This window comes from Ceratotherium simum, chromosome 3, assembly GCF_057802395.1.
Source record: "Ceratotherium simum simum isolate JZ-2026a chromosome 3, ASM5780239v1, whole genome shotgun sequence".
NCBI classification, from domain to species: Eukaryota; Metazoa; Chordata; class Mammalia; order Perissodactyla; family Rhinocerotidae; genus Ceratotherium; species Ceratotherium simum.
The window spans coordinates 23,738,033-23,803,606 of record NC_141902.1 but is presented as its reverse complement, the minus strand read 5'-3'; the positions used below and the strand labels follow the sequence as shown (position 1 = coordinate 23,803,606).

At 53.8% G+C, this 65,574-nt stretch overlaps 7 protein-coding genes across 15 annotated transcripts; 3 read left to right on the top strand and 4 right to left on the bottom strand.

Annotated features, from left to right (window-relative positions):
• Positions 1-14,275: 14,275 nt before the first annotated feature.
• On the bottom strand, positions 14,276-22,619 carry DHRS1 (dehydrogenase/reductase 1). The gene is given in 9 exon segments (XM_004421178.3): positions 14,276-14,661; positions 14,817-14,897; positions 15,241-15,310; positions 15,849-15,992; positions 16,315-16,447; positions 19,565-19,644; positions 19,793-19,933; positions 21,491-21,663; positions 22,326-22,619. Coding segments are annotated over 8 exon segments (936 nt in total). The 5' UTR covers positions 21,641-21,663; positions 22,326-22,619; the 3' UTR covers positions 14,276-14,524.
• Positions 22,620-22,645: 26 nt separating this feature from the next.
• NOP9 (NOP9 nucleolar protein) lies at positions 22,646-27,937 on the top strand. Its single transcript, XM_004421177.2, has 10 exons — positions 22,646-22,990; positions 23,202-23,672; positions 24,474-24,584; positions 24,828-24,969; positions 25,091-25,283; positions 25,928-26,068; positions 26,456-26,581; positions 26,747-26,983; positions 27,223-27,328; positions 27,661-27,937. The coding sequence occupies exons 1-10, from the start codon at positions 22,744-22,746 to the stop codon at positions 27,816-27,818; spliced, it is 1,932 nt and encodes a 643-aa protein (XP_004421234.1). The 5' UTR covers positions 22,646-22,743; the 3' UTR covers positions 27,819-27,937.
• CIDEB (cell death inducing DFFA like effector b) lies at positions 27,919-31,118 on the bottom strand. The gene is made up of 5 exons (XM_004421176.3): positions 30,913-31,118; positions 30,463-30,607; positions 29,104-29,253; positions 28,676-28,866; positions 27,919-28,495 (listed from the first exon to the last, which is right to left on the bottom strand). Exons 1-5 carry the CDS (start codon positions 30,951-30,953, stop codon positions 28,357-28,359), a joined length of 666 nt encoding a protein of 221 aa, XP_004421233.3. The 5' UTR covers positions 30,954-31,118; the 3' UTR covers positions 27,919-28,356.
• Positions 31,119-31,555: 437 nt separating this feature from the next.
• Positions 31,556-35,137, top strand: LTB4R2 (leukotriene B4 receptor 2). The gene is made up of 2 exons (XM_014780451.2): positions 31,556-33,147; positions 33,491-35,137. Exons 1-2 carry the CDS (start codon positions 32,946-32,948, stop codon positions 34,585-34,587), a joined length of 1,299 nt encoding a protein of 432 aa, XP_014635937.2. The 5' UTR covers positions 31,556-32,945; the 3' UTR covers positions 34,588-35,137.
• Positions 35,138-37,506: 2,369 nt separating this feature from the next.
• Positions 37,507-40,748, top strand: LTB4R (leukotriene B4 receptor). The gene has a single exon (XM_014780448.2). The coding sequence runs from the start codon at positions 38,097-38,099 to the stop codon at positions 39,183-39,185; it is 1,089 nt and encodes a 362-aa protein (XP_014635934.1). The 5' UTR covers positions 37,507-38,096; the 3' UTR covers positions 39,186-40,748.
• A 303-nt stretch (positions 40,749-41,051) lies between these two features.
• On the bottom strand, positions 41,052-56,456 carry ADCY4 (adenylate cyclase 4). 8 transcript variants are annotated; one of them, XM_087423221.1, is made up of 27 exons: positions 56,362-56,456; positions 55,822-56,062; positions 54,367-54,564; positions 54,088-54,249; positions 53,309-53,458; positions 52,728-52,876; positions 52,539-52,650; positions 51,693-51,820; positions 51,363-51,521; positions 50,983-51,115; positions 50,611-50,784; positions 48,676-48,897; positions 47,871-47,914; positions 47,649-47,735; positions 47,371-47,440; positions 46,914-47,011; positions 46,176-46,260; positions 45,931-46,068; positions 45,183-45,293; positions 44,781-44,965; positions 44,491-44,575; positions 43,872-44,030; positions 42,438-42,584; positions 42,027-42,134; positions 41,795-41,909; positions 41,349-41,473; positions 41,052-41,266 (listed from the first exon to the last, which is right to left on the bottom strand). In XM_087423221.1, exons 2-27 carry the CDS (start codon positions 55,978-55,980, stop codon positions 41,114-41,116), a joined length of 3,456 nt encoding a protein of 1,151 aa, XP_087279347.1. In that variant the 5' UTR covers positions 55,981-56,062; positions 56,362-56,456; the 3' UTR covers positions 41,052-41,113. The 8 variants fall into 8 exon arrangements, with proteins under 8 accessions (XP_087279347.1, XP_087279350.1, XP_014635933.1 ...); XM_087423224.1 differs by lacking the exon at positions 42,438-42,584; XM_014780447.2 differs by lacking the exon at positions 48,676-48,897.
• A 993-nt stretch (positions 56,457-57,449) lies between these two features.
• RIPK3 (receptor interacting serine/threonine kinase 3) lies at positions 57,450-61,286 on the bottom strand. 2 transcript variants are annotated; one of them, XM_087423212.1, is made up of 10 exons: positions 61,107-61,286; positions 60,825-60,965; positions 60,395-60,704; positions 59,787-59,932; positions 59,616-59,662; positions 59,242-59,409; positions 59,067-59,134; positions 58,510-58,812; positions 58,252-58,312; positions 57,450-57,771 (listed from the first exon to the last, which is right to left on the bottom strand). In XM_087423212.1, exons 1-10 carry the CDS (start codon positions 61,166-61,168, stop codon positions 57,548-57,550), a joined length of 1,530 nt encoding a protein of 509 aa, XP_087279338.1. In that variant the 5' UTR covers positions 61,169-61,286; the 3' UTR covers positions 57,450-57,547. The 2 variants fall into 2 exon arrangements, with proteins under 2 accessions (XP_087279338.1, XP_087279342.1); XM_087423216.1 differs by lacking the exon at positions 58,252-58,312.
• Positions 61,287-65,574: the final 4,288 nt, after the last annotated feature.

Below are 65,574 nucleotides of genomic sequence, written 5' to 3'. Positions count from 1 at the left end.
AGCAGGTCAACGTGACCGTGATGTCAGGAAAGGGACTAATGCAGGCGTTACCAATAGGGCCTAGGAGGGGAAGTATGCATTCTTGTCTTAAGAAAGTGTATTCTTTACTTTAATCGTTAAGCAGATGTACAATGTATGTTTGATAGGCCATAAGTCAGGCTTTTTAGTTCAAGCCAAATCGTTTTGAACCCCAATAGTTACCCCATATACCTCAATATGTGAGAAGCTCTTGTCTCCTGGGTGTCCCAGAGACGCCTTAAACTCCGAAAGTCAAAAGGTATCATTGTCTCCCTTCTATCCAGTCTAAATTTTGGCCTTTGTCTTTTCCTCTTGCAGTGAATGGCACTATTCCCTCCTCACTTTTCCTTACTATCTCTTAAATGCCCTCTCCCTTCCCTGTGCACTAAGAATTGAAGCTCATTTCTTCTCCTGGTTGTTGAAAGTCTTTTCAATGTTCCCTCATCTACACCCTGTCCCCTCTATTATCAGTTCGTCCTTTGTGCTGCTGGATTGATCTTTCTAAAATGCAGATTCCATCATGTCACATCTCTGCCTAAAAGCCCTCCGCGGCTCCTGAGAGCTTTTCAGGACAGTCTTGAATCTCTCAGGTTAGCGCATCAGGCCTTTTGGCGCTTGGGCCCTGCCTACCCCTCTGGCCTCATGTCCTGCCTGTCCCTGTTAAAAACTCTTCATCACAGCCAATAGAACAAATTGTAGTTTCCCAAACATGTTAACCTGTTCCCACTTCTTGCCTCTCCTTCCTCCACACGCCTCCTTTGCCAGGGTAACTCCTGTTCATCTTTAAGATTTAACTCAAGTGTCACCTCCAGGAAGTTCTCCAAAATGCCCCAGTCTGGTTTAAAAGACCTTCATATGTGCTGTCAAAGATAGGACTTATTTCCCCGTGCCTACTGTAAGTCTTGGGTGGTATGCCAGCATCTCCTATCAGATTCAAAGTTCCTTTAGGGCAGAAACAACACTTTTCTGGTCTTGCCTCTGCCATACCTGGCCCTGGTTCCTAGTAGTTATTTGAATGAATAAACAAAACACCACATAGTGAGGGCTGGCTTGGCTGGCCCTAACAGTGAGCGCTGTTGGCATTCAGGGATGGGAGAGATTGTGTGGCCTGGACCAGCTCAGGAAGGTTTCCTGGTGGAGCCTTCATGGGGTTCAAGGTGGCCAGTGAATGTGTATGTGTGAGTGTGCGTGATGTATTTGTGAGACGTGTGTGTCCATGTGGTGTGTGTATGTTTATAACTCACATCTGGGTGAGGAAGTATGGCTTTAAATTCTTTAGAGTTCTTCCACACCTTTCTCGGGCCCTGGAAATGTGTGTAAAGTGCCTACCCTCTATTCTGTCCTTTCCTAGGCCCTGTACCAAGGTACAGAGGAAAAGAGACACTTTTCCTGGCCTCGTGTACCTGCAGTCCCAGTAAGCAAAGCGTGACACCACTGCTTTATTATCTTTGTGCCCGGCACTGTGTCAGGAGCTTTGCACACACACAGGATTACACGTGGGAGGCAGGAAGCAGAGTAGTTAAGAACGTGGACTCTGGAGCCTGGCTGCCTGTGTGCAGATCCTGGCTTTGTCACTTATTAGCTTTGTGACCAGGGGTAAGGTACTTAACCTCTGTGTTGTGTTTCCTCTGTGTCTTAGTTGCTCAAACAGTAACATAGAAAAAATAATAATACCCACCTGCCAGGGTTGAAGTGAAGATGAGATAAAAGAATCTATGTAAAGTGCTTAGGATAGTAAAGGCTCAGTAAATGGTAATAGTAGTAATGATAATATTATTATTTCTGATCTTTGTGACAATATCTTGTGACAAGGAAATTGAGGGTCAGAAAGGTTCAGTAACTTGCTGAGGGCCACCCATGTAGTAAGTGGCCAAATGGGACCTGTGGCTGCTCTGGTCCAGCCCTCCCACCTCACCAACTGCGTTTTTTGTTTTTGGTCACCGCTTGCTCTTGCTTCCTGCTCTATAACAATCACATGTACAACCAGATACCTGGGAACGCAGATTTGCCAAGAACAGTCTTACATCATAGTCACTAAGGGAGGAGGGAGCGGGGGATAAAGGCTGAAGTAGACAAGAAATATTTTTTAGTGATTAGCAATCTTGAAACCAGGGAAGCTGAGTCAAGCAAGCTTAAGAGAGGAAGTGAGTCTCATGAAGAAATCTGCTTCAGAGAAGGAAGGGCCTGGTTTTGGAAAAAGAGGGCGGGAAGGGCATTTCAGGCGTGAATGATGACGTGGAGGTTGGGGAGAGAAAGCCAAACAGACTCAGCTGGCTGGCAGACAGAAGCTGAGCCAGGTGCCTTTGGAGATAAGAGCAATGGAACCAATGACGAGCCTCTTGCTTTAAGGCGAAAGGAGCTGTCAGGAGTTATATTTGGCCGCCTGTGTGGAATAAGTGGGAACCAGGCAGGTGTCTGAGGGCCGTGATCTGAATGATGTTTGAGGAAGGGATTTTACTGCCTCCTATGTAGAGAAAGGAACAAGCAATAATTGAGTACTGACTGAGCCCCAGACATCTTATTTAATGCACTCACTACCTCTATGAGGTAGGTATTATTATCCATATTTTACAGTGAGGAAACAATGCATACAGTGGGTTCACAGAGGATAAGTCGCTTGCCCAATGTCACACAGCTGGGAGGAAACACAGCCAGAATTCAAACCAAAGCCTGGGTGTCTGTCCACTGCACAGGTGAGCGTGGCCATTGCCAGAGGCTCGAACTTGAACTTCTCGAGGCCTGGAACCCCGGTGTCGTTTCATGCTGATCACCTCTTCCCCTGCCAATCCTTTCTGTACTTCCACTCCACACACACACACACACACACACACGCACACACTCACATACACATTTACAATGTCTCTGGGACCCTGAGCCAGTCATGGACCAGAGATGGTTTGGAGGGAGGAAAGAGACCATGAGCCCTGGGTAGGGGCCCATCAGAGCTTGGCTAGAAGCCGTGGTCTGGAGGCAGAGGAGTGAGAAAGAGACAGGTGCCAGAGCTGGTTCTGGGCCTGGCACGGTGTGGCAGCATGTGTATTCATTCAATCCGTTGATATTTATTTAGCATCAGAGCTGGGCCTGAGAGCACGTGAGGTGCCAGGGATACAGTGTGGGACCAGAAATTCAGTCTCTTCCTCTTGCTTCCTGCTCTATAACAATCACATGTACAACCAGATACCTGGGAACGCAGATTTGCCAAGAGCTTCCCAGAGCTTACGGTCTAGTGCGGTGGTGTGCTAGACTGGAACTTTCTGTGATGTGGAAATGTTCAGTATCTGTGCCCTCCAGCATGGTCGCCACTAGCCCCACATGACTACTGAGTGTGCTCTCAAAATGTGGCTAGTGCAATTGAGGAAATGAATTTTTAATTTAATTTAAATTTAAATAACCACATGGGGCTAGTGGCTAGCATTGGACAGGACAGGCCACATGGATGAGACAAACATGTCAGCAGGTGACCTAGAGTAGCACAGGAGTTGATGGTTGCCCACGCAAGGGGCACCTGACCCAGACTAAGGCCAAGAGGAATTTGTTCTAGAACTGGTGATAGTAATGGTTTACAGTTTTTTTCTTAAGCACCTGATGCTTCTTTTTTTCTTCCTGTAAAACTTGTCAGCGAAGCACAACATATATACTAGAAGTGTACAAATCATGAGTGTACAGCTTTGATCCTCCTATTTTAAACTCTCCAGCCACAGGTGTGGGGAAGGGGGTTATCAGGTCCCAGAAATACAGGGAATAGAGGGGAACACGGGAAAGGGGGTCAGAAAACCCCCTCCTCAGGGATATTTAGGCAGAATCTGAAATCCAGATGCACGTCCTATAGCCTTGCTGGGGGTGAGGGGTGGGGTGTGAGAGGAGGGTTATTTTGGAGAAACAGTAGGTGGGGCTTGGTGGCAGGTGGGCTGAGATGCAGGACATAGGTGGCTTTGAGATAGGCTTGCCGGTTTTAAAGCTGAGGGACTGGAGAACTTGTGCTCACAGAGGTCTTGGAACATGGGTGGGGGGAGGGATGTTATGTGAGAAGAGGAAGGCTATTTCTTACATGTTTGATTTGACGTGAAGTCCTGAAGACAGTGAGAAATACTTGCCTGGAGAGGGGTTGGGAGGTCAAGGCAGAAGCTTCAGCGTGGGTGCAGGCGTGCACAGGTCGTAATTACACCCGGCAGGGAATGGGCACTCAGGATAGGGAGATGAGGGAACCCATAAACAAGCTTTAGTAGAGTCATGGTGAAGGCAGGACTCAGGGTGTGGGGCAAAGAAGCCTCAATGGGAGAGCAGAGGAAGAAATGGACTATGAAGAGAGGTTCTGTGGCCTTGAAGCCAGTATTAATGAGAAATAACGACTAAATGCTTGACAGCCATGATGACGAGAAACTGAGGCTCTGTCCAAGGTCACATGAGTAGTAAGCGGTAGAGCCTAGTCTTAGCCCCGGCTGTCCGTTTGCAGAAGACACACTCTTACTCTTTCCCTGCGGCCTAGCCTTGCCCACCATGCTCTGCTGTAGCTGCAAGGGCAGAGAGTGTGGGGGAGAGTGAGAGGAGAGTGGAAATGCCTCGAGACTTCTGGGGAGCTGGGGTGGGTGTGCTGGAGGGCCTGGTGGGGAGGGAGCCAGCAAGGGGAACTCAGGCCTCAGGGTCCAGATCTTCTTGGGGCCGTAGGTCAGCAGGTTATCAAGTGATCCTGGTGAAACATTTTGATGGGGCATGTAGACACTTCATGGGAAATCAAATGTGGGCAAGTCTGAAGGTCAGCTTAAGTTGTGGTACAGGAAACAAAGGGGAAGATCTGAGCAGGCGCCTGCCACACAGCAGGAAGGGTGGAGGCGAAGCTTCCCCACGGCATGGGCAGAGGTGCCCACTTCTTATCTCTTGCGACATGGACACTCCTCTGCCCCCAGCTTCCTGACTCGCTCTCTAACCCTGACCACCACAGGACAGGATGTTAGAGCCGGATAGGGCTTGACAGATCATCTGTCTCCCTGCTCATTTCCCAGTGGTTCAGAGCTACTCAGTGATGTGAAATCACATACACTTTGGCGGTAGAGGCAGGGCTGGAAACCAGGTTTTCCAAGGATTATCATAGCGCTTTGGCACTGTCAGCCCATCTCAGGACGTGTTCAGGAGCAAAATGGTAAACTGTGGGTGGGATGATAGGATAGTTGATACAGTTATAACTGGTAGGACTGTCATCTCCAAATAATGTTGCTTAATGTGTCTTTATCAACCTGGAGGGAGGTGCCTAGGGGCAGCAGTTTTCCAGTGCCATGTTGGACGAGCACACAGGTGCCATCCTCATAACTGAAGAACTGAAGATAGCTAACACGTAATTGGGAAGAATGCTGGATGATGGAATCGGGATCTAAACATAACTTGAGTGGCCAGAATTGACCAGATGATATTTAACAGGGACAGAGGTAGAGTCTGGTTCTTTGGTTCCCAAATCATCATCTGCACAAGAGCAAGAGGTGTGGGAGGTGGAATAACACCAGTGTGTGCAGACAGGAAGATTCTGGTTGGCACAGGGTTGGTCAGAGTAGACCCTGTGACTTGCTTGCCAAAAGCATGATTTTGAGCTGCATGAAGAGAGCTTTAGGACCCAGAGCGATGGGAGGCGTCGGCCCTGGATCTGTGATAGTCAGACTCTTTTGGGAGTGTGTGGTCCATTTTAAGAGGGACAGGGACAAACTGCCAGGTCCAGAGGGAGAAATCAGGATGATGAGGAGAGCCTGTGACCACAGGGAGGACATGGAGATGTTGGACTCAAGGGGCAGGTGATAATAGTCTTCAAACTCCTGAAAGGCTGCTAGTTGGAACAGAAACTGCATTGATTCTGTATATCTTGACAGCAAAGAACAAAGACCAGTGAGTGGGTATAGGCTCATTATGAGAAAAGACTTTCTAATAATTAAAGCTGTCCAAAAGTAGAATGGGCCTCAAGGAGTGGTGATGAGCTCACCATCATGGGAAGTTATCAAGCATGTGTTGGTCAACCACTTTGTGAGAATGTGGTAGAGGACGTTTAAGGACCGGAGTTTCCCCACCCCAAAGTTCTCAAAGGTTCTGATCGCTGGGATGGACCAGGAGACCTGAATGACTCAAAGCCCAGAGAGATCCTCTACACTGCCCGTTCCCCCCGGGGTCCTGGGGTTCCTTGGGCACTTGGTCTGAGGCCTTGGATTTTTTTCTCTCTTCCCTGCTCCCCAGTTCCTTCTGCCAGGCTGGGGAAATCCCTCGATGGCCAGCAGTGCCACCATGTGCCCAGAGCACACTTCCTGGCTGGGGAAGACAAGGGAACAGGCCAGTGGTAAGAGGAGAAGACAGGGCTCCAAGGCTGAGCCCAAAGACAGATGGGCCCCAAGGGAGAGTCCCCACAAGAAAGCACCTGTCTCACCCAGGGCGCTGCCAGTGCTGACTCAGGTTGGCATCTCTGGGGAAGAGATGCAGGAGTCGCAACCAGGAAATGGGGCTGAAAAGCTGGAAAAACTTCTTGAGCCAGAACTGGAGCCTCTTAGAGGAGCCAGGCACTGCCCAGTGGTTGGTGAAGATATAGTGTCACCTTAAAATTGCCTAGAGCACTGGTGGGGCATGTGGCCAGGAAGCTCACTGCCTGGCAAGGCCTGAGTGGCAACACTGCTGCACAACTCCAGGGGGCGCCTTGGGTTTGGAGCCGACACAACATGAGGGGTGCCAGGAGGCAGCAGCCCTAAGTTCTGTGCCCACGTGAGAAACAGAAGCCTTAGAACAAGGTGAGACTGGGGGGGCCTGGGATGGGAAGGGATGCTCAGGTTGGTAGATGAGCACAGGGGACAAATGACCAGTCCCATGAGGGAGGGACTGCTCCCTGGGAGGACCAGCCCTTACCCCTTCCCTGTACCACGCATTCATTCAACAGATAGTGACTAGTGCCTTCTGTGCTGGACACCATGCTAGGCCCGGGGCCATGGCGGTGAGCCAAACACAGACAGTCCAGATCAGGGCTGTCTGATAGAACTTTCTGGATGATGCAAAGAGTGCAGAGAGGCAGTCGAGTAATCGTGTAAGCAAATGTAAGATTACAGCTCTGCCCTTATGGAGAGGTGTGTGGTGCTGGGTGAGCTCCTAATGGGAGAGCTGCCCTGTCTGGGGTGGGGGAGGTTTCCCAGGGAAGTGAGCTTAGAGCCGGGGCTGTAGAGGAGGGGAGCAGCCTTGGCTGGGGGCTCAGAGCACATGTCCTCTGTGCCTCTCCAGCAGCAGGGCCTGTGGTGCCAGCATTCCAGCTCATCCTGTGGGGGTGCAGCACCCCCGCTTCCACTCCCGCCATGACCTACCCAAGGAGGCTCGTTTGACTGCATGTCCCCTCACCTAGCCTGGTGTCTGCACCATGGTGGTTGCTCAACAAGCATTGACACAATTCAGCCAATCATCAAGCAGTGATTACTGAGCACCAATTCAGCCCACTGCACAGCAGGGCCCCAGATGGCAGGCCCTGCTCTCCTAGGGCTTACACTTGCATCGGGGAGACAGACTCTGCAGAAGAAAATGCACACAAAAGATGATTTCAGAGTCATAGCGCCCTGAGGTAAATAAACAGGGTATTGAGAAAGAGATGGTGGTGGTGAGGGTGGTGCCTGGGAAAGAATGAATGAGTGAATGAATGAATGAGTGATGAGCCATGGGCATCAGAGCAAGACACGCTGCATCCCACTGGGCTGGAGTGGGGATTAGGAGCGGGAGCTGAGACTCTAAGATCCCAGGGCAGGGAGCTCGGGGCGAGGTCAGAGGTGGCTGCACTCCAGGCCTCATGCCAGGGCAAGGTGGGGAGGGAGTGGACAGGGAGTGGTGTGGAATCTCAGAGTTCAGTAAAAAGGAGAACGCCTAGAATTGCTAACAGGAGCAATCTTGTGCCCCTGTGTCGCCTTTGTACCCAGTCATGACTCAGGCTTGAGTTCTAAGGGGAGGGGTGGGGCAGGGGCACCTGGAGTTGAGGTTCAGGGAGCTTGCCGAGGGTTGGCCAGCTTCTCTGGGGCCTGCTCCCACAGAGGCCCCAGGCCCATTGCTGGCAGCCCTGCTGGATAGTCCTCTCCCAGACCCCAGGCCCCAGGGCAGGGGGCATGGAGCTGAGGTGTGGTGTGTGGGGCTGAGGCCAAGGACTGAGGAATACTAGAGGACAGTACTCCTGGGAGGGTCAGTTCTGGGGCACAGACACTGCTGTAGGCTGGCCTAGCCCACCTGCCACCAGGGAGGGAGGGAGGGGCCCTCACCAGTGGGTCCCACTGGGCCTGTGAGCTTGGCCACACTCTGGGTGGCTTGGACACTCCAGGATTGTTCTGTTCTGTGTACAGGGTCCAAAGGTTCTATGAATGTGTGTGTGTGGTGGAGAGTGAGGGAGAGGGAAGGATCCAAGACCCAGCCCCTGACCAGCGGGGGACTGTCAACCTTATCTAGGGGACGGCAGGAGGACATCTATGGCTCTAATACCAATCAAGAGCCGAGTGAATGACGTAAGTCCCCAGAAAGGGCAAGAACAGTAGCAGAAGAAACCAGAAGTTTCTAGGAGGGTGAGATGGGCCTTGTGGGAAGAATTCTGTCAGGTAGAAATGGGGCTGTGAGGGGAGCGAGTGGCACCCCAGGGACCAGAACAGCTGGAGCAAAGGTGTGGACGAAAGGAAGTGTGGTCAAGTGGAGAGGAGGGCGACTGACTGTGGCCAGGGGGTCCTTGGGCTGAGTGAACTTGGGAATGCTTTCACCATTCTGCCCAATCTCCAACCTTCTCTGCCAAAAAGAAAAGCTCCTCCAAAACCAAACAAAAAACCCCCAAAACTCAAGCAGGAGAGGCAGCCTGACGCAGGGGAAAGAGCCGGCGCTCTGCATCACACGGATTTGGTTGAATCCAGACTCTTCCACTGTCAAGATCTGAAACTCTGGACAAGTCCCTCAGCTTTTCTGAGCCTCAGTTTCCTCCGCTGTAAGAGAGTACTTACCTCACACAGCAGATGAAACATGATGACGTAAGACCTAGGGAGAGTGTTGGGTCATTGTGGGCGCCCAATGAGCACTAACTCTCTCAGCCCCTGCTACAACATGAGGCTGTGGCCGGCTCAGTGGTGTTCAAGTGACAGCGAAAGCCCGGAGCCGAGTCATCTTGCTTCCTCTTGCACAAGCCCCTCTGGGATGCGGGGGCAGTGTCTGTCTGTGGAGTTCTTTGCTTGTTTCTTCTGGAACCCCCTCTTCAAGGAAGGGGGAGCCAAGACGTGCTCACTGGAGGATAGAGGCATTTATGTGTGTTCATACTTGCTAACAGAAATTGCACAAAGCTGACCCCACTTTCTCCCTCTGCCTTCTTCCCAGCATTCTGCACAGGTTCCTCTATTTCCCAGGACTTAAGGAAGGATCCTTTTCTCTCCCCGATTCCCCATGATCAAGTTAAGCACAGGCAGCTTCCACTTCCTCTCCTCTTCTGGCACACAAGTCCAGGCAGGCCCTGTGACCCCTTGACCTTGCTCCCAGAGAGCCTGCCCCGGGACCTGGTTGGGGCCGGCCCACTTCTGAGCTCCATGAGGTGCCTCTGTGCAGAGGGCAGTGGCATCCATCCAGAGATGGTCCAGCCCGTGCCTGTCTTTAGCTCCTGCTCAGTCTTGGGGCGAATTCTGCTTCTGCAGCTCAACATGGGCCAGGGCAGCCTGGTCAAATGGGAGGCCATGAGGCTCTGCAGATGATCCCGGGACAGAGGTACCCACTGTGTGTGTGTGTGTCTGGGAGGGGCTGACAGAGGTGGGTGTCTGGGAGAGAATCAGGACAGACCATCATGGGCAAGGTTGCTTAAAGGCAGGCACTGAGACAGAGGTAAGGTTTTGCAGAGAAAGGCGGGGATAAGGATGTCATAACCCTCCCGGGCCAGTGAATCCAGAAAGCAATAAGAGTTGTGCGTAGCCTGGGGAGGACCCTGGTGTGCTGACCCCTCCTGCTCCCTTGAGTCCCACCCTGGCTCTCACCGTGGTTGTCGAATGTTTTATGGTGATAACTGAAGGCACTCTGAGAGCCAGACCTTTGTCTTATAAAGCTTGCCTGGGCCTGTCCACCTGGCCCTGCCCAGGGCCTGGGCGCAGAGGGGGCTGCAACACATGTCAGCTGCTTGGGAGATGGAAGGGCAGGTGAAGGTGGGCTGAGGGGCCAGGAGGAGAAGTGGAAGGGTGCAGGCAGGAGGGTCCAGGGTGGAGGGGTGGACCAGCCTAGGGGTGAGGACCACCAGACGGGATAAGGGCAGACTGCGACCAAGTGACATCTGAGGTCACGGTGGGGGCTCTTCCCGGGGATGGAAGGCCAAGGAGCTGAAGGGAGCTTGCACAACATCTCAGAGACAGTGTCAAGGCCTTTGGGGGCCACGGGTGGGTAGGAGTGAGAATGAGGAAGGAAAAAGGGCAGGTCTGGGCCTAAGCGCCTCACCTTGATTTGTTCACTGGGCTTGGTCTCCTCTGGGGCCCTCGTGTAGGCTCCTCATTCCCCGTGTCTGAATCCCCACTGCACTGTCACTCACATCACCCAAAGGGGCCTCAGGAGCCAATGGAAACTTCTCCTCAGTCACTTGTCCCGAAAGCTGGAATCTGAGACCCCTCAGTCCAGCCCTGCTTCCATCACCTTCCTGCTTCATGATGGCCAGTTTGTCAGTGCTCCCATCATAGGGACAGGGGCTCCACAGTCGGCTTCATTTTGGGCGGTTCCTCAGGTGTGACATGCACCTCACAGCCACAGTGTGGGTTGGCTTCTGTGAGGAGGCCAGGCAGGGCTGGGCCACTCAGGCTGGGCTTTTTGGCATTCACACTGCTCCTCTGCGGCCTTTATTCTCCGTTCCTTAAGCCATTGGTTCCCTTTCTCTTACCCTCCCTGCTGGCAGGGTAGGGAAGTTTCTGGTGATGAGAGCAGCTACATCAGGACCTGGGAAGAGGTGGGGCCTCTGGGCCCAGAGGTGTTCCTTGCTTAGGACCAAAGGACTGGAATAGGCCTCAGAAACTGGAAAATACAACCCCTTAGCTGGAGAAAGAGAGGCCCAGATTTGCACACAGTCACATCTCTTCTCTGAATATGCTTAGCTATTTGCTTGTACAGACATGGGCTCTCTCTGTGGCTACCAAAGGATATGGTAGCATGGGCTGCCTCTGGGTTGGGGACTGGGCACTAGAAGGCAGGGATGGTTCGGTTCCTGACCCATGTGATGTTACCTTTTAAAAATGTAAATAAGAAAAATACAAGTCAAAAATCTCCTCTCCATCCCTCCCAGGGCTCCTTTAGGGGATTAACCATCTTCTGGGGATCAGGCAAGCCCGTTGATATGCTCCCGTGGGAGTAGGGGCTGCATCTCAGCTAGCCCCTCAGTGTCCCACCACGGCTAACCTCAGGCAAGCCAGCACCTCCTTCACAACTCAAGCACATCCTTTCTTTCCCTATGCCTGCTGCTGGTTTCAGGGTCCCCTATGCCAGTGGTACCACCACAGCCATCCTGCACTAGCCCACCTTCCTTCCTACGTTCCTAGTCTGTTGACTCTGCTTCCTACAATCTGTCCTCAGCCCACACCTCTACTGCCCATCACATCCTGGGATAGGCTAGCCTCCTGGTGCTCTTCTGATGCCTGCCTCTCCTCCCTCTGGTCCATCCTCCCCATACCTGAGCCCCAGTGAGCTTCTAAAACTACAAAGCTGGTCACACTACTCTCCTGCTTAGCTCCTCCTGCAGCTGACCATGTTAGTGCTCTGCCCAGATCCCTTTGGATGCTCTGTCCCATTTTCGTGCATGACGCCCCCTTCAGAGTGCTCTCAAGGTTGACACCTGTGGCTCTTGGAGGGCTGCCCTTGGCCTCCTGGAGCTGCTTTGCCCCTGGGTCACAGTGTAACCTGTGACTGCTTGGTGGTGGTGGTGAATGAAAGCCTGGCTCCCTTCTCCCAGACTGGGGCTACCCTGAGGCCTTACACTCCAGAGCTGTTCCCTGGGCATCACTAAGCCACCCTCCACAGCTGAGATGGCGCACTTGCCCCCTTCACGGGCCCCCCCTGAGCGCACTTCCTTAATATACCCCTCAGCATCTAAGATGAATCCCTCAGTGGAAACCTATTGCCCACAATTTAAATCTCAGTCATCTATCTTCCCTCATCTTGCTCTCTGGAAATCTATCCAATACCACATGTATATTTAAGCCACCCCAAACTTCTAGCTGTTCTGCCATACTTTTGTGTCTTAGTACTTGCTTTTTCTCTTTAATTAAAAAAAAATTAAACCTCCTCTCTCCCCCTCTCCCCCCATTCTTTAAGTCTCTGGACAGTATCATTTACTTCAATTCTCTAATGGAGCTAGTTTCTTCCTCCTGTATTCTCAGGGTAAACTTTACTACAGCATCTGTCTCACCAAATTTAATTCATCTTCCCTGGTGCCTAGCATGGTGCTGGGCAGAGAGGGGGCGTTAAATACATGTTTTTTGAATGAATATTGATACCCCAGATGTTCTAAGACTCTCTACTACTGGGCTTCTCAGATCTGGAATCTCTTTTACCTTCAATCAAAACTCACTGTCCACGTTTCATTCTCTCTGAGCTCTGCACTCTATTGCTCATGTTTCTAAGATTAATTAATCTTGTTGGAGGGAAGCAGGGTAGTGGACTGTATAGAGCGCGGTTCCTTCTGGTTTCTTGGGAAACCAGAAACCCAAGGTCAAACTCCGTGTGGTGGGGACCCCTGGTGCCCCAGTGTGCTCACTTTCTTCAGTACATGGAGGGTCTAGATGACTTCTCAGATCTTCCAGGGCTGAAATGCCAGTCCTTTGTGGGCTGAGGCCTCGTTTGTCTTGTTCTCTGCTCTCCCAAAGCCAGGAATGGTGCCTGGTGCAGAGGATGCTCTTGGATATTTGTTGAGAGAAGGAATTGAAAATTTCAAGGGCTACATATTGCTTGGTGCCTTATATATGTTATTTCATTTAATTCTCAAAGGGGTAGAGTTAGGATTTATATGCAGATTTGTCTGACTTTGAAGCCCATATTCTTCCCAGAATATCTTGGGGCCTTTAGGAGAAAAGGCCATCATGCAAGGATTTGTTCCAATGATGACTTCTAATGATGGCTGTGGAAGGCTGGAGGAAGAAGGCAGCCCTTCTTCTTCTGCTGGCATGTGGGCAACTGCCTCTGCCCCTCACCAACCTCAGGGAGTAAGAGAAATTTGAGGTGGTGAGTGGAAGGCAGAGAGGGTGGAAACCCGATCACTGTGATCTAAATGCGGTGCCCGGGCAAGTGGTGGCCTTCAGGTGCACAGTTCCAGTCACGTGAAGATAAGCCGACTCTTGCAAAAAAAAGCCCTGATTGGTAGCTTTTCTTGAATTCTGTGGTATATATACTCTCACTATGGCTGATTTTAAACAACCAACAGGAAGCCAGTGACTGCAGAGTTGGAAGAGATGTGCATAATCAGCCATCACAAGCCAGTGAGCTGCCCAGCACACCCCTGGAACAGTAATGGGGGGCTGTCCCCAGAAAGCCATAGGAAGATCACAGCTTCTACAGACACTGTGGGCAGCCTGGGGAAGCCTGAGCTCTCACCCTGCTTTTTTTGAAGATTGGAAATGATCTCTGCCCCTCTGATTCACAGCAGCCATCCCATTACCTCGATGGCCATCTAGGCTGCCGAGTGGAAGGCTCCCTCAGAGCGACCCTCGCGGCTTCTCGATGGAACACACCTTACCTCAGGCTGGGACAGCTCCCAAGGGAGGCAAGGCAGCCCTAAAGGGCTCTTGTGATCAGTTCTTCAGAGAGCAATTCAGGTGATACCATCGCGAGAGGAAGGATGAGAGAGTCAGTGCCATCAGTTATTCCTCTGCCCTCACTTGGATTTGGGCAGTACTTTCCTCCTAAATTCCAGGAAATCATCAACACCAAGAATCCGCCCTCACTAGGTCGGGCTCACCCAGAGATCAGGTCCAACTGGAAGGCAGCAGGCATCCCTGAAGAGAGGGTGGAATGAGGGGGCGGGAAAGCAGTGCGAGCCTGGGGGTGTGCCTGTTTCTGGCTGTGGAGGGACCCTGCTCCCAAGCTGCGGCATGGGAAACGGGCCTCGCTGCTGAAGGGCAGGTGCCCCTGAGATGGGAAGCTCTCCAGGAAAGAGCAGGACCAACTCTGGAGGAAAGGGGCCTTGTCCTGGGGATGGAGCTCGAGAGAACCTAAATTTTTGCTTCTCTTTGAGTCTTTCTTGCAAGTACTTAACACTTTGCTAAGCACAGAATCAGCACTCAAAAACATCTTGAAGAAGAAATGAGACCTTTATTAGTCCCCAGAGCATTTTTCAATACAAGGCAAAAAGTAAACTGTAGAGGCAAGGAGGAACGAGGCACAAAGATGAACCTGTAAGGGCCCCCACACACCTCAGAGGCCTTCTCTTCCTGTCAAGGGGGTGTGGTAGGCGGGAAAGCTGCCTTGTTCCACTGAGACAGGCCCAAACACCCAGCCCCAAGGAGAAGATGAGCAGAGTTGTGACGTGAAGCCAGGGGGGTTAGAACTTGCTGGTGTAGAGGGTCATAATCCACTTGTGCATCCGGAGGAAGCCGGGCAAGTAGGAGGCCAGCCAGCCCAGGCTGGAGGTGTGGGAGAGAACGGAACTCACAGACAAATAGTCCTGGACGGGGCGGCCTGGGCACAGCAGGAAGAGGAGGAGGATTAGACCCTGATTCCCCTCCTCAGACATCCCCACCTTGGCCGAGGAGCCTGAGCGGGGTGTGAGGGAGGAAGGAGCAGGGAACAGAAGGAAGAGAGGGCCAGGCTGGCTGCTGGGCCAGGGCTCTTACCATCCATGTCCCGAAAGCCGTAGCGTCGAGCAAGGTCACAGGATGGCAGTACCTTCCCACTCAGGCTCAGGATATTGGGATCTGTGGGCACACAGACAGCTGAGATGGCAGGGGAGTGGCGCGGGGTGACAAGCTTTGGGCCCAATGGGACCGCGCACCACTGACACACCACAGGAGCCCAGAATTGTTTCTCTCTGTTCCTAGGAAGGTTCCTGGGCCTCTGGCTCCTGGTCACACCTCCTAGGAGCCAGTTTCTGAGGCTCCCAGACCTCCACTGGGCATTTTGATCCTCTGGGTCTCCAGAAGCCAGAGAAAAGAAGGGTGTATTCCTCAACCACCTCCTGAGCCAGGACTCAGAACTGGCTGCCACCACGCCACAGACCCACCAGGCCCTCTCGTTATCAGCTGCCCCCAACCTCTTCACCTGTTGCCAAAGCCACCACACATTTGCCACTCAATTCTGTCGTCTCCCCTGACGAGAAGCGACCTCTGATCTGAAACACAGGGGCAGAGAAGTGAGGTTAATTTCCAAGAGCACTGCCCAAGTCTCTTTCCCACTTTCAGCTTCTGTTCTGGAGAGACACCCTCTCACTGTCCCTGCAGGACTTAACATCTGGGAAGGTGCTGGAGCCACTCCTGCCCACAGTCAGGTGAGCCCTGCACCCAGCACCAGGACCACTGCCTTTCCTCAGTGCAGGGATCTGGGGAGGCCAACTATGTCTGGACCTTCTAGGTTAGTTCAGTGTGCGGGTCAAGGGCATGGGCTTTGGAGCTGGACAGCCTTTCCACTTATGGCATATGTGACCTTGAGCATTTCTTAACCTCTCTGGGTCTCGGTTTTGCCACCTGTAAAATGGAGATAACATCTCTCCTACAGGATTAAAGGACATGACCTGTGACCAGTGCTCAGCCCTGCGTCTGCCACAGGAAGCACCGGGTATTTACTCTCTGATGTTGTTACTGTCCTGTCATTAAGGATGGAGAGGCTGACCCCCCTGCATCCTCTGCCTCCCTCGCCCTCCCCTTGCCAACCAGATCAAACATGGGATCCTCAGTGTTGTCCTTCATCACGTGCTCCTTCAGCAGTTCTGTCTGCACCACCCCTGACCACAGAGACACACAGCTGACCCCGTAGCGCTGCAGCTCCTGGGCACAGTCAGCAGCCAGCCTGTCGCACTGTAGAGGGACAAAAGGCACGATGAGAGTTAGGGCACCTGGCCATGTCACCTTCCTCCCCTACCCTCCATGTGTCTGCTAAGGATGCCCCAGCCCTCTGCCCTTCCCAGGAGCCCTGTCCAGCTGTGCACCCTCCCCAGTGCACTGCCACTCTGGCCGGCGGAGAGGAGTCCAGGGGAAGGAACTGTCCATGGAGGGACAACGGGAGAGGTGACGGCCAGTCGTCGACCTTACCACTGTGACCACTGGAGACTGTACCACCTGAGCTATGGGTACTGTCACTGTCCTATACTTCCCCCACCCCGTGCCACTGGGTCCTCACCGCAGCCTTGCCCACGCCATAGGGGACGTTGAAGAGATACTGCAGCCCTACCACGGCGGAGATGACCGCGATGAGCCCCCGGCCAGCTGGTACCATCAGCCGCGCCCCATACACCGAGCACAGTTAGTGGCCTCTAGAGGTGGGGCAAGGAAGGAGATGGAATGAACTATGTTCAGTGCTGGCCTGGGTGCTGTAGCGCTGGTAGCTTCCTGTGCCCCCTAGTGGCTGCAGTCAGCCGAGAGGAGGCCACAGGGGGCAGCCACATTCTGGGAGGAACACTGGTAAAATGAACCACCAACAGATGAGAAACAGCAATCTTTAGAAGATGATGGAAGAAAAGAGCTCTGTCATATTAGCAATAACAAAGCTAAAATAGCTCAGGGGAAAAGACATAAGAAATATATAGGATCTACATGGGAAAACTATAACATTCTGCCTAATATAAAAGAATAGCACACACAATTTGTTCAAAGAAGTTTGTTCAACATGTAAACCATCAGTTCTACTTATATTAATCCATAGATTCAATCAATTTGAGTTATATCTCACTGAGACCTTTGAAGGAATTGACAAAATAATCTAAAGCTGAATGAGAATAATAAACATGTGGGAACAGCCAGGAAATTCTGAAAAAGGAAGAGTAGTATCTTGTGAGTGAGAGGGCTATGCCCTTGACCCCGCCCGCATTAAGATGTACAATGATATAGTTAAAGGAATGCGGCACTGGTATCACAACACACAGAGAAACCAATGAAACAACAGTCACTAATCAGATCCACGTGTAAAGGAGAATTCAGCAAGTTATAAAGGGAACATTTCAAGTCAACAGAGAAGGATGGATCATTGAGTAAACGGATTTGGGACAACTGGCCAGTTATTTGGTCTGTTGGATTGGCTCTCTACCGCATTTGTTATTTCAAAATGAATTCCCAAAGAATAAAATATTTGACTACTAAAGGAACGCACAAAAGTACTAAAAGAAAGCATGATTGAATGTGATTACAAACTTGAGGTTGGGAAGGGGCTTTTCGTAGCATCGCACCAAGAGAGAAACTATAAAAGACTGACTGATTTGACTTCTTAAAAGTCAGACATATATCATACGTACAAATACACTCATCCATGTCTGTTTTTGTATATATATAGAGAGCCAGGGGGAGCACGCATGGAAAAAAATGAGTAGTAAATTTGGAAAAATATTTGTAAAACATACATCAAAGGAATCTATTCCATAAAAATCTCTTATAAATCAATGTGAAAAGAATAATAATTTAATAAGACAAACAACGACTCAAAAGACTAAAGAGCCAATAAACAAATGGGGAAAAAGCCCAACCTCACAAATAATAAAAGAAGCAGGAATGAAAACCGCCTTCAGATACCTCTGGCCTATCAGAGTGGCAAAGCTTGCCTGGCTGAATGGCCTGATATTGTCTAGCATGGCTGAGGACATGGGGAAACAGATATTCTCCTTCATTGTCATGAGATTATAAATTGGTGGGGGCTTTTTGGAGGACAGTTTGATAATGTTTATTAAATCTTTAAGAAGTACAGATTTCTGACCTAAGAATTCCACTATTGCAACAGATAATGGATTAGATAAACAAATCATGGTACCTCCTCCCCCAGTAGAATATTAAAAAGAATGATATTAAAAACAACAAGAGAGCCAGCGCTGATGGCCTAGTGGTTAAAGTTTGGCATGCTCTGCTTCAGCAGCCTGGGGTCGGTTCCCGGGTGTGGAACCACACCACTTGTCTGTCAGTAGCCATGCTGTGGTGGCGGCTCAAATAGAAGAACTAGAAGGACTTACAACTAGAGTATACAACTATGTACTGGGGCTCTGGGGAGGGGGAAAAAAAAAGAGAGAGAGGAAGATTGGCAACAGATGTTAGTTCAGGGCAAATCTTTCCCAGCAAAAAAACCCAAAAAACAAAAAAACCAAGTAATATTTATGTGATAAAACCTGACAGAATACATGTTAGACTATTAACAGTAGCTACATCTCAGTCAAGGGAAGAAGGGGTGGTCATGAGGGGAATAAGATTATACTGGTCTTCACATTTGTCCATAATTTTGTTAAAAATACACACACACTTGGTAATCAGAAAAAAATTTGTTTGGAATGGGAAACAGGACCCTCCAAATGAAAACCAGTAGAGAGAGTTACCGTTTCAAAAGGAAGCCCACTGCAAGGTAACAGAGGGAAGGCACAGTAAATGTGTATGTGAACCCGAGTGCGGAAGGTGAGAGAGGTGCTGGCGGGCTTCCAAGAGGCTCACAAGTGGCCTTTACCTTGGAGAATTCATCAGGGCTCAGGGGCCAGGGTCTGGGCCTCTGCCTTGTGGGCTCAAAACCCTGACCAGCAAGAGATGAGGGTGTGGAAAGCACTTCTTTGCAGGGTGTTGCCCATTTCCAGTTCTTTGGGTTTTCTTTTCTCGCCTCAGGGCTGACCATCCCCTTCCCTCACACTTTCTTCCACTTTGCAAATCACAATTGCTTTCTAATCCTGATTCTTTGTGATTGCCACTAAAGTACCAGATTTGAAGCAGTGGGTGTCCTTAAACACTACAGTCACAGATTTGCAGATAATCTCTTGGTGACCCCTACAGGTGGCGGATCACATCCACAGAATGAGGTTTCTCAGAGGGTACCACTGTTGCAACAATAATAAACAGAGACATAACTGGTGTATATCATGCTGGGCAAAGTCAAGGCTGTGTTTCATCGCCCTCCTGTGCCAGATGTTCGTCTACCCCGTGACGCCCCAGCCCTCCCAACTCTGACCTGGGGGTGCTCTTGCCTCTGGGTCTGGAGTGAGGATGTGGAGGCTAAGATGGCTGGCACCCACTGTTTGTTATTAACCTTCTCTCAACCTAAAACAAAACAATTTTTTCCTCTAACCATTTGTGAAAATATCCACTAGGGGTGGTGTGCATTATTGAGGGAGGAGGTCCCTTCTGGCTCATGCATTTGGATGAGCAGAGAGGGAGGCAAGAGGAAGGCCAAAGGCAAGTTCAGATGAAAATCAGTGATAGACAAGGCAAAAGTTGATGTTCCCAGGTACAGACTCACCTGGATGGAACTTCTCCCGAGGTAAGTGGGACAGATGGGACAGAAGAGAGAAGCAGGAGATGGGGGAGGCCAGAGGGAAAAGGAGAGGGTGTATGGGGAAAGGCCTGTGCCCTCAGCGTGCCTAAGTGAGTGAGGGGGGCCCAGGCCCTTGCAGCAGGGCATGGGGAACACCCACCTCAGTCCCACGTTGTTCATATCATCCCAAATGGAGGCGGGGCTTTCCCAGAACGCCTTCTTAGTGTTGTTGAGGATTGTCTGGAAGGCACAGGGAGGGTGATGAATTAGAAGATCTGAAGGCAGGAAGGTATGGGGGGCTGGATCAAATGGAAGGGACAATGAGGAGGACTCCGGGGTCAGAGGAGGAGGTAAGGAGTGTGGAGTTGGGGTGGAATTCAAAGGGTACCTGGATTCCAGCACAGGCGTTGTTGACCAGCACGTCCAGACGCCCCTGTTCCTCATTCACCTGCTCAAACAGCCTTTGCACTTGACTATCCTGGCTTGAATCACACACCACGGGCACACACCGGCCCCCTCGGGATTGCGCCTAGAGAGGGACAGAGGATATATGAGCTCATGGTCGCACACAAGTGTGAGACATGACGCAGCTCCCCTCAACTCCCAGCTTGGGAGCTGAGAAGGCAATCATAGGAATCAGAGCCAGCCGCTGAGGGAACATGGGGGCGCAACACTGCCCTCTGCTGTCTGTCTGAGGAGTTTCAGGAATACTAGGTCCTCCCATTAGAGAGCGAGGCGGATTGGGATTTCGGGTTTAAAATCCACAAACGTTTACTGGGGCCTACCATGTGCAAGACATTGTACTCTGCATGTGGAGGGTAAGGGACAAATAAGGCATGGAAGCTGCTCTTGAGAAATAAGTATCTATCTTTTTCCTTGTCCTTGGTCATTTCCATCTTGCAGGCCCTTCCCTCCCACCCTTCACCACTCACATAGAAACCCTACTCAGTCCCAGCCCTCTTGCCCTCACTCCACCAACGCTCCTGCCTGGTAAGCGAGAAATAAAAGCTCTCAGGCATGAACTCTTTCTACTTCCCGTTCTGCCTCACCCTCTACAAATGTGCCCCCATCCTCTAACTTCAGAGGAAGAAGAGCACCTTATTCAAGAACTGTTCTCCAGATCCACACTCTGGGTCCCACCCTCTTACCTCCTTGCCTCCCAACTGCTCACCTGACCTCCAGTCTTCCTGCCTAAGTTCATTCTTCATACTCCAGCCAGTATGAACTACCTAAAACACAAATCTGTATAAAATCTTTCAACAAGATCACCATCTCTTAGAGAATAAAGCCAAAGTTCTCTACCAGGGTCTTCCAAGACCCATTCTCTTTCTTCTCCAGCCTCTCACCTACCTCTCCACCCCTGTACTTTTATGCTCTGGTATTATTTCTCACAATATCCACACTCTTGCACCATCTTCCCTCTGCTCGTGTAGCTCCCTTTGCTGGAATGGTTTTCTTAACTTCCTTCACCTAACTCTTACCTTTCAAGACTCAGTTCAAGAACTACTTCCTCCAGAATGCTTTCCCTAAACACTCTCCCATATTATCTCAATACCCACTCCGTGCTTCCAGAGCATTCTGTGCCTCTCTCCCTCTTGTCACTTACCTCATTTGCATTACAGTGAAATGATTCGTTTCTGCCTCTGACTTCCTGCTAGACTCTATCTTTTAAGAGCAGAAGTTGTATCTTATTAATCTCGCTAACACCAGTGCTTCATCCAGTACCTAGCAAACTAAATGTACTCAAATATTTATGTAATTGAAATCCAGCGGAAAAGTCAAGTAAAAGTGTACAGTTCAATCAAGTCTTGCCTAAAATACAGGAAAGCACAGGTCCACAACTCTTTAGTTGCAACTCCAAAATCCGTGAAGCTCTCAAACAAAGTTTTTTCAGAAAACTCACTTGGTGGGAAAATGTGACCTGATCTGAGGTTATTCCTGGGGTTTATTTATTCCACTTTGAGTTAATATTCACATTGTGTTGAGGAATATCATAGTTCCAGGTAAGGGATTAGGTGAAGGAGTGGCTAATGGAAAGGGCTCCCTCAGGTGGTTTCTGCCCCGTGGTCCCAGAGGAAGCACTCACCTCCTGAGCAGTGACCCGCAGCGTGTCCAGATGGCGGCCAGTGATGTAAACTGTGGCACCTGCTTGGCAGAGCTGCAAGGCGATGCCGCGCCCAATACCCCTGGAAGCACCAGTCACCACGCACACTTGGCCCTTCATGGAAGCTGCCATGACTCACAAGCAAAGAGGCAAATCTGTGGAAGCAAAGACTTGCTCTGAACGGGCCGGACCCCTGGCTTAGCGGTTAAGTGCTCGAGCTCCGCTGCTGGTGGCCGGGGTTCCAATCCTGGGCGCGCACCGACGCACCGCTTCTCCCGCCATGCTGAGGCTGCGTCCCACATACAGCAACTAGAAGGATGTGCAGCTATGACATACAACTATCTACTGGGGCTTTGGGGGAAAAAATAAATAAATAAATAAAATTATTAAAAAAAAAAAAAAAAGACTTGCTCTGAAGGAAGCCTGCAGATTGTCTATAGGGGTGGGGGGGACCCCCATAGTGGTAGGAGGGGAGCCAGGGTTGGGATCCTTGGAGGGGAGAGAAGTTTCAGAGGAGGAGAGCTGAGTGCAGGCCACAGGGCAAGGCCGGCTGTCTCTTTTGGGAGGTCCCGGAGTGAGGAAGGGGACTGGGTGGGACTGTCCAGGACACCTACTGAGACTCTGAGTGGGGCTGGCTGGTGGGGGACTCTGCGCGGCGTCCCTCACGGCGCGTCCGTGGAGAGTCCTGGGCTATCTGGAGCTCTGGCCCCTGGTCTGGCCCAGTCAAGCCGAGCCCGCAGGGGCGGCTTCCGGATCGGGGGTGAGCGCGAGGCCCAGGGACCCTGGACCTTACGTGGGGGGAGCTCCCGCCTCTTACCTGCCACCTGTTTGCCTCTGGAGTCCCGGCGCCGCCTCTCTCATAAGGTTCTCAGAATCGAGAACTTTGACCCGCCCACCGGGGCAGGTTGAGGTGACTAGACTGGGTCAGAGTGCGCGGCTGGCGTGGAAGGCCGCGCGCTGGCCGGGGTTCGGCTGACGACCTAGGCAGGATCAAAGAGCGCACCTCCGGACCGGGGCGCTTCTGGGCGAGGCCAGGACGGGCGCATGGAGGCGGGGCGGTCTGGGGATACACCCCCTCTCGCCCGGCTCGGGCTGTCGCGGGACTATGACGTTTACTCTGCGCCGGGAGCACGCCGGCGTTACCAAACTCGGTGAGGCCAGGCCCGCGCCAGGAAGCTGGAGGTATCTCGGGCGGCTGAGGGAGCTTTCGCGGGCGGAAAAGGCCCGGGTCACCCATGGGGCTGGGACCGCGCTCCCCCCACAAGGCGGGGCGCCGGTTCCCAGCTGGCGGCAGACGAGGGAGCGGGGCCAAGGAGTCGGGGCGTCCCCGACCAGGCCGCCAGCGACCACCCTGCCTGCTTCCAGACCGGCGCTCGGACCCGGCTCGGGATGCGCAGCCGCACCTGAGCCCCGAAGGTCTGGGGTACTTCCGCCGGGCGCTGTCCGCCCTGAAAGAGGCCCCCGAGACGGGAGAAGAACGAGGTAGGCAGCAACTTCGGGTGCGACAGAGAGGAACTTGTTGGGCATCAAATCCGGATAGACGAGGAAATTTCGTGGCTCCCCAGGGCGTGGGGACTTAGTTTGATCTCCCACATCCTCTTCCTCGCCGCCGCCCCCAACTTGGTTAAGTGATGGAACATAACCTCCTCCTGCTCTCAGTCTCTTTAAAGTATTTCTTTCCGTGTCTTTCCAGAGCTGCTGGTGCACAATGTTTTGAAGGAGGCGGAGGCTCAGGCCCTCGCCTTGGCCACGAACAGGACTGGCAGTGAGATGCTGCAGGAACTGTTGGGGTTCAGTCCCTTGAAACCGCTGTGTCGAGTATGGGCTGCTCTGCACCTGAACTTGCGCTTTGTGGCCTGTCATCGATGCGGGGTCCATGTACTGCAGAGTGCTTTGCTGCAGCTGCCTCGGTTGCTGGGGAGCCCTGCAGAGGAGGAGGAGGAGGAGGGGGAGAGGGAGGGGGAGGAGGACAGGGATGGGAAGGATGGTTCCTTAGAGACCCTGGAGCATCTGGTCCTGGGACTCGCCGCTGAGGTGTGTGAGGACTTTCTCTTCTACTGTGGAGACACACATGGCAGCTTCGTGGTCAGAACTCTCCTGCAGGTGTTAGGAGGGACTCTCCTGGAGTCTGAGAGAGCCAGGCAGCGTGGCTCCCACTCACCTGGTAAGTATTACAAGAGAGAGAAGTCGACCTGGAGGAAAGGAGAGTTGAGGAATTGAGGAATTGAGAAGGAGAGAGGGAGCAGAAGAGTATTTCTTCATGACCTTGAAGAATTAGCAGAGAAATTAGGACAGGGCTTAGCAGGCCAAAGGTTAGCGTGCACAGAGGGCCAGAGGTGAGGTGCATAGGTGTGTTTAGGGGACAGCTGTTAAAAGAATGTGGGCGGGGGTAAGAGTTAATTCATCGGAGCATTGGATTTCAAACCTTTTTTAAACCAACACACATAGTAAGAAATTTGTTTTTTTAAACAAGACTCAACATACATATGTGTCTATGTACACAGACTGGATTCAAGCAGAAGTTCAGGAAACAATACCCTTGCTACGTGCAACCCACTTTGATTTTTTTTTTGCTTTTTTATTTTAATCTGTTCTATTCCATTAAAGAAATGCTTGTTGAGACCCACTAAAATGATTTCATGATACACTCATAGGCAGCAACCTACATTTTGAAAAACTCTGGGAAATAAGGGTAGAGAGTTTAGGTGAGGCTTGATTTTGGAATGCCTTGAATGCCTGGCTGAGGAGTTTGTACTGTCTCCTGTGGATGGTGGGGGAGCTGGTTGAAGTTTCTTAGAAAAATTAAATCAGAAATGTAATCTCAGTTCAATGATCCAGATGAGAAGAGACATTCAGTTGTACCCTGTGTGTTCTGCATCTCCAAGCTGAATCCCTGCTCATCTGTGGAATTCTTGGAGGGCAGTTTGTGATCTCACCCATGCACACGTTCTTGATCTTCCTTCAGAAGCACAAAGGGTCCCAACTTGGGAATGCAAGCCAACTGATTTCGAGGTCCCTGAAACCTTCCTGAATCGCCTTAAGGACCTGAGTTCCTGCTTTCTGAAGGACATTGCTGGTAAGGAGGGAGATAGGAAGGTCTAGGATCTGCTTTTCTGGAGGGGATTATCATCAAACAAGGGCCTTATTTAGAGCAGTCCCATTCCTCTTCTTTTGAATCTGATCTGGTTTGATGTTGAAAAGACTCTGTGCAGCCCCTTTGTGTCCCTAGTCCTTTGTACCTTGACTTGAGGTTTGAGGTTGTCCAGGTCACCTGGATTTGGGGAAAGCTGCTTTTATGATTTCTGCCTTCTCCCTGCAGTGTTTATCACTGACAAGATCTCCAGCTTCTGCCTTCAAGTGGCCTTACAGATCTTACACCGAAAACTGCCCCAGCTTTGTGCCCACCTCTGCAATGCTGTGATTGGCTACCTGAGCAGCCGCAATTCCTCAGCAGCTGGCAGGTAAGGTCAGGGCCTCATGACTGACCAAGGGTGATGGAGCTGTGTGAAATGAATGAGGTGATGTGGGTATTTCGGGTGAAGTGGAGTTAAGACTACCCGATCACCTTCTCCTTGTCCCCAGTCCCCTCCTGCTATTTCTGCGGGATCAGACGAGCTCCAGACTCCTAGAGCAGGTGCTGCTGGTGTCAGAGCCCCTGCGGCTCCAGAGCCTCTTTGAGGATCACTTCCAGGGGCAGCTGCAGACCCTGGCGGCACATCCTATTGCCAACTTCCCTTTGCAGCGTTTCCTGGATGCTGTCACTACCCCTGAGCTGGTGAGTCGGGAGCTTGGCTGGGTCTCTTTCTGCACTCTGTAGTTTGTGTTGGTTCTTGTTCAGTGGGCCTTATTTTATTGTGAGCTTACCTCTGTATCTCTGACAGTGTGCTGGCCATTCCCCTTGAAAAGTTATTCCTGGGGGTTCCCCAGAGCTTAGGGTGAGGGTGCCTTCTTCCCACAGAGGATTTGCTTTGGCTTCTCTCGGGCGCCAATACCAGCAGGAGACTGGCTTAATCCAACTTGGCAGCTTGAGGTTCCATGGCCCACTCAGACTCTGGGTACTTGGCAACAAATCCATAAGAGCACTGTTGCCATGGCTTCTCTTGTCCTTTGCTGCTTAGCTCGAAGGCATGCTTCCCTGGGATCTCATGGGTTGGGAGTTAGGGTGGAAGGGAGGGTTTAATTTTACCTCGCCTTGAGAGTATGGCCATTTAAAGTCTCCTCCCCATGTAAGGCAGCACCTCTAAGACTGCCCTCTTGTCCTGGACTTTCCTTACCCAGCCCAACCAAAGTCCTGATAACTGGCGATGCCTTTATGTTTTATCTAGCATTTCTAGTTGTTTTTGGCAGGATGGTTTCTCTGAATAACTTAGCCCACCATTACCAGAATGCCAAAGATTCTTTATCCCATGTCTCCCCTAGCTGTCCCCCATGTTTGAAGAGCTGAGCCCTGCCCTGGAAGCTGTGTTGGCCCAGGGTCACCCAGGGGTAGTCATTGCCCTGGTGGGGGCCTGCCGCAGAGTTGGGACCCACCAAGCCCAGGTCCTGCAGCTGTTGTTGGAGGTGAGTGGGTGTTACCTGCAACCCCTCAGTTCAAATTCTACCTGTTGGGACTTATTGAATCTTTAGTGGTTGTATCTCTGGACCTAAGACGTCTCATGTGAGGGAATTCACAGATATAGGGCAAAATGAGGCCAAAGCATCTCATAGCCCTGGAAAGACAACTGCCTCCCAGAACGAAGAGAGAAGTTTATTTAAGAAATAAATGTTTATTCATCCCCTGTTGTGTGTATGGAGGCTGGGCATACAGCAAGGCAGCTGAGGTCCTGTCCTTGTGCAGCTCGTGTTCTTGTGGAGTTAGGCATTCTCATCTCTCATGAATCTTCTCCCTTGTCAGAAAGTCGGGTTGGGATGAGGTGGTTCTCAGAGTCACCATGTTTTGTCTTCTAGGCATTCCACTGTGCAGAGCCTTCTTCCCGGCAAGTGTCCTGTGTGCCTCTTTTTGCCACCTTGATGGCTTATGAGGTGTACTATGGACTGATGGAGGAAGAGGGGGCAGTGCCTGCGGAGCACCAGGTGAGGCAGGGGAGAGGCCAAGCCAGTGACTAATTGGGGGCCAGGTCTCCCACGGCTTAGGAATCCTCTCACCACTGAGGTGAGGGTGGTGAGACCTCTGGCTTCATCCCAGTGGAGGTGGCAGTCTGGTGGCTGCCTCCTAATTCCCTGTCTCTGTCCTCCCAGGTGGAAATGGCGGCAGCCAGGGCCCTGGGGGAAGTGACAGTGCTTGGGTCTCTACTGATCCAGCATCTGCTGCACTTCTCCACTCCTGATCTTATACTTAGAAGTCTGGGTGCCTTGACGGGACCACAACTTCTGACTCTGGCCCAAAGCCCTGCTGGTTCCCACGTGCTTGATGCCGTCCTGACCAGCCCCTCTGTGACACGCAAGCAGCGCCGCCGTGTGCTGAAGACCCTAAAGGTTAGACTTCCGGCTTCTGCTTTGATTCCTCTGCTATCATCGACTTAGAGAATGTGAGCTTCCCCCAGGACTCTCTGTGTCTCTCCGTGTCCTTCAGAGTCACAGAGAGAATATGTAGTTCCTAGACTGTTACGACTCAGCCTCTAAACTTCTGAAAACTTCACTCCCCCCTGCCTCCCCACCCCAACACACTTTTGTGGACTGCCCTAGAGGGACCTACCTTGCTTGTCTCAATGCAGGGACAGTATGTGGCTCTGGCATGTAGTCGCCATGGCAGCCGTGTGCTAGATGCCATCTGGAGTGGAGCAGCCTTGGGGGCCCGGAAGGAAATTGCTGCTGAGCTGGGTGAGTACCAGCACCTCTCTTTGACCTTTCCAAACTTTTCCCTTCCCTCACTCCAAAAGGCTGGGTGGCTGGGTAGTGGACTTAAATTCAGCAGAGACTTCAGTTCCAAAGGGTGGTCTTGGCTGTGGGTTCTTAGCAGTCAGCTCTCCACTTGCCGTGTGTTCCCACCCCTTCTCCCAGCTTCTGTTCTTTGGAGAATGAGGTGTTAACTCTATCCTCAGGCAGGCCCAGGGTCCAGGGAAAACAGAGGGACCTTCATGCCAAGTAGAGTCTCTTCAAGCATGGGTGGGTGACTGCGTGGTGACACAGAACATGAATGGTTCCCTTTGCAGGGGAGAGGAACCAGGAGCTGATAAGAGACCCTTTTGGCCACCATGTGGCTCGAAACGTGGCCCTGACTACCTTCTTGAAGCGGCGAGAGGCTTGGGAACAGCAGCAGGGGGCTGTGGCCAAGCGGAGGCGGGCTTTGAACTCAATACTTGAAGACTGAGGCCTCTGGAACTGGGACTGGGTGTTGATGGGGGCGGGGGAAAGGGAGGATCTATCCTGTCCCCTTCCTAGGTTAAGTTGGAGTCAACACTCTTATTGGTAAACATTTTTATATTTTTATTGGAAATGTCTTTGTTATTTTTGGGGGAAGGGTATGAAGAAATGGAGATGTCAAGGTAAAGTCAGAGAGGGCTGTCCCCTGCACTGGGGAGCTTAGGGACAGGAAGAGTTGTAAGGACATCTAGATGTACCAGCAATCAGGGTGCGGTCAGGATGCCTGGGGCCAGGCTTGTGGCCTTTCAGGGTAAGTGGGAGCTGGAGAGATGGCTGGGAAGGGACAGCATTCTTCAGGAATGGGCATAGGCTAGGGGTGTAAGGCATTATGCTGATGGGGCCTGTCACGATGAGGTCAGAGGACAGTGGGAAAATCAGGTAAGTTATCTGGTCTGCACTGTCTGCTGGTCCCCAGACTTGATGTTGTGACAGTCCTTACAGTCTGTCTCTTGGAATCAGTAGGGGCAGAAGCTCAGAGACCCTTCTCAGTAGGGATGGAGGCGACCCTGCCGCTGCGACTGCCACTGCTCAGCCCCTTCCACTGCATGTCGAAGGGTAGAGGAAATTCCCAGCAATATATGGCCCAGGCCTTGCAGCAGAGTGGAGATCCATCGGAGGAGCTCCCTGAAGGGCAGAGACGAGGGAGTCAGATGGGTAGGGGAACCCGGGAGGAGGCCATGGGGCTAGGGGCTGGGGGTGTTCCACAAAGGGTAGGTGAGTGCAGGAGAAGGGATTATGGGGATTGCACCTGTATGGGGATGAGGGGATGGGGGGATGGGGAAGCATGACATGATGGTCTCTGACCTGAGTACTTTCTTTGGGCCAAGTCCTTGTATGTCACAACTCATGGAGTAGAGCCCGTAGAATGTGGCTTTGATGTTCAGGCTGCCCAATAGGTCTCGAGGGTTTTGCTTGTATACGTCGAAGGTGATGCGGGCGATGTCCTTGCTGTGCTTGGGCTTCTCCCGTCCCAGCCCATATGACAGCATCCCGCTCTGTTGGGCACCCCCATCAGTGCAATGGACCCTCACATACTGACACCCACCACTAATCCCCATCAGCACTGAAACAGACCTGCCCTTGCCTAGACTGTTTGTCCACTGTAAGGTGTCCTTGACAACTCCTCATCTCCCCCATCGCCTCTGCCCCCAAGATCAGGGTTAGCCACGAGAAGAGGCTTGGGAGAGAGATGAAGGACTGGTGGCCTATAGCAGCACCAGTGTGGGCCTCACCCTGCTGGGGCTCCAGCTCTGCCCAGACTCCAGCACCATCAGGCACGTGTCATCCTCCAACAGCTGGAAGAAGTCCTCACTCTCCACGGCGGTCCCATCCTCCTCTAGCACAAGTATCAGCACTCCGCTCAGCAGCAGGGTCTCCAATGCCTGCCCAGTGGCAGGAAGCAGGAGGGAAGGGGCAGAGCTTATCCCATGCTCCTTCCCTCTCCAATGGCCCAGCATCCATCCGTTGGCCTTAGACGCTGGTTGATAGCCCAGCTCTACTCCCCGGGGCTTTGCCATCCCTTCAAATGGCTCCAGCTGTGTTCTTAGTTGTTGGGGGACCCTCATCTAGGGGCTGGCCGTTTTTTCCTATTTGTTCCTGCTTTGCTCCTACCTTGTCATTGTCATCTCCCCCTGCTTCCCTCCAAGTCACTTCTGCTTGAAATTGAAAAGCTAGCCGGGTTTTCTTGAAGTCAATCCTTCAGGAATGGGTATAGGCTAGGGGTGTAAGGCATTATGCTGGTGGGGCTGTCATGACGGGGTCTGATCTCCGATGTCCCTCCTTACTTTTCCCCATCCTTACAGAGGTCTCCAGAACTGTTTCCACTCATAATGACTTTTATCCTTGAGTCTTCTATGTAGCACTGTGCATACATTATCCTCTTTACTCCTTTCAATAACCCTAGGAGTAGGTGTATCATTCCCTTTTTATAGATGAAGAAACTGAAGTTTTTTTTTTTTTTTTGTGAGGAAGTTCAGCCCTGAGCTAATATCCAAGCCAATCCTCCTCTTTTTGCTGAGGAAGACTGGCTCTGAGCTAACATCTATTGCCAATCCTCCTCCTTTCTCTCTCTCTCTTTTTTCCCTCCCCAAAGCCTCAGTAGATAGTTGTGTGTCATAGTTGCACATCCTGCTAATTGCTGTATGTGGGACGCCGCCTCAGCAAGGCCAGACAAGCGGTGCGTCAGTGCGCGCCCAGGGTCCGAACCCGGGCTGCCAGTAGCGGAGCGCGCGCGCTTAACCGCTAAGCCACGGGGCCGGCCCCGAAACTGAAGTTTTGATAGGTTCAATAACTTCCCAAAGTTTGACACTAGGAAGTGGCAGAGTCAGGATTTGAACTTGATTTATCATACGAATCGCCATTTCATACTGACTTCTGAACTCCATCCCACCCTACCTACACCTTCCCCTTCCCCCAAGGAAAAGCCCACTCCTTGGGGAAACAATGACCCAAACGCAGCAGAGGTCATCAGGCTCACGCCCCTGCTTTCAGCCCGCAGAGGGAAGGGCAGCCATGTAACCTCAGCAAATTCTCCCTCTTCTTGAGCGCCTTGGCTGCCCCTGCAATAGAACCCAGGGACTTGGCTCCCTCACCTTGTCTAGCAGTTCCTGGCGGGTGGCAGCTGTCAGACCTTTCCGGCTGGTCCGCTTGTGATCACAGACACGGAAAGGTCGCTGGGGTGGTGGAGCTGAGGTCCAGACCCTACGGCCAAACTCGGAGCTCACACTGGATACTGACCTGGTAGTGGGAAGAAAGGTCGTGAAGGAGTGAGGGGTTTGGTGAGTGCAATGGGGATGATGGGGCCAGAGAGTTAGGGAGGGAGGGTGGGAGGGATCTGGGTTTGTGGATTAGGAGTAGCCTAGGGAGAGGGAGAGACCATGGAGTGAGGGTGGAGGGCGGCAGTTCAGGATTGGACAAGCCCACTGTAGAAAGCTGGGGAGGGGAGGGGTACGGGCTCATCAGGCTCCTAGGGGCTGAATGGAGTTTCCTTGCCCTGCCTGTATCCCCAGAGTGGGAGAGTGGAGAGGAGGGTTAGAAATCACCTGAGCAGGCCGCTGGGGTTCAGGGCAGAGAGGTACTCCATGGTGGCGGGAAGGCACAGGACAGCTGCCTCTTCCCTTGAGTGCTGGGCTGGGTGGTTCTCTGCTGTGCTGGGGCTCAAGTACTGGTGTTTTCTGTTACGGAGCTGAGATCCCAGTCCCGGTGAGGTGGGGGATGAGTCAAGCCTGGACTCTGGTCCCCCTGGCCTGGCCTGAAAGAAGGGCAAAGTCCAAGGGGAGGGGGAAGGGGAGGGGCCTAGAGGGGTCTTGCAGGAAGGATTAAGGCCCAGAGTTGCCCAGCAAAAGCCTGGAAGCTTGTGAGTGTGTGTCTCTGGTGGCGGCATACGATGTGAGGGTAAATGGGAACTATGTGAGAGGATGGAATGTGATGTCTGGTGTTTTTCTTTCCATGGAGGGAATTTCTAGGGACAGTTTCTGGCTCCCAACCTGTGAGAAGCTGCATTATGTGTGATTTGCATTGTACGTGCTGCCACCTAATGAAAGCCATAAACTGCAGCTTTAAGACAGGGGAGGTGGGGCTGAGGGTGGGATCTTGGGCAGGGCTTGGAGAAAATAGGAGGTGAGGCAATGTGCCTGGGTGGGGTGTGAGGAGAAGATGGGTCCTGATCCATGGATCCAGGATCCCCAGGATCCTGTCTGGGACCTGGCCTTCTTGCTCTCCTGTTCTTTTCTCCTGGTCTAGGGGAGGGGCTGGCTCAGCGTTTCTCTGGCTTCATTCTCCAGAACTACCTGCTTCAGCCACACTGGATTAGTTACTTTCTCACCTTTCTCCTTTGGCCACTTAATGGGCACGAAGGAGATGTGAATGGGGGGCATCCTTTGATGGCATCAGGACTTCAGCTTTGGGTGCCCTGTGTCCCATCTCTGGTGTCAGCTGCAGTTGTGATGGACACTTGCGTGAAAGCTCAAACTCGCGCTGACAGTGGACCCCTCACATGAACGCATGTCTCTGCTTTCCTGCCTAGGAGTCCTGTCTCGAGCTGCAGCAGCCTACTCGCCCCGTGAGGAGTACAGGCTGCAAGTGTGTATGGGGGCATCAATGCCTCTAGGACAACCCTCAAACAATGGGCGAGCCGGTGTAAGTGCCGCACGCTCTCTCTCTCTGGAAGGCATTGTGTACTTCTCAGAGGTGTCTGATACCTACTGAAGGGACTCAGGAGCACACCCTCACTGGCTCTCCTCTAACCTCTCTTCCCCTGCTCCTCACTCTTGCTTCCCGAGCTGACCTCCCAAATACAGGATCACCTGTACAGACATCCTCAACTCAGGCTTTGCTTTGTAGGGAACCCAAACTGAGACAATACTGGTGTCCTGGCTCCCAAGGAACCCCCAGTTCTGGCTGTTGACTGGGCAGGGGCCTTTCTTTCCCCTTCCTTCAACTTTATCAATCTACCAAGTCCTCCTTAAATTTCTTCATTTCCAGGCTTTGCCTGACTTCTCCACCCAGAGAAGGCTTCTTTCCAGTATGTCTCTACCACTGCACTCTTTCCTTTCTCTTGTCCTCTATCCTGGTGCAGCTCGGTAGTGTGGTCTCTTCATGGTTGTGTGTTATGATTCCTCAACCAGCTTATAAGCCCCTTACACCTTCATGCGTCCCCCTCTTACCCCCAGAACTTAGCACCATGCTTGACACTGAAAGTTGTCATTGACAGCCTGGTGAGAGTCCTGAGGGAGGAATGACTGGGGCAGGGCACAAGGCAAGACCAGAGAGGGGTAGGTGGGAAGCTGAGGAAAAGGCTCAGCAGGGGCAGGAGTCCAGAAACAAGGGAGGGTAGAACAGCTTGGGGAGTGAGTGGTTTGGGTCACCTTCTCTGTGAGTGCAGGCCAGGGAGCCCAGAGAGCATAAGGGACTGTGAGCATAAGGTGGGGAGGGTGATGAGTGCAGAGGCAGGACCCAGGGTCAGGATTATGCAGTGGCCCTCCGCACCTACACCACCAGGGAAGCCTGTCTGCACCCCTTCAGCTTATCCTGTTTCCTGGAGAGGCGGGCTCTCACAGGCCTGGACGTGTTAGTGATGGGAAGGAGTTGGAGGAGGGAGGGGCCCCAGCAAAGGCTGAGAGAAGCCCCACCTTGTCCCTCCCTCTTCTCACCCTCTGAACACCTGACAGGCACAGGACAGGCGTCCGCACCTCGCCCAACCACCTCGCTCACCGCTGCTTTGCTTTTCAGCTTCCCCAGGCCCCTGGCGGCCCCCAACCCTGCTAGCTCCCAGCTGGGTAAGCAGATCTGCCCGTTCGCCTTTACTCCCCACAATGCGCTTTGCCCTGAGGTATAAGGAATGGGGCTCGACAAAAAAGGAGGGGCCAGGCTAGAGCAGCGGAGGTAGAGGTAGTGACAGGCTGAGAGTCGGGACTGGGGAGGTCAGCTGACTGAGAACAGGGATTTGGGTTCCAAGAAGTATGATTGAGTTGCAGCTGGAGTCCTGAAGAAGCCAAGGCTCCCAGACAGAAGAGAGGCAGGCCGCAGGAAGTGGGGGCAGGCATGGTCCCTTCTCACCCACATCAGGGCTACCATGGGCTTTTGCGCCACTACCTGAACGCGCTCTATCGCCCTTTCCAGCCCCGTGTAGGTGCAGAAGGATGTCAGTCTGCTACCGTCCCCCCGGGAACGAGACGCTGCTGAGCTGGAAGGCCTCGCGGGCCACAGGCTCGGCCTTCCTGCTGCTGGCTGCGCTGCTGGGGCTGCCCGGCAACGGCTTCGTGGTATGGAGCTTGGCGGGCTGGCGGCCCGCACGGGGGCGACCGCTGGCGGCCACGCTCGTGCTGCACCTGGCGCTGGCCGACGGCTCGGTGCTGCTGCTCACGCCGCTCTTCGTGGCCTTCCTGACCCGGCAGGCCTGGCCGCTGGGCCAGGCGGGCTGCAAGGCCGTGTACTACGTGTGCGCGTTCAGCATGTACGCCAGCGTCCTGCTCACCAGCCTGCTGAGTCTGCAGCGCTGCCTGGCCGTCACGCGCCCCTTCCTGGCGCCCCGGCTGCGCAGCCCGGCCCTGGCCCGCCGCCTGCTGCTCGCCGTCTGGCTGGCTGCTCTGCTGCTCGCCGTGCCGGCCGCCGTCTACCGCCACCTCTGGGGGGACCGCGTGTGCCAGCTGTGCCACCCGTCGCCGGCCCACGCCGCCGCCCACCTGAGCCTGGAGACCCTGACGGCCTTCGTGCTTCCCTTCGGGCTGGTGCTCAGCTGCTACAGCGTGACCCTGGCGCGGCTGCGGGGCGCCCGCTGGGGCGCCGGGCGGCACGGCACGCGGGTGGGCCGGCTGGTGAGCGCCATCATGCTCGCCTTTGGCTTGCTCTGGGCGCCCTACCACGCCGTCAACATTCTGCAGGCGGCGGCTGCGCTGGCTCCGCCCGAAGGAGCCTTGGCGAGGCTCGGCGGCGCGGGCCAAGCGGCGCGAGCTGGGACGACGGCTTTGGCCTTCTTCAGCTCCAGCGTCAACCCGATGCTCTACCTCTTCACCGCCGGGGATCTGCTGCCCCGGGCAGGCCCCCGCTTCCTCACGCGGCTCTTTGAGGGCTCCGGAGAGACCCGAGGGGGCAGTCGCTCTATGGAGGGGACTCTGGAGCTCCGAGCTACCCCTCGGCTCAAAGTGCTGGGGCAGGGCAGGGGCAATGGAGACCCCGGGGGCGGGGCGGAGAAGGACAGTCAGGGATGGAACCCTTGACACCAAACCCTACAACCGGGCCTGCTCTTTCCTGTCCCTTTCCATCGCCCCCCAGAACTCAGGGAACCACTCTGGAGCATTTGGGGATCCTTCTCTGACCATAGTTTGGATCTGTCTGGGTAGAATTATTATACACCTGGGGCAGGCCCAGGTTCCTCCAAACTGAGGGGTTGCCGGTGGTGATGGTCCATGTGAATGAATATTGTGTACTTGCAGGCTGGCATGTGCTCATGTGCCAGAGCTGGTTACTTGTTGCCAACAGCCATGGTGACATATGCTGGGCAGCCATGACATGATGGCTTAAGCATGCTCCCCCTGGTGGTGCATCATGACTGAGCTGTCGTGAAGCCACCTGGTTCCCTGCTGGGTCAGGCCGAGGCTGGGCAGTGCCAGCCTTCAGTGGCATCTTGGCCTGTCCTCCCTAGCCCGGGTCGCCTGGTTCCCCCAGGCTAACCCATAGAACCACTCTGAAAATAAAGAGAGAAAGAGGAAGGGAAGGTATGGGCGCTTGGATGAGGGGTGAGGGTGAGATCCATTCTCTGGGGTCTGTAAGAGCTAAATGGGGGGGGGGGACTGGCTTTGGAAGGGGAAAGCCGATGTGTGGGGTTTGAAAGGAAAGTTTTCCTGTCTTGTGGTTGGTACAGTGGGGCTGGGAGTCTGAGACTTATCTTCCTCTCTGAATCCAACTGTCCCCGCAAAGGTCACTGGACTCAAAAAGGAGTCCAAGAGGCATCACTCGCTCACCCAGGGGATGTTTGGGGGTTGGGGGTGAGCGAGTGTGGGGAATGTGTGGATATTTGGGAAAGAAAAAGAATTATTCAGGGCGGGGCCACCTCTCCTTTCTCTCCTTTTTCTCTCTGCCAAGTCTTGACTCCTCCCAAGACTTCTACCTGTTCCTCACCCCCGTTCCCCAATACTTCTCAGCCCCCATCTTTTGGAATCACTCTAGCTCTAGCTCTCAAAACTGTTCTGGATCCTGACACTTTTGAGTTTGGGGATGTAAGATGGGATTCTTTTTAGGGGATGTCCACGTGCACACACCTGTGGTCACTAGGGTGACCAGCGCATCCCGGTTTGCCCAGGGCTTTCCTAGTTTTAGCACTGAAAGTCTCTTGTCCCAGTCCTCTCAGTCCCTGACAAACTTAGATGGTTGGTTACCTCAGTGCTTACCCTGACCACCACCCCAGGTTCTGCTTTAGTGACTCTTCACACCACTCAGGCAGAGGCCAAGAGAGAAAAGGAAATCCAGTCCTCAGGGTCATACCAGGGTCACCAAAGCTCCAGGGGTGGCGCTCTACACTTAGGGGGCAGGGAGTATGCTTGAAGTGTCTAGTCCAGGGTGGAAGAAGAAAGGCCATTGAAAGAGATGGAGGTGAGGGGCAGCTTGGGAGAGGAGGCAAAGACAACCCAGTGTCCGTCAGAAGGTGACTGGTTGACCCCAGATCTCTGAGCCAGACGCATCTATCCCCAAACACCGACTGCAAGGGCTTCTTCCTGTCCTCATGCACCGCGTAGAGGCTCCTAACTTCGTCTATTACATATCCCCATGTGGTCAGAAAGCCCTTCCTCAATTCTACCTTCAGTTCTTACTGTGGTTTCAGCCCAGTTCTTTTCATCATATCCTCTGCCTGACATCTAGTGGGTCAACTCTGCTGTGGCTTTTTTCAAAGCAGAGAAAGTGGGGGCACTGCAAAGGGTAAGGGACCTCAATGACCACCATTACACTCCACATATTTCTTGAGAAGTGACAGAGTTGAAAGGGAAGCAGGAAGGCTCATGGTCAGATTGAAGGAAAGACTTCAGTTCTTAGCTTTTGCAGGAGAGCTCAAGAAGAGGAGACTGCCCTCCTTCCAGGGAAGGGGAAGAGTGACCCGTCTGGGGGCTGTTTCCCTTTCCACATTCCTGGTCTCCCCTCTCAGCAGGGCACTACCCCCTCTCCCTCATGCCTGCCGCCTAAGCTCAGCCCCTACTTTCTCTGTGTGTCTAGGGTGGGACTGGACAGTCGCTGTGGGAAGGTAGGAAAGAGGCGGTGCTAACCTCCTTGCCCAGCGCCCAGGTCTTAACTCCAAACTCACCTGGCAGGGCAGTCACATGGGCAAGCACAAGGCAAGTGGTTGGGGGAAGGGGGAGAAATGGGCATTCTGAGTGATACTAAGGAGACCCTTTGGACTTTGGCCTCTACCAAAGAGAAGGGAGAAGTGACTGACCTAGAAAGGAACCAGTCCTTTTAAATGAGGGAGGGATGGGGGTGCATGAAGAGGGCCCTCTCCCCTCCGACTCTGCTCATGGCTTGAACCCAAGCCAAAGACAGGGTGCTGTCCTCTTTAAATCATGATGTTGCCTAACCCAAACCCAGGACCTAGCCACAACTCCAACCTACACTTCTGATTAATCTAAAAATCTACACCCTTCACACAAAATATAAAGATACCCCACCTTCTGGCCTCTTAATCTGAGCCCATTTCCCCTCTCTGGCTTCCCTCCCTCCTTCTCTTGTATGAAACAATTTATTACTCTGTTCACTTCTCCAGTCTAGACCTGCATCTGAGGCCACACCCCAGCCTACTCACTCCCCGCACCCCTCTCTCCTCTCTTACTGCCCCTTCCTGGGCTCTTCTCATCTGACCCCACCCCTGAGTCCTCCTCCTCCCTGCTGGGCTCTTCTGGAACACAAAGACTATCCTCCTTTCTAGTGAAGGGAGGGAGTAGGAGTTTCAGCCCCACCCTCAGGATGATGTGTCTTCCCCCTCCCCTGCTCCGTAGTACTTCCTCTTTGGCTGACTTAGCTGATAGCACCCAGACCCAGGGTCAGGCCCCTGGCACTGGGACGGATCTGGGGACAGGCTACACCACTCTGCCCTGACCTTGGGATTGGCACCAGCTTCCAACCAGTCCCCAGTAAAGCCTGTAAGTAAGTATCCTGGGAGAAGGAGAGGTGATGGTGGGGCGGGTGCAGCCATGAGAGAAGGTACTGAGGAGTTTCCAAAGAGATCCTGATCAGTGGTAAAGGGACTCAGAAGGATTCGTTCTTGTCTGCCATCCATGAACTCCTCACCATCCCTGTTATTCCTGGTGGACCCTGGGCATCTCTGGGGAGAGTGGGTAGATGATTGGAGGAAGTCAATGGGACTGAGAGGGCTAAGGGCCTGGCAGGGTACAGAGAAGCTAGCCTTTGGAGGGGCTGCAGCATTGGTAAGGAAAGCCCCCCAGTTTAGTTCTGGGTTTCAGGTCTCCTAAGGGAAGAAAGCTGAAAGAGTCTGAAAATACTGCCGCTGCTGTTGCTGTTGCCGCATATTTTGCAATTGGGTCTGTGGGCAGGAATGGGCCCTGTGGCCCAGTTAGGAAATTAGTCTTTCTGTTCAGCCAGATCCCCTTAAGACAGATCAGTTGGCAGTGATGAGGGCGGTATATTGCGCAGGTCCGTCTGATGCTGCTGATCTTGGAGACAGACTCCAGTATTCAGGCTGAGTGTGTCCAGGGTGTCAGGAGACCCTTGGTCCCCCACCCTCATGCACATGTCCGCTCTCACTCTCCAGGTCCTTGAAATGACCACGAACACTACATCTCCTGTAGCACTCTCCTCAGTTGGTGCCATGTTCATCCCTCTGCTGGCTATCGTCCTACTGTCAGTGGCGCTAGCTGTGGGGCTTCCTGGCAACAGCTTTGTGGTGTGGAGCATCCTGGTAAAGATGCGGAAGCGCTCTGTCACTGCCCTGCTGGTGCTGAACTTGGCCGTGGCTGACTTGGCCGTGGTGCTTACTGCCCCCTTTTTCCTCGACTCCCTGGCCCGAGGCACCTGGATTTTTGGACTAGCTGGCTGCCGTCTATTCCACTATGTCTGCGGAGTCAGCATGTATGCCAGCGTCCTGCTTATTACAGCCATGAGTCTGGACCGCTCGCTGGCGGTGGCCCGCCCCTTTCTGTCCCAGAAGCTGCGCACCAAGGTGACTGCCTGTTGGGTGCTGGCAGGCATCTGGGTGGCGTCCTTTCTGCTGGCCACGCCTGTCATCAGGTACCGGAAGGTGACCTTGATACAGAACAGGAGCTTGATATGCTTCCCAAAGTACGACAGCGAAGGACACAGGGCCTTCCACCTGCTCTTCGAGGCCATCACCGGCTTCCTGCTGCCCTTCCTGGCCGTGGTGGCCAGCTACTCCGACATCAGGCGCAGGCTGCAGGCCCGGCGCTTCCGCCGCAGCCGCCGCACCGGTCGCCTGGTGGTGCTCATCATCCTGGCCTTCGCCGCCTTCTGGTTGCCCTACCACGTGGTGAACCTGGCCGAGGCGGGCCGCGCGCTGGCCGGCAAGGGCGCCAGGGAGGGGCCCGATGGGGAACGGCTGTTTCTGGCCCGTCAGGTGCTCATCGCCTTGGCCTTCCTGAGCAGCAGCGTGAACCCCGTGCTGTACGCATGCGCCGGCGGTGGCCTGTTGCGCTCGGCCGGCGTGGGCTTCGTCGCCAAGCTGCTGGAGGGCACCGGCTCCGAGATGGCTAGCAGCCGCCGCGGGGGCACCCTGGGCCAGACGGTGAGGGGTGCCCCCACCTCCCTCGAGCCTGGCCCCTCGGATAGCCTCACTGTCTCCACCAACCCTCTCCAATGAAGCGAACTCAACTGCGCCTGGGGGTGGTGGTGATGGCAGAACGCCCCCATGCCGGCCTGACCCAATTCTGTACCCCAGGAGGAGAACGAGTATGGGGGGTGGAGCAGAAGAAGAGGAAGGGGAGGGCCAAGTAAGGGCAGAGTGAGAGCCTGGCTCCTGAGGCAGCTTAATAATTAAAACTGAGGTCTGAGATTGGGTCAACTCGGTATGTGGGGCGTGTGTATCATGGGGGCTTTGGGTGCTCGTGGGCGCCCTTGTGGGGGACCTTCTCAATGGTTGAGAGTCACATCCTTTAGTTTCCCATGATTTTCAGTTGTGGAAGGGACACAAAGACATAGAAATCAGATCCCCCTACCCTCCCCCATTCTGCAGCAAGCTGTCTGCCCATCATACTTAGAACCACACAGGTCTGCAGATGCCTGAAGGAGCTGACCAAGGAAGACCACCCATGTGGGCTCATCACTCCAGACTCCCTGACTCAGTGGACCTTCTGAGAAAACTTAGCCCTGCTGTGGGACATCTCCCCTGAAGCCTGTGATGGGTATAATTGTTACTGTGACTCCAACTTCCTGCCAGTAGTCTTCGTCCTCTCAGTGGGAGATGTTCTCGGGGATTGTCTTCCTTCCCTCCATCTCCCAAGGAGGCCTCGCTTGAAAGCCAAGTCATCGGGGTGCTGGCCTGGTGGCACAAGTGGTTAAGTGTGCGCGCTCCGCTGCGGCAGTCTGGGGTTCGCCGGTTCGGATCCCGGGTGCACACTGACGCACCGCTTGTCGAGCCATGCTGTGGCGGCGTCCCATATAAAGTGGAGGAAGATGGGCATGGATGTTAGCCCAGGGCCAGTCTTCCTCAGCAAAAAAGAGGAGGATTGGCAGATGTTCTTCATCTGCCATATTCCGCACACACACAAAAAAAACCCAAGTCATCAGATCTCATTCCCTAGAATTTGGCACATCAGCATTCCGCCAGCCCCCAAAAGACACTCTGGCACAGGGTGGGGCTGAGGGCTGTGTGACCTGATCACTCTTAGGAAATGAAGAGTCCCAAAAGCGAGAGATGAGTCATTCTTTCCTGAGTGACTGTTGTCTTGGAGAGCCTTGAACTGGCTCTGTTCTGACAGTGTTTAGGAAGATGGTAGCAGCAGTGGCAGCAGTGTACTTTCTGAATCTCTCCCATAAGAAAAGAAAGAGCAACTAGGAGAAAACCCAAAAATCCATATGCAACATCTTCGACAAACCTAGGGTGTTGCATTATCCCCTATGGACCCCAAAATATTAGGAGGTGGGAATGAACCATGGATGCTTCAAAACCTACATAATATCAGCATCTGTGCAGAAGGATGCAGAAGGAAGCAAGAGTGCATCTGAGAGACCTGAGAACAGGAGAACCCCCAAACTGTCTACAGGTCCTTGCTGGAAAGCATGGTGGGTCAATCTGAGAACAGCAGCTGAAACAGGGAGGGATCCAACAGATTATTTCCCAGGCCTCCCTCCCATGCTGCATAGTAAGCACAGAGTGGTTCTTGTTTAGTGTTTGTTGAATGAATAAAGGTCAAATGACATTTTCCTGGAGATTCCTTCCAATATTTGTGGGTGGGGAGCAGGAAAGGACAAATCCTTGTTTTGAGTCATGTGGATAAACTAATTCATGCTTCCAAGCTGTACAAAATACTGGAATCAGGTTGGCAGGCAGGCTGAGGTGGTCCTCTTCCTGAGCTGGTGTAAAAGAATGATTCCTTTCTAACACATTCATGCTCACACTTGCGCACACACACGCACTCAGTTTGGCCTGAGAAGAAGCCATCCTGCTGAGAGGCAAGGAGAAAGAGAAGGATCCCCAGATATACCAGCAGCTTCTGACATCAATTACTCCAGACATAACAGAGTCTCTTTATTGTGGATCTTAGAGGCGGAGAGGAGGCGGTGGGGGTCTCAGCCTAGGGCAGCTGAGGGAGGTCCAGTTCGTATCAAATCTGTGTTCAGGAAGTAGGTGCAGAGCTGCCCTTTGCCTTTGACCTTGATGATGCCCCGGCTGTAGCAGGTATAGCCTAAAGACTGCAGGGCCCGAGCTGTCTCTTCAGTCACCTGCAAATGGAGGGGGGTGAGGGAGTGTGGGGTGGCCCCATCCTTGTCCCCCTGCCCCCTGCCTCCAATGTGGCTCCCTCACTTGGATCTTTCCCAGGACTCCTGTACTCTCCATGCGGCTGGCCACATTCACCGTGTTGCCCCAGATGTCATATTGTGGCTTCTGGGCCCCAATCACTCCGGCCACTACAGGTCCATGGTTCAACCCTGACAAGAGGTGTGGTAAAGAGGGGCTTAGGCAGGGGGATTTGAGGAGGGAGAGGGGAAGAGGAAGCTCAAGGAACTAGAGTGAATGGCCTGGGGCCCTTAGAGGAAAGGAGTGTGGGGCTGGGGGAGTGTGGCTTAAGGAAAGGAGTGGGTGAGCCTCAGAGCTCCTGGCCCCGTAGTTTCATGCTCCATCCCAAGGGCTGAGTCTGGAGGGGGGTCCAGGGATGAGCTGGGGAGCAGCTAACAAAGGGCTTGGGGAAGGGAGAGCTTGGGGAGGTGAGGAGCAGGGCCTAGACTGCCCCAGCAAGGGAGGGTCCTTACCCACACGCAAGCGGAAGTTGTTGAATGAGTGCTTGTTGATGACATCCAGCTTAGACCCAAGGGCCACTGCGAACTCCACCATGGTGCCGAGGTGGCTGCAGCTTCGCTCAGCATCCTGGCAACAGGCCGGCCCACCAGGATGGGTCAATGAGGGCACAGGAATAAGTCCCACTTATGGGCCCACCAATGAAAGCCCAGATGAGGGTTGGTGGGTAAGGAAGGGATTAGGTACCTGCTGTGCGTCCTGTCCAGAGGTGGCATTTAAGCCTGTAGCTGCCATGTAGGTGCTGCCGATGGTTTTGATCTTCTCCACCCCGCTGAACTTGGGCTTGGAGAGCAGCTGTATAGAGAAGATGCTGTGTCCTCAGTCTCTCTTGCCATCTCCCTCCTCTCTCCCAAAAGCCCAGCCCCAGACCTTTGGAGGCTAAAGGACCAGGTTGTGGGGTCAAGGATGAGGTCAGGAGGGAGAGTTGGTAGTGGGAAGAGTTGCTGGAGAGGGTAGAGGTGGGGGATCAGAGGAGGAGGAGGAGGGCCGGGGAGGGGAGGATGGGCCTCATAGTCAGGAGAGCAAAGTGGAAGGAGGGACTGGTGGAAAATTGTAGAATCCAGGACATAGGGCCTGGGGGACTCTTGGAGTTGTCACCTCATCAAAATCAGCAATTATCTCATTGAGCAGCCGTAGACACTCTAGCCCCTCGTGGTTGATATTGGATTCAGAGTAAAACTCCTTGAAGTCTGGGACTGAGGCGAAGAGGACACAAACACACTCGTAGGACTGGTGGTAGAGATCCTGGGAGGGCGGGAGGCTGGGTGAGGGGGATGCCATGTTCTTCCCCTCTGGGTCTGCACGGGCCCTCCTCCCTGCGTCCACACTCCTCCTCCTCTGTTTAAGAAGGATCGGGGAGGAGGGTAGGGGTAGGGCCAGGTTACCCCAGGGATGTGATGCAGGAGTCAAAGATTGGGTCTCATTGTGATTCCAGGAGAGACAGGGGTTTGGGATTAGGATCACCTCACAGCAATGTGAAGGGAGTCTCTTCTAGAACTGAGATCATGTCAATGGGAATTATCTTTATATCCTATGTAATTGCTGAAATGTGTTAAATCAGTTAGGTCAGCTCACAGATAGCTACAATTTGGAAGATAAAATAATAGGTGAAATGGGGTAGAGGGAAAGGCAGGGAAAGATGGTGAAGAGGGAGGCAGATCCGATGCTGGTTCACAAAATGGGCACCATGAAGTCCTGGTTAGTCCTAGATTCTGGCTCTGAGCTTTCTAATAGCCAGTGTGAAGACAGAAACAGGATCAGTTATAAGATTCCCAGGTCTATAAGAGAAGAAATCAGGAGAAGTGGAGCTACTTGAGAGAAGAGAGCAGGTGGTGGGGGCATAAGGCTGTGAAGTAGCCCCCTGAGCTGTTTCTTTAACACCCCTCAATAGAGGCCAAGAGCACACCCATAGCAGAGAGGGTGAGGTGCTGGTGGTACAAATAAGATGGTACAAAATGTGGGTGACCTTCTCACGGTCTGACTATGGCAAGATATTTGAGAGTCTAGAGCAACAACACCCAACAGAAGTTTCTGTGATGATGGAAATGTTCTATATATGTGTTGTCCAATATGGTGGCCTCTAGCCACGAGCAGCTGTTGAACACTTGAAATGTGGCCAGGGTGACTGACGAACTGAATTTTTAATTAATTTAAATTTAAATTTAAATGGCCACACATGGCTAATGGCTACCATACCAGACAGTGCTGGTCTAGAGAGATGGTTGGACTGTGTCCTCCACACAATGCCCATCAACTCTCCACGAAGCTTGTGTGAGAGGTATGGAGTGGCCATGAGTTGGAGAGGACAATCCTTCCAAGTAAGAACTTGGAACACAGAGATTCTGTGATCACCAAAGACAGAGCCTAAGATCTTGTGAAATGGAGGCACCTGACAGGGACAAGGGTTGGGTGGCCACCTGACTCAGTGTTGGGGAGCCTAGAGATGATGGGCCATGGGCCAAGAGCCAAGACTTTCATCTGAAATTAGCCCCTTTGGCGTCTGGGGCTCAGGAGTCAGGGGTGAGGAGTCACCTCGTTGCGCCGGTTCTGGCCAATGAACTGGGGGGCCACGTGCGCAGGGAGCACGTTCTCCAAGAGCAGCCGAGTCAGGTTCTCCATCGTCTCTGTCTCCTCCCGCTCCTGTCTCAGCTTCTTCTTCCACAGGAAGTCCAGGCGGCAATAATACTCATTCTGGGGAGGGTCAGCAGGGGGCCATGGAGAGACACAGTGCAGGGGAAGCCCCAGCTCCTGAGTGTTCACCCCCCACTCCATGACTCCTCAAACCACACCACCCCCCAGTTTAGAGATAAGGCTTAAGGTGCAACTATGCCTGGGGATACTACCTTGAAACTAGAGTCAAACTAGGGTGGACAGAAGCGGCAGCAGATTTTTTCTTAAGCATGGTTTTCCTAGATTGGGGGTGCGAGGGATAAGGGGAGGGGAGAATTTGAGGGTACTCTCCTTGAGGAGTAAAGGAGGAAGAAAGGGAGCAGGAAGGTTCACTTAGGAGCTCCCAGTGGGCACACCACTTTGGCTCAACCCTGGACATGTAAGATTAAGGGAAAGGGTGAGAGAGATCAAGTCACAAATATGGGGACCCCTGCCTTGCCCTTCATAGGGAGGCCCTGGAGGGCTGAGCTGGGTCACTTACCTGCCGAGCCAGGACAAGGAGGGTAAAGAAGAAGATGAAGAAGGAGATAGCTCCCATCAGTTTGGGCTCCTTCAGCACCCCCGGTCTAAGGAGGCCATGGATAAGGGTTGTTTCTTGCCCTGTCCCTTCCCGATGGCCTCCTCCCTGCTCCCAGTGCCCACGTAGCCCTCAGCGTCCCTCCCCCTTTGCCCTGTGGGTGGTTCAGGTCAGTGAGGTGAGGACGGCTCTGCTCTGTCCTGTCACCCCTGTCCCAGAGGGCCTGGGCACCTCTGTCCAGTGGTTGTGCGCACCTGGAATCCGAGGAGCCCAGACAGAGGCGGGCGATGAGGCAGTCGGACAGCCAGGCATGGGAGTGCAGGAAGAGGGAGCAGGAGGCCGCCAGCCACAACAGGAGCAGGAGTAGCTTCAGTTCGAAGCTCATGTGCAGAAAGAGGGAGCAGGAGAGGAAACCCAGCACGCAGCAGTGCATGGAGTACTGTGGGGCCAGCAGGGTGGTCAGGAGGTGGGGCAGGGGAACACCCCAGGGCCCAGGTCCTATCTAGGGGGCAGGAGGTGTCATGCACACAAACACACACCAAGTGTGACTGATGTCTGTCCCAATGCACAGGATGGAGTGTTCTTCAACTAAGGAGGTGGGAGAGGGGCCAAGGAAGGCGCTGGAGAAGGAGATTCAGGGCTATAGGAACACTCACCGGGACGCTGATGAGAGGCAGGGACCCAGGGAGCTCCCAGGAGAGGTTGAAAGCCGTGGAGGACACATTGGGACGCCGGAAAGGGCAGTTCGGTGCTGCCGGTAAGAAGAACTGCAGGAGGAGATGAGGAGCTGAGGTGGGCAGGCAGCTCCTTGGGCACAATGGTGGCTTGTGCTGGGTTTCAGCTGACCCAGGGATGAGTCAGGGCCAGACTGCCCCAAAGGGGTGGATTCTGCTATTTCTGGTTGGTGAGGGAGCCTCAGCACTGGGGTCCTTGCTAGGGGGGCAGGGATTGGGGGAGTTGGTGTCATGAGCACTAGTCTGCCATGGATCCACTGCGTGATCTCTTGCCACCCACTTAACCTCTCTGGGGCTCAGCTTTCTTTTCTGTAACTTGGCTGGGGGATGATTCCTAGGGTGCCTTTCAGGGAGAAAATTCCAGGAATGATTCTAAGTTCTGAAAAATCAGCCAAACTCAGCTATGAAATCATAGTGAGTCAGCTAAATAATGAAGATTGCCGATATGGAAAAAAAGACAGGAAGGATGGCCAGCAAAGCGTTATTAACAATGATCATGCCCAGATGGTAGATTGTGAGTGACTGCAATTTTTTTCTTTTATACTTGTCCAACAATTCCAACATCCTCTAGCCTCAGTTCAGATGCCTTCCCAAATCCAGGGCTTCCCTTTCAGCCTCTGGCAGGTCCGGCATGCCCTGATGGGGTACATAGGGCCCCCTCTGCCCTCACCAGGCTGGCAATGGCCATGGCGAAGACGAGGAGGATGGTGGTGGTGCCCAGGGCGACTCGCAGTCCAGGCCGTGTGGACACGAGGCCAGACAGTGTGGGCAGCCAGTGTAGCATCTTGGGGCCTTTCAAGACACACTTCTGTGGAAGGAGCATAGGAGTCTTAGCCATGGGGCTGGAGCACCGACTTCAGGCCAGGTCATGGTCAAGGCCCCAGATCGCTACTTCCACCCCCTAGCCCATCTCACCGTCAAGTGCTCTGAGAAGCAGACGAAGAGGAGGAGGAGAAAGAGGAGGAACGCGATGCTACAGGTGATGGCCAGAGCTGGGGGCCTAAACGGAAACAAAAGTGAGGGTTTGAAGAGCCAGAACAGGCTCCCTGTGTGCTGGGAGGGTGCCATGTCCTCTGGTTGGGAGATGGGGAGAAGTGGTCCTGAGTTGGTGCTGCCGATGGGGGCTGGGCTGATAAAAGAAATTACATGCTGCTGATCCAGGAAAGCTGAGGGGTCTAGGGCAGTGTTGGGGTGGGACAGGAAGTATTAAGGTAGTGATAATATTGGAAGTGGGCAGGGGCTCGCAAGAGTGGCCGAGGCTGCATCAGACAGGTCTCTGGGCTTTCAAGTGAAAGCTCTTTGACCTGGCTGAGTTTTGAACAAGTCCTCACCCCTTCTGGCAGTGGGCTAGGAGTGAGGGCCTACTTGCTAAACTTATTTGCTGTGAGATTTGGTCTTCTCAATGGGAAGATGACCTCCTTCATGGGGATGTTGTTAGAATCGAGAGACAGGCATGTGAAAATGCTCGGGTTATGTAGAAAGTCCACATGATGTAGGATGGTAAGATGAGGGCTGTGATTATCACTAGTTCCCCAGAACATGTATTTCCTCTGTGGGTCAATCTGAAGCCAGGGGAAAGTGGGCAAAGGAAGACAGTGTGGGTGGGGGATCAGGAAGGCCAGGGGGTCCGTTTTTGAGAATCAGCTCTCTCACCTATTTGTCACCAGCATCTGGATGATGAAGTTGGAGAGAAAAACCAGGAAGGTGCAGGCTGCATAGTATTTGAAGGCGGGGAGTGCAGACAGTCGATACTGGAAGGGAGGGGGTTGGGGTGGAGACAGGGGCACCAGTGCTGCCCATCGCCTTGAAGGTGTTAATCCTAGGCAAGGAGTGGGTCCCCCAGCCTCACTGCCCCACCGTCCAGTTCCGTCCAAGGTAGCCCTACCAGTGCTGCCTCCTCCCGCCCATCACTACCCAGTAATTCAATCTATAGGGTGACTTCCCCTTTGAAGAGAAGCACAAGCCCTTCACCCCCAGGATCACAAATTGAGCAGACCTGAGGAGGGGAGGTGGGGCCGCAGGGCTTGCTCCCTCCCCAGGGCCGAGGAACTAAGGTTGGGAAATCCTCTGGTGTCACACACCGCCCTCGCCTTCCCCGCCCACAGCCCACCTCTTTCTCCATCTCCTTCTCTCGGAAGTACAGCGTCAGTGGGTTGAAGTCCTTCGACTGCTTCCACTGTCTGGTGGGAGGTGGGGGAGCAACAAGCCCCGGAGAGGAAAGGGCAGGGCAGGGCAGGAAAGGGCCGGAGGGCATGGTCAGATGCATCTTTCCCTGGGCCAGAGCTGAGAAGCCCCTCCTTTCCCTTCGGGTCATCAGGGGAGCACCATCCCTTCTCCACCACATGAGCCCGGGCCTCAGCCCTCCCAGCCCTCTTCTCTTCTCCGTACTTCTGAGAGTTGAGTTGTTCGATGACCTGGAAGAACTTGGCATCCCCAGTGTCCAGTTCTTCATCTAGTCCCCGGGGAGTACGGCTCCTGCACAGTGAGTGCCCAGCCTGTCACCACGGAGACCCTCAAAAGCATCTGGGCAAAGCAGGAGCCGCCCCCCAGTGGGGATGGAGGTAGATCACCCAGACAGCCCCACTGTCAAAGTCGCTCAGGCCTCCTCACCGGTCCAGGCTCCACTGGGGGCTGAAGGAAGCCAGGGCCTTCTCCTGTCGCGAGAACACAGGGGAGATGGGGAGACGGGGAGCGTCCTTGGAGCCTCTCTGCAGTGAGGCATTTCCTCATCCTCGGCTGTTCCCCCTGCCTCTAATGACTTCTCTCTCTCTCCTGTCAAATCCCACCTGCCCTCAAGGGAGGGTTCAAACTGCACTTACTCCTTGTTTTTTTTGTTAGGAAGATCAGCCCTGAGCTAACATCTGATGCCAATCCTCCTCTTTTTACCGAGGAAGACTGGCCCTGGGCTAACATCCGTGCCCACCTTCCTCCACTTTATATGGGACGCCGCCACAGCATGGCTTGCCAAGCAGTGCAGCAGCGGTGCGCGCCCGGGATCCGGGCCTGCGAACCCTCGGGCCGCTGCAGCTGAGCGCGTGCACTTAACCGCTATGCCACCAGGCTGGCCCTGCACTTACTCCTTAAAGATTCCTCCTGACTCTTTAGACTCTGAGGGTCTTTATACTGATTTCCACATAGTTTCTATCACTTACAAGCCACCCTTGTATCGTCTATAGGCTTGAATGGCTATTGATTTCTTGTATCTCGTCTTCCCTAAGGACTGCACAAATTTCAAAGGCAGAGACTTGCGCATCACACCGGGATGCCAAAAGATCCCTGTGGGTGTAAACTGAAGTGAGAATGCAGAACACTGTGACTTCCTTCTGACCTTCTGTGACGGTCAGGCTGAGCTGGCAAGTGGCCCGGGTGGAAAACAAAAAATGGAGAAGAAAGAGAAAGAGGAAGAGAAACAAACCTGGTTACAGTCATTTTCTTCTGCATCAAAAGGAACGCTCAGTGTGTGCAGAGATATGAAAATGAGCAGCAAGTAAAGCAGGTGAGGACAGTGCCAAGGAAGAGGGGGAAGCGCTGCGGCCATGGCCCAGGGCGAGAAGTATTGTGACCGTTCTTCTCTGCTCCTCTTGGCTCGTGAGGAAGCTGGAGCACAGGGGGCCACATCATCTCCCCTAACCAAAACCTTATGTATGTGAGAGGAAAGGTGGAGAGAGAGACAGAGAAAGATTGAGAGGTATATTTCAGGTATGAGCCCATCTACGCATCTATGCCTGGACCTAACTTTTCAAACTACCCACCTGCCCCCTGCCCATGCCTATAAGTTATTTGAAGGCAGGGAAAACGTCTTATTCATTTCTGTCTTCTCAAGAACTAGCCTAGTGCCTGCCACATAGTAGGTACCCAAAATGGTGGAAGGAATGAATGGATGGATGGTATATACCAACACAACCCCTGCCCCACCACCCCGAAGTTCCCATTGTTTGAGCATAAGCCAATTGTGACTCTCAGGATTTCTAACATTTGACTGAGGCCCTGGAACTTCAGGGGCTGAGAAGTGAATTTCCAGGCTGGTGAGGTCCTGCCTCAAGAGATACGCTAGAACAAGGGGCTCCTACTCCTCTACCCTGATACTTCTTAGCCTGCACACCAGCAGGGGGGATGGGGGGTGGGGGAGGTCTGGCATGGGTTCTGGGGGGCATCCCCACCCCCCAGAATCTACTAGGGGGATTGCATTCAAAATTGTCCACAGTCCCTGGGCTCCCAGCAAACCCTGCCCTCTCCTCCACCCCACCTCTAAGGCCTCAGCCTGCAACAGTCAGCTGGGTCTTGGATTCTTCCCTCCTCTCCCTCCAGCTGTCTTAACTCTTCTGACCTCTCCCCTACTCCATGTGGACGCTTAAAATTAAGTGCTCCCCTGAACCACTACTGCCAGAGACCCCCCGCTCCCAAGGTTCACTGCTCTCTGGCCTGCTTCCCTGCTGGATGGGAGAGGAGGGGGCGTGCAACACAGAAAAGATACTCTGGAGTCATCCCATAAATTCAACCAGGTCTACCCAGCAGAGACGATTCTGGTAAGATCTGCAGAAAGGTGGCTGGAAATGCCAAACAGGTTTGGGAAGATCAGGTAAATGGGAGGAGAACAGGCTGAGAAACCTAATCCCAGGGCTAGCCTTTAGGGACATGGCCTGGCCCCTGCATGAGGAAGTTCTGGCTGCTCGTCATCAAGTACCAACCCCAAAAGCCAGCCAATGAGGGAGATCCAGGCTCCTCTACCAGCTGGTGGGTAATTGATTCCCTGAACGTGCTATGCACAGGATCAGCCAGTAATTGGCCCTGCCCTAGTTTCCCCTAGACAAGGGTTAGGCCCACCCCCCGCTCCCCTACTCCTGCCTGCCCATGGTGACTTCCTTCTTCAAGGCCATGAAAGATTCTCACTGTCACCTCATTTGATCTGTGTACAAGTGCTAAAGAGTAGGGGCAACAGTCTGTTTGCCCCACCCTTCCAGTCCTAGTGGGGATTGAAGAAGAGAGTGGGTAGTAGCAGGAACTGAGTTAAACAGAGACATTTCCTGGTGGGAATGGGTGTGCAGCCCTGGCCTCAGAGTCAGTGTGGTACCAGGGGAAGGGGCTTCCTGAGTGGAAGTTGGGGAGCAATGGACATGGGGTCTACAGGATCTTGCATCTTCTCTGAGATGAGCTCAGAGGGCAGTCATCTTTGCCCTTTCTCTGGAAAGAAGGGCAAAGAAAGGCTGAACCAGTGACTGGGGAAAAGAGACAGTTCAGGCCCTGGGGATGTCACCAAGTGACTCCCTGGTGGTGGGGGTGGGGAGGCTGGGAGTTGGCAATGGGGGTGGGTTTATGTAAGTGCTGGGGCTCATGATGGAGGCGCACATACCGGGAGAGGAGTGGAGGTGGACACAGGGCTCTCTACATGACTCAGGTGGGCAAAAGGCTTGGCTGCACCCCAGGACTCCAGGTAGCGGGTCATCAGCAGTGATGGGCGCATCTTGGGGCCCTCGAGAGAGGACAGCAATCCTCCTGCAGTGCCCTTCTCGTCTTCCTCCTCGGCCTGGGACATATGAGGGCTGAGAGTCAAGATCACAGACCCTTCCCCATTCTCCCCACATCCCTTAAAGGCTTGTTTCCCCTCCCCCTTGACACACACACCAGGACCCAGGAACTCAGTCTCAGGCATAGCAGAGAGCAGGCCTGTTGGCTGCGGGAGGGTAGGGTGGGCCAGCACACGGGGTCCAGGCTGGGCTTTTACCCGGGGATCGATGACCAGGTAAGTAGGCTCCCCTAGCTCCCGAAGGTATGGGTCCCGGTGTTCCATGGCTGCATCCTCCACAGCATAAGCCCCTGCCAGCAGGGCCAGGGTAGCCCCTGTGATATGCACTCGTCTGGAAGGAGGGGGCAGTGGGAGTCAGGAGGGAGGGACCCCAAACCTTTCATTTCTTTCCAGGATCATTCCCGGGGGTCTGACTTCAAGCAAGGCCCTGTGCTACAGGAGGTGCCTCCTGGCTTCCCTCCCTGCCCCGCAGGATCTCCCTGAGCCCCACATGGGCTTGTGCTCATTTTAGGGAACTATGAAAAGGGGGGTAGCATGTGGGATCTCTTGCTGTAGCCTCCTGCAGCCCCAGGTCTCACCCTGGCACGCCACCAGCCTCCATGTGGTTGGCCAGTGTGACGTCATGGGACCAGACATCATACTGCCACTTCTGCAGCCCGATGACCCCGCAGAGCACGCTGCCTGAGTGCACGCCCACACGCATGTTGATGTCCACACCAGTGGCTGCCCGGAGTTTCCTGAGCAGGGTGTGTAGGGGTGAATCTGAGTGCTGCCCTCAGCCCTGCCCATGCGGCACCCCTCCCTCTCTCCAGGAGGACTTCCACTGCCCTGCCTGCTCCCCTCCCACATCCATCCCTCAGTCCTCCTCCTGCCCGCCCGCCTGAGCTCACCTGATGGCCCAAGCTCACCTAATGGCCCGGCACATGTCCAGCCCCATGCGCACGCAGTTGATGGCGTGGTCTGGCAGTGAGAGTGGCAGCCCGGAGACACAGTAGTAACAGTCTCCCAGGATCTTAATCCGCATGCATTCATGCTCCTGGGAGTGTGTGTGTGCAGGGGGGAGGGGGCACCTGGTTAGAGGCCAGAGGAGGCAGGAGGGAGTTGGGAAAAGTGGGAGCAAATATGGTATTCCTGAAGAACTTCTGAGGTTGGTAGTGTCTAGGTCAGATCTAGGGATTCCCTTGACTTGATATGGGGTTGGCTTACGTCTCCCCTGCAGGTGTCTTTCTCAGAAGGATTTCCCAAGGGTTGGGATGTCGGTGGCTCTCCCCAGCTTTGGCACGTGTAGGGTGTATCCAGATTTAGCAGATGAAAGTAGCCTCAGGGTTGAGGGCTTTGGGGGGAGACCCAAGATTAGCTTGCTCGAGAGCATCCCTGGGGCCTGAGCAGGTGGCTGGGCTGAGGTTGCATAGAGCAGGGAATTCGCTTGGAGGGGCCTCCTAAGGTTAGAGCATCTGAAAATCTAGATTTGGTTGTAGGGTCCAGACACCTATGTTGGGGCTCTGAGCATATTTGGGAGCGCTGTGGATGGGCATCTGTGGAGATGAGAGGTCTCTCCAGGTTTGAGGTGTGTGGTGAACAGCTCCATGACTGGGGATGGTTGAGAGGGTTTCCTACTCCCACTGCAGTATCTGGGAGCCCATACGGCTCTGAAGGGGGACTGGGATCTTAGGAGGCAGGAGTTTCCCCTGGAAGGAGCTCTCTAGGGTGGAGCATTTGAAAGTCTCTGGGTGGGGAGGGAGGCCCCCTCTGACCTTGGCGATCTGGTCGAACTTGCCAAAGAGCTCGTTGAGCATGAGCACCAACTCCTTAGGGGAGCACTCACTAGCCAGCCTGGTGAAGCCCACGATGTCAGCATACAGCACGCTGGGCAAGGCAGACTGCGTCAGTGGGGGTGGGGTCTCAGGCCACGGCCCCTCCCCTCCAGCCATCCTTCCTCATACCTGACTCCCTGGTGCCTCTTGACATAGAGGCTGTGGAAGTTGTTGGTGCTCTCTGGCCGTGACCCCTGTCCAGCCTGCAGCCGTGCCATGATCTCTGCCTTCATCTCTCGGGCCAAGTAGGCAGGAAGGATGGACAAGAGAAGGTGTTCCTGGGGGAGGTCTCTATGAGCACCAACCCTCCTGTACCCTAAAGCCAGGAGCCCCAGCCCCCCAAACCTCTAGGAGCCCACATGCTTCCCCAGCCCCTCTAGGTGTTCCGCAGGTCCTCCCCACCACATACAGCCGGGCTCCAGCACACCATCCTGCTTTGATCACCTTTAGGGACTGAATTCCCAGCACCAACGGGGGAATTAGAGTCCTTCGTTTAGTATCATAACATTCTAAAGTGCTTTCACAAGCTTCAGTTTGAGTCTCACCGCACCTTCCAAGGTGGGCAACAGCCAGATTTTACCAGAGAGGAAACAGAAGGTCAAGTGACCGGCCCAAAGTTATTCAGCTAGTGAAGGAGCCCGGCTGTGTGAGCTAAACACCTCCTCTCTCCTCTAGCCACGGTCCCACCCGGCCTCCCAGGCTGCAAGGACCTGGTGCTTCTTTTCGGTGTCCAGCCGCCGGCGCGAGTGCAGGGAACTAAGTGCCTCGCGAAACGTGGCGCGCAGCGCGCGCTCCATCAGCGCCTTGTGATACGCTCCGGCCACGTTCCCGCACAGGAACAGCACCGCGTTTGCTGCCAGCTGTGGGTGAGGGTCAGCTTCAGAGGGCGCTGGATACGGGCAGAAGTGGGGGTGGCTATGTGTGTAGCAGGAGTTGGTCTCCAGGAGGGCTGGGGAGGACTCTACAGTTAGAGACGGAAGTATTCCGAGGGAATCGGTGCCACACTGTGGGGTCTGCAGGGGGCGCTTCTCCTCCCCCATACCCCGTGCTCCAGAAGACTCTTGGCTACTGCACCAACACCGCCTCTTAGGTCTAGAAACCTTTGCACATACGTTTCCTCTACCTGGAATACAACTCCACCAACCCCACGCCCTACCCCTGCCGCAGCACAAAACTACTCAAGCTCCAATTTTTACATTCTCTGTAAAGATTCCCTTATCCGTATCTGTCCCCACCACCCTGGTCCCCTGGCAAACTCCCTTCCCCGTGCGCTCAGAGCCCTCTTCTGGTATCTGCGGGCATAGCGCTGCACTGGTGTACCAGCTCCACGAGGGCACGGCCGAGGCTTGCCTGTGTTTGTACCCTGCGCCCAGCTTTGCACCGTGCCATGGAGGCACAGCTCAGCAAATGGTTGGTGAATGCCTGGACGAACCAAGTAGCGCGCAGCAGAGCCGGCCCTGGGCGCAACCTGTGCTACGTGCGTGCTCACCTGCGGCAGCAGCGCGGGCCTAGACTGGGGCTGAGGCCCAAGATACAGCCCAAGGACCAGCAGGTGTGAGAGCGATGAGGCGAGGCCCGCGGCGGCGGCGTCCCGCATGCCCAACGGCAACATGGCGTACACGGTGAAGATGACAAAGAGGAAAAAGGACACCTGGGGGAAGGGGGTGCGGGAAGCTGCAGGCTTACCCTGCTGGGCTGCTCACTGCTCAGTGTGAGTTCCAGGCCCGGGCGTCCCCCTCCCCCATGCTCCACCTGCCGCCCCTCTCACCTGGTCCCAGGCGCTCACCACGCCCCCGGTGAACAGGAAGCCGTAACCCAGCGCGAGCAGCGCTGCCCACACGAGGCCCGACAGGGGCCGCGTCCAGCGCTGCAGTCGCTGTTCACGGGAAGCCAAGCCTAGCAGGAGCGAGAAGCCGCCCAAGGCGCACAGCACAGTGGTCAGAAAGCCCGGGTCCGAGGCCAGCTCCTGCGGGGAGGGGGCGCGTGAGGCCAGATCGGACTGTGGAATTTGGGGAGCTCGACCAGGAGAGGAATAATGGGCAGCCCCACAGGCCGGTTCTGGAAAGTATCTCAACCCCAAGTACTAGAAGGAGGTAGAGGACCTCCGCTTGCCGTTCACAGTGGGTTGAACCATATGAAGTAGCCGAGAATCTGTTCTGAATCTCCGGAGCCAGCAATCTCCTACGGTTCAACCGAATATCTCACTCGCATGCCAGGGGCGCCCAAGCCTTGGGCCATCTACCTAGGAGACCAGGCTCCGGACTCTGAATTGGTCATTTGTGAATCCAGGACCTTTCTGAGCCTGTTTTCTCATCTGTCAAACAGGAATCATAGCACCAGCCTGGGGTCCCCAAGCAAGCAAAAAATCCTAGCTCACGGAAGCACTCAGGAATGATTGTACCCAAATCTGGCCAATTTGCTAGGGGGATTCCCTGCCCCAGGCTCGTGACACGAAGTTTCACACACCCCCACCCCCTCACCCCCGCGAGGCAGTGCTCTGGCAGCAGGGGGCGCCCCGAATCTCCCTTGAAGCCGCGGGCCGCGCTCTCGACACCTGCCTCAGGGAGCAAAAGTCCCAACGCTGTCCCCGCCCTTTTTCCCCACCTCTTCCTAGACTTCGAGGTGGACCAGCAAGGATTGGTCACGTCCAATGATTTTCCCACCTTGCCTCCGAAGAGTGAAAAGAAAACTTGGAGCAGGGTATTTCCAGAAATAGAATTGAAGACCCCTTTTCTCCCCCAAAAGAAACTGGAAATGGCTTTATTTGGGGAACTAAAGAGAGCAGGATGGAGGGTGCCTTCTGGGAGTCTGTGGGTACAACTGCCTCCCAGCCCCTAAGAGGGAAAGAAAACCAGGAAACGGATTCCCACAGGGCCTAGTGTAATTTCCCCCCTGGAAAATTGGAAAATCCGGTGTTGGATTAATTCTAGTAAATCCAGTGGATCACAGAAGCTCGAAAGGTCTGTCAGTACTCTGACAGAAATTAGAAGCATCTAGGGCTCTGCTACCTCCCTGTGTAGACGCAGAGACTGGGGCCCAGAGAGGTGGAGTGACTTGTCCAGGGTCACTTCGTTCCTAGCGAGGTTCAGCGCTTCTTTCCCGGGTCCCAGCAAAGAAAGCACATGAAGAGAAGACCCCACAAGTCCTAACCCCGAAAATGCGCCCTAGGCAGTGACCCTCCCTCTGCTCTGGAGAAGGCACCCTGCACCAGATGCCTGCTCACCCTGCCGCTGGCCCAGGCGACAGCCAGCAGTGCCAGAAGCGCGCAGAGCACGATGGCCAGCAGTAGCAGCAGCAGTGGGTACTGCTGGCTCAGGCTGTAGTAGGTCTCGTAGAAGAGGTCTTCGCTGGGCGGCGGCCGGGGACTGAAGAGGCGGGCCATGGCGTCCCCTGCCCTGAGCTCCCGCGCTGCGCCGGCCCGAGGGTGGGTGTGGGGAGAGTGGGGGCAGGCGGCAGACCTGGGGCTGGGGAGGGCCAGGGGCCGGGTTACCTCTTGAGGCTCCAGCCAGCCCCAACTGTGCCCCTCTCCCCTGGTCCAAGCCACTGCCACCCCGCACCCCCAACCTCGCCGGGGCAATCCCATCTCCTTCCAGGCACTACCTGTGGCCTCCCAGCCCTGTCCGAGTTGGCGGTGAAGGATTGCATTCACCCCCCCCCTCAAACCCAGACTGCCGAGGTGCCCTAGCAAAAGCCTCATCACCAGGGGGACAGGATTTGGGGTTGAAGCAAAGGAGCCCTGGGTTCCCCCTTTTCCCCAACTCACTCCGCGATGCTGCCGCAGCTGAGTGGGCTAGGCCCAGGGAGGGAGCCCGAGGGCTGCTTGTGGTGTGACGCTCGCCGCCGAACCAGTGGCTCAGAGCCCTGGGAGACAGGCGCTTCCCTCCCGGCGGCGCGGCGGCCCCCTCCCACTTCCCCGATTACAGTCCGGCCCCTTTCCGTGCCCTACTCCCCAGGCCTCCTCCCCCACCCCGATTGTATCTCCTAATACCATTGTCTTCCTCCTTCAGTCCCCTCAAGGAAGGGGAATGTGGACCACGGGAGGAATGCCAGGGGGTGGGGCGCGGGCTGAGTGGGAAGTGTCAAAATGGGGGTGAACAGCTCGGATGTGGGGAGACTGAGGGAGGGCTGGAGTGAAGCCTGGCGAGAATGTAGGGAAGGACATGGTGCCAGATGGGGGCTATGATCTAGGTCAGGAGAGGGGAGGGTGCTCATTCCCCTCCCCTCCCTCCTGGATGGCCGCCGCTGCGGCCGCGTCTGAACTGTCCATGCTCCAAGGTCTCCAGCTCCGTGGGAGGGGGCACGTCTGTGTGTAGCTTTGTGCAGCCTTAGCCTTCCACTCCCAGACACCAGCTGAGAATCAAAGGTCTCCAACTTTGGAAGCAATGTACATGCGACTGTATGTGATGGAGGGAGGTTAGAGTATGGGGCTGACCTCCGAGAACCTGGGGGCATTATGCAGGGCAGAAGGTGGACTCCAGTGCGAATTCCCACGGAGAGCCCCCTCCCCGGGACCCCATTGCCGAGTCACTGGAGCCCAGAAGAAAAGGGGGGCAACAGGGACACAAAGCCTCTATCCCCAGGGTTGAGGTTTAGGGTGGGATCTGGCCCGCTCAAGAGGAAGTGCTCCACCCTGAGATTAGGCGGCCCCAGGAGCCAGGCCTCCGGGATTCCTTCCTGCCGCCGGCTGGGCCCTGACCTCATGTGCATCGCTGCTGCCGCCCCCAGCCCTCAGCATGCCGCTTCCGACCTCAGTGAGCCTGCAGTGCCTCCCCCTCCCTTAATGCCAGCTCTCTGGCCTCCCATCCATGTCCCTTCCCGCCCTGGCTGAAACCTTAGCCTCCTGCGCAGCACTTTGGTTAAAATTCCACCTAGTTTATTGACTTGTGGGGGCACAGAGTCAGTTCGAGTGCAGGCCAGACGGCCCTCAAAGAAAATCTCGCCTGGCTGCCTCAATTCCTGCTATTATTGTACGGATCCTGCGGTCCACTCCAGGCTTCAGGTTGTGGCGGCCGTTCTTTCGAACGTGCTCGTGGCGGGGCGCGCTGACAGCCCCTGCCCATGCCCCAAGGTGCCGGGCCCTGCGTGGACAAGGCGGTTCCTCCTTGCATAAGCAGGTAGTTGTTGTTTCCCAACTGTATTCCTTGGCAGTCACGGATGGTGAGGGATGATAGCCCTTTAAGAGAAATAGAGGTGGTGGTGGGAGGGTTAAGTGGTCAGAAACTCAGTTAGAAAGAGCAGCAGGGCGGAGGGGCAGCGGCACCTCGTGTTCACCCTGGGGAACTGCAAGTATTTCCCCTTCAGCCTGCCCCTTCAGAACTGGGTTTGCAGAAGCTCAAGAGGAGTGGCAACTAACGTCTGGCACCCTGATATTTGGGTCTTTTCCGCTGGGAGACCCTCAGGACCGACACAGCAACAGGGGAATTTAGGGGTTCAGAGTTGGTGCTGGGGAAAGTCAGAAGGCCCAGGGGCAGATCCAGGCTGTGCTGTGTGACCTCAGTGGGATCCAATCCCAGTGGGTGTCAGCTTCTTCATTTATAAAATGAGGAGGTCGGGGTGGATGGCCTCAAGCCCTTTCTCTCCCCTGGATACCCTGGATCTATCTAGGGTCTTGAGGAAGAAGCTGGTGGGGAAAGGAAGGAGTGGGAGTGAATACCTGGTATTGGACTTGGCTCCGGCGCCCTGGGAGGCCAGTGGGTACCAGGTCTCTCAGCCCCCTGTGAACAACACAGTGCTCTCGGGCTCCCTGTCCTGAGGTCTCTTCCCCCATCGCACACCACCTCAGCCCCAAGTTTCCCCTGGCAAGGGGACAGGATTCACAGGAGTCCTAGTGTATCCGCTAGTCCTGCCAATGTCTCACCTGATTCCCTTGGGGTCCAGGACCTGGGGTCCAAGCTGAGGAGGGGCTGAGTACCTGGTTTCTGAAAGGTGAGTTCTCTGGAGTTTGGGGAGGTCGAGCTGTTGAGTCAGATGTCCCTGCTGTCCGGTCATGCTGAACCTGCTTTCCTTGTGCCCTGATCCTCTCAGGAGTGTTTGTACACTTTTCAGGAACAGAGTTGGGGAACCCCTCCACATTCAGGTTGTTCAACATCTCAGCCACAGTATTGCAGCTTCCTGTGGTTTGCCCAGGGCCATCCATTTCTGTCTTTCTTGGGCCTGGCTCAGGGGTAAACATCGTCCTGTTGCTGCCCCTGTGCTCAAACATGAACTTCTTCACCTGCAAGGACAGGGGGCTTGTTGGGTGTGGAGGTGGGGGAGCTGAGTAGCCAAGGGAGGAGTCTCTTGGTCCACAGTCTGTTGCCTGGGAACTCAGGGGTGGGGTGGGGAAACTGGAGAGGAGGGTCAAGGCATAAAGAACAGTGGTCAGTGGGGAGTCGTTGGGTGGCCAGGGGAGTCATTGGGTGGCCAAGGGAGCCATGTTGCCATCTCTGACCAGCTTCTAGCGGGCGGGGGGTTGTGTTGGGTACTCACCATGGAGACAGCATCTTCTATCTTGTCCTCCACCCGACGGAAAGCTTTCTTCATTTTTGGACGGCAGTCTGGAGAGAAAGCAGAGTGGGTGGTAGGGGAGCAAAACTTCTTTTCCAGGAAAAAGCCCCGTGTAGACAGATCCAGGCCTACCCCAGCTGCCAGATGGCCAGCTCACCTTGGAAGGAGGGCCTGTCTTTGGGCTCATGGCTCCAGCAGTGCTGCATTAACTCCTTCAGTCCCTCCAAGCCAGGAGTCTCAGGGCCGGGCTTGGGCAGCTCAGTCAAGGGGGGCCGGACCTTCCTTTCACACACTGCTGCCTTCACCAGCGATATCTGGGACACTACTGGGATGGGGATGGGCGATGTGCAGAGAAGATATTAAGGATACGAGGGGCCACCTGTTCCATCATGGAAAGGGGCAAGGAGTGTAGTCCAAGGGGAGGTGAGGGAGGAGGACAATCTGAGCAGGTAAGCAGGAAGAGGGGGGGTTAGGGGCTTGTGAGAGGAGGTACCCGGGGTTAAGGATCCCAGAGTCTGTCCAAAGTCTTACTCTCATGGTCTCTTCCAGCTAGCACTGCCCACATTAGGATCCCGAAGCTGCACAAGACACAAAGCTGAGGCTTGGCCCTACTACTGGCAAGACTCCTCTCCCGTTACCTTCCCCTAGAAGGGCCCAGAGAGGTGTAGAAATTGGGGACATGTGTTTGCAGTGAGTACTTACCTGTAGACATCACTGGCCATGGAGGCCTTCTGGTTTATATCAGCCAACAGTTCTGGGGCCAAGTAGGCTAGGGTGCCCCCTGCCTTCCCTGATCCTGCCCCTGACTGTGAGCCTCCCTGAAACGTGGACAGGCCAAAATCTGCCAGCTGCAAAAGGAGGGAAGAAGAAGGAGGTAGGGGATGGACAGTGCCAACCAGCTTCCAGAATTCCCTCTCTGCCAGGAGATGCAGATCCAGCCTTGTAAAAGTATGGAAGGCTAGGGAACGGTCAGACCAGTGGGGCCCTTGGATTGGAAGTCTGGGTCCCCTCTCCATAGGGCTGGGTCAAGGTCTGAGTCTGCTGGGCTAAGTTAGTCATGGGTCTCTGGAGGGCCTGGTGGGGTGGGCCTGTGGAACTGACTGTGTCGGTCAGGGCCTCTATCACCTGGTATGGCAGAGATAAAGCTCCTGAGTGACACTTGGGCAGCCCTGTGTCCAGAGGGAGATGCTGAGGCTATTCAGTAGCCAGAGCTGCAGCAGGTCCTGTGTCCCATTAAGGGGGGGAAGGGCTGGAGCAGCTCAGGAGCAAGACTTTGTCCAAAGGCTGGGCTAGGGTGTGGATGGGCTGACCTGGACATGCAGCTCTGAGTCCAGCAGGACATTGGAAGGCTTGAGGTCTCGGTGCAGAAGGACGGGGTTCTGGCTGTGCAGGTAACACATCCCGAGCACCAACTCCTGCAGCAGGCGGCAGAGGAGCGGCCAGGGCCGAGGGCACTGGGGCTGCAGCAGCCCTGCCAGGGACCCATTCTCCATGAATCGAGTCACCAGAGCTGGCCCGGACACGTAGTCCCACTCCAGCTTCTCAGTGACCCCCAGCAGGAGCAGGACGTACTGGTTACGCAGATTTGCCATGGCCTTCACCTCCCTGGATATCGCCTCCCTACACCCCAGGACAGAGATGGAGTTGGCTCTGCTCCTGGGAAGACCCCTCCCTTTCCCATTCAGGCCCCACCTCCTTGGCCAGACACCAACTGGCTCTAAAGAAGCTTGGGTCACTCACGAGTTCACGATCTTGACTGCCACATCATGACCCCACGACCTGTGTTGCACCCGGAACACGGTGCCAAACCCGCCTTTGCCAACCAACTTCGGGTTCTCCAATTCCTCGATGGGCACCAGGGAGGCTGGGGCTCCGCTAGGCCTGAGAGAGAGAGCCTCGTCCACCAGCTGGCCATGGCCCCAAGTCCACGCTGCCCCCTGCACACCCCCACCCCCGCCTGGCCCCATGATTCCGGGGACTTGGCACTGTCAGTTGTCTCCTGGCCTCCCACTCTCCACTCACCACAACTTGACGCAAGACATCAGGCTGGAAGGGTGAGGGGCTTCTGGAAGTTTCGAGCCCATGAGGATGGAGTGACTTCTGGGAACGGGATTTGTGGCAGAGAGGGGGTGGGGCTCGGGAGAGGGGTCAATCTCTAGGCCACTGCACGGTTCCGCTTCCCGGGTCGATGTGCCTGCACCGAGTGAGTTAATAACTTCCTTCTCCGACAGGCGCCTCTATGGTCCCGCCCCAGTAGCGGGAGGGGGTAGTGTAAAACGGAAGCTAGTGCTTCTTTCTTTTAACCAGTGTTTCCTTGAGCACTTGCTGTGTGCCTCGGCCAGGTTAGGTGTCATTGGGCATTTGGGGTACCACGGAAGGAGTCCTCACCTTCCAGGAACGCACAATCACCTCACTCCTATAGTCAGTGTTTCTCCCTTCTCCCACAGGATTCCCAGCTCCACCACCCGCCAGGCCTGGGTGGGGGGGGAGGGGATGGTGCTGAGGAGGATTTTGTGGTCCTAGGGCTCAGCTCTCCTATAGCTGCCCTAAGATCATAGCCAACACTTCTATAAGCCTGCCATGTGCCAGGTACGTATATTAGCTTATTTACTTCTCACATCAACCCTAAGGGGATTGGTACTGTTTTTATTCTTCACAGATGAGGAAATGGAGGCACTGATAGTTTAAGTATCCTGCCTAAGCCAGTATGAATTGACTTCAGAGTCTGGCTCTGAATCATCGAGTTTTCCTATTCTCACACAGGCTTCAGGGCTGTACCACTCAGCTGGTCGTGAGGGGGCTGAGGACGGTGTGACGCATCCAACAGTGTAGTGAAGGGTCCCTGTGTGTATTCCTGCCCAGTCCCTGACAGCTGCTCTTGCTGGCAAGCCCCTGGCATTGGTAGTGACTTGCCTGCTGGCAAGACCAAGACCTACTCCCAGGGCATTGTGGTCAGATGAACTAGCTCAGCTAGAGGGCTGCTGACATTGTGGTGTACACTGCAGTCGAAACACCTCAGCGCCTCCCTGCCCTCTCCCAGCGTGCCAACTCCTCCATGCAAATGCCCTGGTTAATACACGTTCCCGACAGGCATATGCTCTGGACAAGGGCCTTTAAGAACTCAGGAGGGCCGGCCCCATGGCTCAGCGGTTAAGTGCGCGCGCTCCGCTGCTGGCGGCCCGGGTTCGGATCCCGGGCGCGCACCGACGCACCGCTTCTCCGGCCATGCTGAGGCCACGTCCCACATACAACAACTAGAAGGCTCTGCAACTATGACATACAACTATCTACTGGGGCTTTGGGGGAAAAAAATAAAAAAATAAATAATAAAAAAATTAAAAAAAAAATTAAAAAAGAAAAAAAAGAACTCAGGAGCTTGGGGAGCCTTAAGGATTTAGGGTAGACAAAAGGTGTCCATATTTTACGTGCCCAAAGCCTGACCATGGCTGGAGGTTGTGGGAACTAGATACGGCCACCCCTAGACGCTCAGTCTTTCACGAGGAGACCCAACCCTACAGGTCGTGTGCCAGCTTTCACTGGAAGGTGCTCGCCTTGGTATGCACTTTTCATTCTGTCCAGTGGTCCACGGGCTCTGCTGGTTGGAGCAAAAGTGGCCAGCAGTTAACTGTGGTTTCTAGAGCACCTGAGAACTCCAGGATCCACACCGTGAATTCTGGTGGAATCAGTCCAAGCTATAATTCTTAGACTGTAGTCTCCTTAAAAGCCAGTATGTGGGTGATACCAATAAATATTTGTTGAATTGAATTAATAAAGGAACGAGCAAAACTTTCGGAGCTTCCTTAAGACGCTGATCACCCCAGCTGGAGCTCCGTGCTCATTGGGAGGAAAGAGGAGGTTGGGCTTCTTTATGGTTTGGGGGTTCTCACTGCACCTGCACAGTTGACAGAATCTGTCTGAAGTAGACTTGACTCTAGAGATATGGCGTATCTCACAGAATACAATGGCAGTCCTCAAAAAGTCTAGTCAGGAGCTAAGAGCCATCAGAGGGGGCAGCCATTCCTTTCATGATTCTCTTTGGGAGAAGACCCTAGTCTCCACTTGAGGGGAACAGGCAGACAGGAGAGAGAAGGGTGTTTAAAGGCCTTTTTATGGCTGGATTTCTTTAGATTGGGACAGGGGTCAGCTACTATAAGCATAGGGTTGCGGCTAGTGTCAGAGCCTGTACTATTTTTTGACTCAAAATAGACCAAGCGCCTTTAGAAGAAGGAAGGGCAGGGAGAGGAGCCTGGAGTGAGTGCCTGACAAGATCCTCTGCTTCTGCAGGAGGGGACTGGTAAGGCAGAGTTGATTCCTGGATTTTGGAGCTCTGGCCTTCCCTGTGACCCCAGGTGTCACAGGCTTTTGGAGTCTATTTGGGTGTCTCTCATCCCTTCAGTTCTCTGCTCCCAACTGTCTTTGGTTACTTTCAGCCCATCCCTAGGACCTGCTCTGGTTCCTTCTCCCTAGCTGTCGGGGTTGGGGGACAGAGGGTGTGTCTCTCTTCTTGCGTATTCTAGCCCTAACTAATTCTCATCTCTTGTTTGATTAAGAGATTCCAATTATAGACCAAATGGTAATAATTGAGGTGACAGTAAAAAGGATTATGGAGGATTTTCATGTTCCATAGTGTTTGATTATTTTATATTAGCATGTATTACTTTTATAAACAGTTAAGAAGAGAAGATTGTGATATGTGCAAAGATTTAGTTATAAGGATATTCACTGAAGTGTTGTTGAAAATAGTGAAAAAATAATGGGGCCGGCCCTGTGGCATAGAGGTTAAGTGTGCGCACTCCGCTGCTGGTGGCCCGGGTTCTGATCCCGGGCGCCCACCGACGCACCGCTTGTCAGGCCATGCTGTGGCGGCGTCCCATATAAAGTGAGGGAATATGGGCATGGATGTTAGCCCAGGGCCAGTCTTTCTCAACAAAAAGAGGAGGATTGGCGTGGATGTTAGCTCAGGGCTGATCTTCCTCACAAAAAAATATTAATAAATAAAATAGTGAAAAAATAAAACCCTGGCTATTCAATCATAGGAAAAAGACTGAAAAAATTATGCAATGGAAGATTATGTAGCCATTAAAATGATGACTTAGACCTATATTTATTAATATGACAGGTGTTTATCATATATCAAGTGGGAAAAAAAACAGATTATAAAACAGTATGTCCCATATAATCATATTTTTTGTTTGTTTTAAAAATTCTCTTCCAGGAGTGTGACAGAGAGCTCAAAAGCCTCCCATAGCAGAATACCTAAACGCTATATAAATCACAATAAACATGTATTTTTAAATTTGTTAGTGAGCTCCCAATAAAATAAAGGTAATCTCCTAAGGGCGTCCCCCTGAAACCAACAAAATAGAAAAATGTAAAAAAAGAAGGTAAATAGAGAGGTCAACTAATTAGAAACCTAGAGCTTTGGGGACTGGGTAGAGGGTATGGGAGATTAAGGGAGAACCAAAGAGTAGGCCCTAGGGCCTAGGAAGATGGAGGAGCTAAATATGAGACACGCCTATTCCCTGACAAGCTGGGGCCCTCAAAGGGGCCTCATTTTTTGTGGAAAGGAAAAAGTCCACCTGCTTGTGGAGGGAACCTGCAAGGGAACCTGTCTAGGCTGCAGCGCTAGATGTTAAAATTAATGAAAATGTTAGTTTCCCTGTGAGATCTGCTCTCACACGGATCTGTAGTTGGAATTTTTACTTTCCTTTTGATCAAATAAACCATAAGTTGAAAGATTTAAATGGCCCCAGATTATTAATGCCCCCTGGAGTCCAGCAGAAGCAAACTGAATCCTCCTTAGAAGAAAGCATCCTTAATCCAAGTTTCTGGATCAAATTCAGGCAAATATAAACTCACAAAAAAATTTACTGGGGCCGGCCCGTGGTGTAGCGGTTAAGTGCACGCGCTCCACTGCTGGCGGCCCGGGTTTGGATCCCAGGCGCACACCGATGCACTGCTTGTCAGACCATGCTGTGGTGGCATCCCACATAAAGTGGAGGAAGATGGGCACGGATGTTAGCTCAGGGCCAGTCTTCCTCAGCAAAAAGAGGAGGATTGGCACAGATGTTAGGTCAGAGCTGATCTTACTCACACACACAAAAAAATTTACTAAATATATAAAGATTCAAATCACCATGAGGGAGAATCTGCAGGAACTATAATCAACAGGTTTAGATCTTTAAGGGCTTCAGAGTTTGGAATAATCAGATGAAGACTCAAAAGAAGCTATTGTCAAATGTTTAAGGAAATAAAAGATGGAATAGAAAAATGAGCAAGGACTAAGAAATTATAAAAAATACCCTGATAGGTTTAGGAAAAAAATAGAATATCAAGAAATAAAAAACTGTGTATAGCCATCAAAATTAAAATTGCAATGCTTGGTTAAACAGAAGATACAGCTGAAGAGAGAAATAGTGTATTAAAAGTTAGATCTGAAGAAATTCTCCAGAATACAGGAAAGAGAGACAAAGCAGATAGAAAAATTAAG

Excerpts from the sequence above, each read along its gene's own strand:
- LTB4R (XM_014780448.2), top strand. The coding sequence starts at position 38,097 with ATGCACATGTCCGCTCTCACTCTCCAGGTCCTTGAAATGACCACGAAC.
- CIDEB (XM_004421176.3), bottom strand. The coding sequence starts at position 30,953 with ATGGAGTACCTCTCTGCCCTGAACCCCAGCGGCCTGCTCAG. Across the intron at positions 29,254-30,462 it reads GCCAGGAACTGCTAGACAAG|GCATTGGAGACCCTGCTGCT; the intron begins GTGAGGGAGCCA and ends GCCACTGGGCAG. Across the intron at positions 28,496-28,675 it reads GGCCCAAAGAAAGTACTCAG|GGAGCTCCTCCGATGGATCT; the intron begins GTCAGAGACCAT and ends TCTGCCCTTCAG.
- NOP9 (XM_004421177.2), top strand. The coding sequence starts at position 22,744 with ATGGGGCTGGGACCGCGCTCCCCCCACAAGGCGGGGCGCCGGTTCCCA. Across the intron at positions 24,970-25,090 it reads AATTCCTCAGCAGCTGGCAG|TCCCCTCCTGCTATTTCTGC; the intron begins GTAAGGTCAGGG and ends CCTTGTCCCCAG. Across the intron at positions 26,069-26,455 it reads TCCTGCAGCTGTTGTTGGAG|GCATTCCACTGTGCAGAGCC; the intron begins GTGAGTGGGTGT and ends TTTGTCTTCTAG.
- ADCY4 (XM_087423221.1), bottom strand. The coding sequence starts at position 55,980 with ATGGCCCGCCTCTTCAGTCCCCGGCCGCCGCCCAGCGAAGACCTCTTC. Across the intron at positions 52,651-52,727 it reads AAGAGGCACCAGGGAGTCAG|CGTGCTGTATGCTGACATCG; the intron begins GTATGAGGAAGG and ends TGCCTTGCCCAG. Across the intron at positions 47,736-47,870 it reads CCCCAGTGGAGCCTGGACCG|GAGCCGTACTCCCCGGGGAC; the intron begins GTGAGGAGGCCT and ends CTCACTGTGCAG.
- LTB4R2 (XM_014780451.2), top strand. The coding sequence starts at position 32,946 with ATGGGAAGGAGTTGGAGGAGGGAGGGGCCCCAGCAAAGGCTGAGAGAA. Across the intron at positions 33,148-33,490 it reads CCCTGCTAGCTCCCAGCTGG|CCCCGTGTAGGTGCAGAAGG; the intron begins GTAAGCAGATCT and ends CGCCCTTTCCAG.
- RIPK3 (XM_087423212.1), bottom strand. The coding sequence starts at position 61,168 with ATGGGCTCGAAACTTCCAGAAGCCCCTCACCCTTCCAGCCTGATGTCT. Across the intron at positions 59,933-60,394 it reads ACTCAGAGCTGCATGTCCAG|CTGGCAGATTTTGGCCTGTC; the intron begins GTCAGCCCATCC and ends CTCCTTTTGCAG. Across the intron at positions 59,135-59,241 it reads AGACAGGCCCTCCTTCCAAG|ACTGCCGTCCAAAAATGAAG; the intron begins GTGAGCTGGCCA and ends CTTTCTCTCCAG.